Source organism: Acanthochromis polyacanthus, chromosome 11 (genome assembly GCF_021347895.1).
Source record: "Acanthochromis polyacanthus isolate Apoly-LR-REF ecotype Palm Island chromosome 11, KAUST_Apoly_ChrSc, whole genome shotgun sequence".
In the NCBI taxonomy this organism is placed as follows: Eukaryota; Metazoa; Chordata; class Actinopteri; family Pomacentridae; genus Acanthochromis; species Acanthochromis polyacanthus.
Genome location: NC_067123.1, coordinates 21,563,551 through 21,635,639, shown reverse-complemented (window position 1 = coordinate 21,635,639; position 72,089 = coordinate 21,563,551). Strand labels below are relative to the sequence as shown.

Below are 72,089 nucleotides of genomic sequence, written 5' to 3'. Positions count from 1 at the left end.
TCCATTCATGAGTGGAGATAAATGTGCAGTGTGGAGCTTTATAGTTGCTCCAAAGTGAGATCACTGCTGGCAAGCGGCCCAGAAGTCCTCAGTGTTGGAAGCGTCACATGAAAAAGACCTCATCAGACAGAATGAACCGTCACTTTGAGGTGGGCTGCTCTTCCATGCCCGCCTGTGTCATGAGCTCAGCCACGTTCTTCTCAAGGTCATCGATGCGAGTTCCCATCTGATCGAGTGTGAAAGTTAAGAAATCGGCACATCACGAGGTAATAAAGGAAGAAAATGTCATTTTGCATCTACATTGTGTTCATGTTCAGAGCCATACGTATTTATAACACATCCAAATCAGCCTTTAAAGGGAAAAACAAGGATCAGTGGGCTAACGGTAGCTAAACTAAATAGTCGTAGGAGAAATAGGACTGACAAGGCAAAAAACATTGGCCTTATTTATGGAAAAACACACAGAACTGTTATTGTAGGAAAAAAAACAAGTGTAATAGAATAATAAAATGAATTATGACAGATCTTGTGCTTTCACTAATACTACCCCATTCACACCTGGTATTTAATGGACATCAATATCAGAATAAACTATTTGGATAAGCGAAAACACATTGATGCAAAAGGAAAAACTGAAGAAAAAAAAGTAGGAAGGGTCACCTACATCCATCTCCTCATGATAATTTAAGCGGGAAGAGGTTAGGTCAGCAAAAAAACACAAAAAAACCCAAACAAAACAGAGAGGCCATATAGCAGTGTGGCTCTCTTGAACCCGAGATACATCATATTTGTTGACATGTCAGCCATTCCTGCCTAACTGACTTGTACCTGGAGAGTAGATCAAACTATGGGTATGATAAAGATAAAAAGGGCATATTTATTCCAGGTGAAAATACAAAGACGCATAGATCAGATAGACAGTGTAACCTGATACAGATCAGAGCCTGTGAGGAATGATCTCCATGTCTATCCATGTATAAATAAACAGTACAGTACAAGACTGTTAGAAACATGTTGATGTTTAGAGTTTTGTTCACAACGCTATGCTACCAGGAACGTGTCTGACAGAATCATTCTGCAGCAAGACAAAGAGTCCGAACGCAAAGCAAGCATCGGGAGGAACTACCTTTAGGAGAACATAAATGCAGCAATAGATCCACAGCATGGGACAAACCAACAGACGACCCTGAAACAAGCTAAATCAATCTTAGAACTGTGGCAAGTTCTCCAAGAAACTGAGCAACCTGCTGAGTACCTTTTTTTTTTTTTTAAAAAAAGCGCAAACATACACTGTCGTCAAAAGATTGGGGTCACTTAGAAACATGCTTATTTTTGAAAGAAAAGCATTTTTTTTCACTGAAGAGAACACTAAATTAATCAGAAATACAGTCTAGAGTCTAGAATGCGATAGAAATAAGCAGAACCACGTGAAATGGAAAATAAGCTGTACTTTCTTTGAAAAATGACAACAATTTAGAGGATATGAACAAATTTGGACAAAAAAATGTAAAGATCATAGAAATAGCTCAAATGCGTCATTAACACACACAACACAATGTCATATAGTCTTTTGTTACTTGTGTACGTCATTTTCAGCCGGAAGAAACCTAATGCTCGAATAAAAAAAATAATCACCAGAAATGAAAATTTGGCAACGAGACTTTAAGTTAGTATGAGTTTGACCGTCCCCTAGCGGCCATATTTGATTTAACAGAGACATTAGTGTAGTTAATGAGTGCTGCCAGGTGTGTTTAGCTAACTGCACTACCAGACTGCAGGTAAACGCTTTACTGCGTCATTTCTGCGCCGCCCCTCAAACGTTTCACCGTAAAGAAAATATCACACAATAAAGGATATTTTTCGATTCCAGCTGTTCAGACATTGCCTGGAATCTTCCCTGAAGTCGCTGCATCGTCGTCTCCATCTAAAAGGGACATAAAATCCTCAGAAAAAGTCTCCATGCAGATGTTTCTCCGCCCAGCTGTTCCTCTACAGGACGTACAGAAACGTCCAACAAACTTACCGCCTCGGTCATGTCGTTAGCTGCTCGACACTCCGTCTTTGACATCGTTATTCTCAACAACACACACACTCTTCAGCTGAATTTAACTAAACGACACACAACCTGATTGTGAGGATTTGTTTAGTCGAATTGGGAACGATAAACTGCCCCGGCTGAGTCCTTTCAGTAGTGTTAGCTGTGACTTCTGTAACTTTGCGGCACCGACACCTCACAGTGAAAACACCGACAGCCGCCCGGAGCGACTGTAATTTCAAAATAAAAGCCCCTTTGCAGAAAACCGCTTCATTTTACTTTCAGTGACAGAACAGGTATATTTGGAAGACTGTCCGTGTCAGTTAACTAACAAACTATTTTTGAATAATGTACTGATGCTTATTTAATTTGCATTTATTCATATATAGTCCATCACTGACATGTATTTTATGTAACCAGGTCAGTTGTGCAACAGTGGTTAAGGGTTAAGTATATGTATTATGGTATTAGTATTATTTATTCTACCATATATATTTTTTTATTTTGTTGTTCTTTTATTGTTATAATTACACAAAGTTTGGTTTACTTCTCAGTTGCTGTGTGGAACTTTTGCTGGGGGGCCCCTGTACCTCTATGTACATGAGTTTTTCTCACCTTACATCTCCCCTTTTAGTTACGTGTTCTGAGAAAGAGGAGTACAAGTCTGTGTGACGGAAGATTCTGAGTGTCTTTTTTCTCAACTGTAAAGGCTGTAATAAACCAAGATCGTCTCCAAAAAGATCTATGTGTTGCCACTGTGACCTCACAGGTAGAAGATCCTGGTTTCGGATCTTGGCCTGGGATCTTTCTGTGTGGAATTTGCATGTTCAACCTGAGTTAGCTGGGATAGACTCCAGCCTCCCCGCAACCCTACAGAGGATAAATCAGTGAACAGAAAATGGATGGCTGGATGGATGGATGGATGGTATAAAGCTTTAACATTTCAGTCTAATTCTGTCATGTGTGTTTCAGCCATAGGTGTAGATTTTGGAGGACTGCAGCAGAACCCCCCCCCCCCCCCCCCCCCCTCATTATTTAAAACACAAACATTTGATCCCACCTTAATAAAAGCACAATCAGAAGAACCAGCCTGTTCCACCAGAGGTCAGCACACTTAGGTGTCCAACTTGAATGCCTTTCCCAATGTGCATAGTGTTTTTATTAGGTGAAGTCCCATGTAGCCTCTTTGGCCTGTGTCTGGCTAATCTCCATAGGCCAAGGCTCGACCACCAGACCAGTGCAGAAGGACCAAGTCTCCCTTTTCCAGGCAATGTTGCACTGCTCCGATTCACTGAGGTCTTTAAATCAGTCTTTGTCTCCCTATCAGGAGCTGTTGCCTCCTACAACATCGTTCCCAGGATCTTAGGTACACACTGATTTCTTCATTATAAAACGTTCATAAGGTGACTGGGCACAGCCTTACAGATAAAATGAGGAGCTTAGACATCCAGAGTGAGCTCACAGTGGAGTCACTGCTTCTTTGTGTCAAAAGGACCTAATGGAGTTGGTTTTGGGCTGATTGGGATGCCTCCTGGGTGCTTTAGTTTAAGGGTTTTCTGGGCATCTGGAAGGAGACCTCAGAGCACACCCATACATACCTCATCAGGCCCAGGAACTCCTCTGAATCCTCCAGGAGGACGTAGAAAACGTTGCTGGAGAACAGAACTTCGGTAGTGGCCTGCTTAGCCTGCTGCCGCCACAACCCGACTCTGGATAAACAAAAGAAAATGGATGTGTGTTGACTCAGTGGTGAATATCAATCTACAGGACAATAAATACTTGAAAGCAGTTCAGGGTTCCTGAGAGTCTTACTGCATAATATTTCATTGTGATAGAAAGTGTCGCCTGGTGCCAGAAGTTTGTGTTTCCCTTCAAATATAGACATATCCACAAATATTTGATGCATAAAATAAACAGAAATTGGTGCATCTTCATTAACTCAAATACATCAAAACAGGTGAGTTAACATTTTCAGGGGGCAGACCTCCAAACCTCTGTTTTAATGAAGGCACTATGCATATAAGAAGTTTATCTACTGCAACACACAAAAAAACGAAAAAAAAAACGATATCCCCACGTGATGTTTTACGCTTTTAATATGAAGACGTGTTGGTTGCATTTCCGGTTTGTAGCTTGACTTGAACATAGTGATTTGTGCTTGTGTGCATGGTCTCACATGGGAAGATCTTTTTTATTCACTCTTTGCAGACAGGTTGATCCTGTCAGAGAGGCCACTGTGTGTTTTGTGAGCTGAGCAGTAGAAGTTCCTCTCACTGAGGCTTTGGTTTTATATAAGACTTGATCCTGGCTCTCTGTCACACATGAGAGATGAGGAGCTGTCTGCCCTGAGCGTTACATAACTGTCATTAAGCCTTTATAAATCTTTATAATCTGCGCTTTTTGTCAGTGACAATCTGCATCCACTCCTGCTGGATTTGATAAACGTGTACTGAGAAGTATAATTACAGAAGCCTGTTAATATGGATTGCAGCGCTCAGTCTGCCTCAGTGGGTGCTGGGTGTTGCATGCTGAGCAATAAGTCAGCTAAAATAAACCAGGTTGCGTGAAATATTGAAGATGTTGCTCCACAGTCAGGCTTAAAAACGGGCAGAGAAAGATGTGTCACATTCTATTAGATTCCCTCTGTAATGGAAGTTACTCGTAAATACAATATTTATCATCTGCTGTATGGTGGAATCCAGAATTGGCTCCTCATCCAAACAGAGAAAGGCCTTTTATTACAGCAGTAAAAGCTAACATTCACAATAGACTGTTCTATCTATTACTACAATTACTGTATATATGTGTTGCCAAACGTCTCTGGCAACGAATTTCGGGGAGTTTGTCCAAGTAGACTTACCGTCGCACCTGCCGCCGCGCATGCGCAAATAAGTAGTTGATTCAGTAGTAGTAGAACCCATAGATATCTATGGTAGAAGAACCCGTATCTGTGGTAGAACCAACCAACTCGAAATGGAAGACCGTAAACAGCACGTTGGCCCTCTCGGTGGGAAATTTGAATATAAAAAAACCAAGACGGAACAATCAACCGACAAACAGTAATATGTACGCTCTGCTGGAAGGAATTTTCTTATCACCGAACCACGACAAGCTTAAAGTACCACATTAACGCGAAACATTCGTTCGTCTTGGATTCTGCTAGCACCTCGGCTAACGCGTCGCCTAGCTTGCGACAAATGACCCTCACAGAACGTCGGACCCTCGGTAAGTCTGTCATACAAATTGCTACAATTGCCAAGGGGATTGCAACAAACTGCAGACCCATTAATATCGTCGAGGGCACGGGCTTTACAAAGGTTTTGCAAGTTGGCTCTCAGGACGCCAGCATCTGTAAAGCTCTTTGTTTACATTCCATACTTGTACAAAAGGTACAAAATCAAGCTTTTGCTGTGCTGGGAGGCAGATTTGTCTCAGAATTTGGACAGCGCAATGCTATCTGTTTCCCCTTGTAGTTTGGATTTCCAGAGGCCAATATTGGCCATAAAGGACATGTGATACTGCTAAATGCTACAAGTTATTCCAACACTATCACAAGTAGTCAGGTATCTGTACTTTACTGGATTTATTTTTCAGACAGCCTTTTGCATTTTAAGTTAAAATGTTAACATTTTTGACACAGATACCAGTCTCAGTAGCTGGCTGAAAAAAGGAGTAACAGGGACACATTAATGTGGGTAAATGTTTGTTTGGGAAAAGAAACACGTTTTCTGTTAACAGGAAGCTTTAAATGTGTCCAAAAAACACATTAAGTGCACATGTATTTTTCTTTCTTGAGTCTGTTTGCTCATGGAAAATGAAACGCGATTAATATAGAATAAAAATGTGTGATATTTAATCCTGATTTATCAAAATTAATCCACAGCAACCCTGTGACTAATCTGATTAAAAATTGTAATCGTTTGACAGCACTGCTTTTTTTTTTATGTCCGACTTCTGTCATTTTGATCATAAAATAGAACACTATCGTTCATTTCCAGAAAACTTTGACTTTGTGCCTTTTTAGATAAGCTGTGGTCTGTAAATTGTAATGCACCAGTGGTAAACTGAGGCATGCTGTTGTTGAAATTGAATTTATTTTTGTTAAGAAATTTCAGGATGTTCATAATGCTTTGTAGAAGTATAGTTCCTTAAATGTGAACATGTTCAGAGCATCCACAGCATATAATAAAATCAGAGCATATCTGATCTCTTGCTCTGATTTTACTGCTCAGGCCGTCTTGAGGCTGAGTGTGGACCTTGAACTAAAATGAATTTGACACCCCTGGTCAAGACTGTATTTCTTTTTAATGTAATGTTTTCTTCATTTAAAAAAAAACAACTTTTCTTTCAAAAATAAGGACATCTCTTAGTGAACCCAAACTTTTGAATGGTCGTGTATATTCATATTATATTGCATTTTGTACCTGTTCATGTATTTCATATTGTAATACTCGCATCACTCCTGCCTTTCTGCTCAGGAAAAAGAAGTCCCTCAACGAGTGTGGGACCAGAGCTGAAGACAAGGAAGATTGAAGATATGGTTTTAATGAGACTTGAAAACTTGGATAAAGAGAATGCCTCCCACAAGGACATGGAAAGTACAAGATTTGGTTATTTTGTTGCTGACATGATGGAAAAGATCCCAGATCATAAAAGGACGCAGTCAAATTGAAAATTTACCAATTGCTTTATGAGGCTGTTCAGCCAGAAAAGCTCCTTTCCAAGCCACTGGAGAATGGCAGGGAGAACTCTTTGGAGGATCAGGCCTCTGCAGCAGGGCCCTCCACGTCTTCAGAGCCCATAGATAATGTGCTGCCCCCGTCAGAGGAGGAACTGATGGGATTCCTACCAGAATACACAGGCTCCTCAGATGAGGTGGAAATAAAGCAAGAGCCGGACACTTGGAGCTCTGACAGCGAGCACACACAGGACTCCAGGTAACAGGAACTAAACAAGAGACATGGTGTAAGGTTGAGTGTGCATGTGTGTCCTTTAATCACTGCTAAAGGTAATAACAATTTGATAAACCAGACCTTTGTATTCTGTTGTTTCAGCAAAGCCAAAATTGTGTTTGTGACATTTTTGATGTTTTTGATGCATTACAATTGGAATGCATGTTCTGTTAATTAAAAGAGCTGAAAACAAGAAATTTCTATAATATATTGTCACATGGAAGGATCACTCCAGTACATTCAGTGAAATGGGGTTTTCACTTTTTTTTTTCTCAATGGATGTTCCTTTTAAAATTGAATATTTATCTTTACTAATGGAATATTTTACAATATTTCAGATGTAACCACTCCAAATTATGTATTCCACTACAGTCAGAAGATGGCATGGGTGTCATTTTGCCAAGCTGGCTAATTACCCTTTTTGCCATTTTAGCATCAATTTTTTTTTTTGTTTTCCATTTACAACATATGAGTTAAAAAAAAATGGTAGATTTGAATTGGGCGAAACAACAAGAATATAAAATATATTTAACCTTAACTAATTCTAACCATATCTGTCTTTAGCTTGTTAGCTACAACTGGATTTGACTGTCTTACTACAGCTGTGTTGTTTGGTGTTTAGCTTCATTTTGATAGCAAGTACTAAGCAAAATTTCCTCTCAAAATTATTATTATTATTATTTATTTTTTTTAAACCTAAAAAATGTACTTGATTTTGAAACAAATTTCCCAATTCACTTTTAGTCGAAGTGGGGTGGTACAAAATCATTCCCAATTTCACAACAGTATAACTTCAAGAGGTTGAGTTACTTTAGAAATGCTTTTATTGTTTATTGCTTCTGCCTTTGGGAGAGAACTTACACAGTTAAGTATTGCTGAGGACTGTAGTGCTAAAATATGATCTGTTGTGCTGTTTTATAGCTCTTCCTATTTGTTCTCCAGCGCCCATCACATTTCAGCCCGGAAGAAACATGCCAACGAGCACCTGTCCATGAAGAAAAAGAAACTCCAAGTTATGCGGGCCATGCTGCACCAACAAAAACGGTCGAGCCGGGCCATAGAGGAGACGGGCAGGGACGTCCGTCGAGCCATGCAGCAGCAGAACCTCCTCCAGGAACGCATAGTGAACCTGCTGGAGAAGATGATTCAGAATCCGTCCAACACATCTGCGTCATCTGGTCAGAGTGGGGTAAACGAGGGGAATCTCGAAACATAGAAGTAGTTGTAGTTTTGTAGCTTGGAAAATCCAAACTGAATCTCCATGTAATCTCCTATCTCCATGTTAGGAGATACAGGAGAGTCAGTTTGGCATTGTGCGAATTGAATCGCGTTTCCCTCCCGGTACAGTTTGGTACGACCAATCATAGCACGGGAGGCGGGAGTTAATGCTGCGTCATCTTCAGCGCCTGGATTACCCATAAAGATGATGCCGGAGGGGGGGCACCGCCGTAAAACAAGAAGGGGGGAGGAGAGAGAGAGGGGGAGAGAGAGAGAGAGGGAGAGGGGGAGACCAAAGCGAATCTTTTTGTGGTCTCTTGGCGTTTTGGATGGCGTTAGTCGTTGCCTCTTTTCACTTGACGTTTCCGACGATGAGGAGGCAGTGGATGCATAGGAGATGGCTCGTTACTTTCGGCTTCTTGCCATTGTTTGTACAGAGGAAAATCCCGTTCCAAACGTGAGTAAATTTAAGCAACTTTTACACATACGCACCGACTTGGTTTGGCTCCGATTTAAAGTTATTCCTAACACCACTAATCGTTCGGAAGGAGTCTTTTGTTGCGTAGCCTTTTCAAAAATAAGTGTTGTACTTGAGAGTACCCCATGTATTCGCTGATTTTTGTGACAAGAACGGCAGTAATCATTCACTGCGACGCTTTCTCGGCTGCATGCCATTGTTGTTTGGACTACATGGACTTCAAGGTCGATTTGTTTGTGCGTCACATCCGTGTTACGCTGATTGGTTCTTTCTCGTTCAAGCTGCATTCGTTAGCCCCTCCTTTTTGAAATCGTCTCATATCATCGCAATGCCAGACTGCCTTTATTTGTATTGATATTAATACATAAATAAAGTCAGTCTGGATTTTCCTGGCAAGTAGTTTTGGAGAGATCATGAAAGAATCATTTATTTTCCATATGATTCAAGCATTAAACATTTTTAACGTTCATCATGCTGTAGGTATTGCCATTATCAGTGCAGAGATAGTATGGACAGACACAAATATATGCTTTTACCATTCCTTGGGTGTCTGATGATCATTAGAAGATGACCATTTTAAGTGTAATGACATCTGTTGGTAGAATAAATCAGCCTCCAATGTGATAATGTCATTTAAGGCAGTGGTTCTCAACCCTGTTCCTCAGGACCCACTGTCCTGCATGTTTTAGATGCTTCCCTGCTCCAACACACCTGACTCAAATGATCAGCTCGTTATCAGGCTTCTGCAGAGGCTTGATGACGAGCTGATCATTTGAATCAGGTGTGTTGGAGCAGGGAAGCATCTAAAACATGCAGGACATGGGGTCCTGAGGAACAGGGTTGAGAACCACTGATTTAAGGATCGCTGTATCAGATTTTTCTTGATCATTTGCCAAGTACCCGAATAAAACTACTTGTGACTCACCCTGTGCTTCAATCTTTTTTTAACAGGGTTAGAGACCCAACAGGGGGGATTTCTGATGTAATTATGATGATGCCACCAGGGAAATGTTGAGGAAGCTACTATGGGACTACACAGAGACAGACAATCACACTCACATTCACACCTGCAGAAAATTTAGAACCATCAGTTAACCTCAGCATGTTTTTGGACTGTGGGAGGAAGCCGGAGTACCAGGAGAAAAACCCACGCTGCATAGGGGGAACACACCAGCTCCACACAGAAAGATCCCAGGCCTGGATGCAAACCGTGGACCTTCTAGCTGCAAGGCGGCAGGGCTAACCACTGATCACTGTGCAGCCCAGAAATCAAGAAGATGAAGCCTATAAATATACATTAACAGTCAAAAGTTTAGACACACCTTCTCATTTGATGTTTTTTTTTCTTTATTTTCATGACTATTTACATTGTAGATTCTCACTGAAGGCATCAAAACTATGAATGAACACATGGAGTAAATGTAATGTAGTAAACCAAAAGTTTGAAAGAAGTAAAAACATGCTTTGTATTTCAGATTCTACAAACAGGCCACCGTTTGCTTTTATTACTGCTTTGCATGCTCTTGCATTCTCTCGTTTAGCTTCATGAGGTAGTTGATGCCTCCGGTGAGAATCTACAGTGTAAAGAGTCATGAAAATAAAGAAAAAAACAATAAATGAGAAGGTTTGTCCAACTTTCGACTGGTAGTGTATTTACTGAGGAGTGTGTGTTCTGAAGAAGTCCAGGGCATCATAGAAGAGGTGGACTCTGAGGCAAGGCTATCTGTCAAATATGTCATTAACAGAGTCAAAGCTGCCGTGGAAGTTGAGGAGCAAATGACTGAGACCATAATCAAACTGTGTGTCTCCCTCAGACACTACAGTTGATCCTATGGTTCACCATATGACCACAGTGATGACAGAATTAATTATGACAATGAGAGTGAAGTCCTCAGAGACAGCTACAGAGCCATGTTTATACATATATATATATATATATATATATATATATATATATATACACACATATATAGGAAGTGATGCTAGATGAATTTCTGTCCTATCTTTGTATGATTCTCTATCTAAGGTCAGGAAGTTACAAGCTGCGTTTCTCCAAGTGGATGAATTTGAATATTTTCAGAGTTTTGGCACATCTGTGTAAAAACTTTCTACCATGCGCCTTGGACACTGAATAATCTGCAGAAACATTTAAAACTAGACACACTTGTATCTATTGATGAATTTAAGGGCATCTCAAAGACTGTGATAAGGAAGAAGGTACGTGGTTATTTTTCTTGAGATGCCGCTGTGTTTGAATAGTTATTCATTTTGTTGTACAGTTTTGTATATAATGTTGTATATATTGAATTTTAACATGATGTGAGTATGTACAGCTGCTATCATGGCCATGTTTGTGGAACGTCTTGGTATAGCAAAGGCCTAAAATCCTGTTAAATTAAACTACACTGCTCAAAAAAATTAAAGGAACACTTTTTAATCTAAGTATTGCATCAAATCAGTGAAACATGTGGGATACTGATCTGGTCAAGTAAGTAACTGAGGGGCTTTTTAGTCAGTTTCAGCTGCTTTGGTGTTCATAAAATTAACAACAGATGCACTAGAGGGGTAACAATGAGACAACCCCCAAAACAGGAATGAGTTTACAGGTGAAGGCCACTGACATTTTTTTCCTTCCTAATCTTTTCTGACTGTTTTTCACTAGTTTTGCATTTGGCTAGGGTAAGTGTCACTTTTGGTAGCATGAGGCGATACCTGGACCCTACAGAGGTTCTACAGACAGTCCAACTCCTCCAGGATGGCACATCAATGCATGCCATTGCCAGAAGGTTTGCTGTGTCTCCCAGCACATTCTCAAGCACATGGAGGAGATTCCAGGAGACAGGCAGTTAGTCTGGGAGAGCTTGACAGGGCTGTCGAAGGTCCTCAACCGATCAGCAGGACAGCTATCTGCTCCTTTGAGCAAGGAGGAACAGGATGAGCACTGCAATAGCTCTACAAAATGACCTCCAGCAGACCGCTGGTGTGAATGTCTCTGATCAAACAATCAGAAAGAGATGTAATGAGAGTGGTCTGAGGGCCCAGCGTCCTCTAGTGCCCGCTGTGCTCAGCTGGCATTTGCCATAGAACACAGGAATTTGCAAGTCCACCACTGGTGCCCTGTGCTTTTCACAGATGAGAGCAGGTTCACCCTGAGCGCATGTGACAGACATGAAAGGGTCTGGAGAAGCCGTGGAGAACGTTATGCTGCCTGTAACATTGTTCAGCATGACCGGTTTGGTGGTGGGTCAGTGATGGTGTGGGGAGGCATATCCATGGAGGGACGCACAGACCTCTACAGGCTGGACAATGACATTCTGACTGCCATTAGGTATCAGGATGAAATCCTTTGACCCATTGTCAGACCCTACATTGGTGCAGTGGTCCTGGATTCCTTCTGGTGCACGACAGTACCCAGTCTTATGTGGTAAGAGAACTCATGCAGTTCCTGGAGGATGAAGGAACTGATACCATTAGCTGCCCCCCACGCTCACCTGACCTGAATCCAATAGAACACCTTTGGAACATTATGTTTTGTTCCATCCGACACCATCAGGTTGCTCCTCAGACTGTCCAGGAGCTCAGCTGGTCCAGTTCTGGGAGGAGATACCCCAGGACACCATCTGTCGTCTCATTCAGAGCTTGTCCCGGCATCGTCAGTCATGCATACAAGCACATGGAGGCCATACAAACTACTGAATCAGCGAGATGGACTAGCCTGCCACATCAGTGTTTCACTTTGATTTTGGGGTGTCTTGAATTTAGCCCTCCTGGGGGGTTGATAATTTTCATTCCCATCAAACAATGTGGCACTTTTCATTCCTAACACATTAACCAGTCCATATCAATGCTAATATCCAGTTTGTTTTTTCCCCGTATTGAAATATGATGTATTTTCAAAGTGTTCCTTTAATTTTTTTGAGCAGTGTATATAACATGTTTAGTTTGAAATTTCATTTGAATTGCTTTGTGTAGGACATTGTTGAGTGAAAGATGTGATTTTAAGACCAAATACAACAAAACTTTTAAGATAACATTAAGCAAAATTGGCACTGAAATGTATTTTTGTGTTTGAAGTACTACGATAATAAAGGGATGGTTTCTGTTTTGCGCATTAGCGTCCAATTGATCAAACGTGGACAGACAGCTGATTGAACCAATCAAAATGAGTGTTTGGTTAAAGAAGGCAGCCCAAAGTAAAATGCTGTGGTTTCTGATTGTTAACAGCAACCAGTCAAAATAAAAGTAAGCTTCAGGAGACGCTTGGTCTACCGCAATACCCCCAGCAGCGAAACCTCTGAATTCTTTGTATTTTATATGGATATATGCCGCAGTGTATAAACATATGTAAATAAACTGACATAACATGACATCCCGAGTTTGTGCTTAATAGTGTACGAGCAGACTTGACAAAGCTTTTATTTTGAAGATAATTTTTTTGACTTACTTGACGTCGCCATTTTGTGTCAGTTTCTTCCTGAACTTTTCAAGCTTTTGCGACTTTCTTTGAAAGTGTGAATTTAACAGACATGGGTGCGTGTTTGGCTCTGGGTTCCCTTGCAAGTTGTGTGAGTACACGTTTCTTGGTCTTATTGTGTGTGTATGAAAAGCAGAGACGCTGTTTATAAAATAAAATAAAAACATCTTGACTATTGCCGGAAATGTTTGTGCGTTGTTTGGCTAGCCAAGACAACAGTACCTCGGGATATCGTCACAGATTCACATGAAACTATGTATAAATATGATATTCTGCTGTTGCCTTTAGATGAACTTCTGCTAAGGTGTCATTGTACTTACTCAGAATAGCTGAATACTAATTAACGTCGGCATACATCCTGGACAACGAGTAATTTTAGACATTTCATTAAGTTGTGGCGTACATTTTTTTTAAAAAACCGGGAAGTTGTTAAAACACGCGGCGGCGACAAGTGACACGCCTTTACTGCCTTAGGGTTAACACTAGGCTAGAGTTAACACTGTTTCTAAGTCAAGGTAGCCCAACTCATTAAAGTCTTGATCAAAATTATGTTCTATCAGGATGTCCGATTTGCGAGGGGGCAGTGATTTGCTAAACGTTTGAAGAGTTTAGTGTGAGAGCAGCAACGCCTTAGGCTGTCCTCTGGCTTTGTTTACAGTTACTCTATAAGTTAATTCGACTTTATTGTTACCCTACTGGCAAGTTTCTGTAACTTACTGAAAAGGCGCAATTTCCGGGTTTTACTTTGGGCATTACGTCATCCCCTATGGAGAGTGGCATCACCGTTTCCATTTCTTTCATATAATGTAAAAATTAAAATGTATTTGAGACTTTTGCGCCGATGAAAGATGTTTCAAAACACGTATTAATAGATTGATGGAAATTGCAGAAAAATTAAAGGCAGAAAAGTAAAGAAGTATTCACCTCTGTTAACCATTATGCATGACTTATTAAAAACAAAAGATTATAAAACACTCAAACGACTTAAAACATGCCCAAACCATTTCCATCTATACACAACTGTCAACAGTTTAAAATGCACTTTTAGTCAAAACACTACAGGTAAATAGGGTAAGAAGTGTTAATTCAGAAACTTCCCTTGTTGATTACTTGGTTGATGACAATATTTATTTTGTTATTAGATGTCTACTGAATATATTTTACCATGGAACCTCTCCAGTTTTACATTTACATTTTTCTATTATCCAGTGTTTCAGTAATTCACAATTTTGTTCTCATAAGTTATCAGGTCAGTATTAACGGTATTAATCTATAACTATAGATGCATGAAGTCCACTACAGTGACCAGTTACATTTTCACTTGTAGAAAAAAAAACATTAGTGACACAAGCCATATGGGTTAAATTGTGATCAAAATATTCCCTACACTGCAGTCAATCAGAGAATATTTTTATGCCTGTATATTTCTTGTAGAATTGAAGATTTTAGCCCGTTTTACCACCGTGTTTTTTTTTTTTATTATTTATAATGCAGGTTTTCAGGGTAACAAATATTAAGGCCATGGTCACATAGCGGTACAGATAAAGCTTGGGGGATCCTTCACTACTGGTTTGGAGTAATTCTTGTAAATAATGAGGTTTCAGCTGAAATATGAATAACTGTTTGCTGTAGTTAACGCCATACTTGAAGGAGTTAAATATTATCTACCAAAGCCATCACTGGTGAAAACAGTTATTTTATAGTTGTATAAATATTTTAGCAAAACTTGCCTGTGTAAACAAATTCTAAAAAATTATTTTAGTTCTAATACCATTTTCACATCTGTAGAGTCTCAGTCAGCTTACACTCAAAAGCTACAGAAATATTAAAGGAAAATTCCAAACAGCTTCCAGCACAGGTTGATGGTCTTTTTTGCTTTGCATTGCTGCCTGTTGCAGCTCCACTGGTGCCATTTGCGCAGTAAGCATGATTCAAAACACCAAATCCAGGATGGATGCAATATTCAAAACACTGCATCAACCAGTAACATCACCTGTTAAAGTGTGGCACAGCTGTAAGTCTGCCTCATGCAGGCCAAGCAGATCTAATCAAAATTGATTTTCTCGAGGTTTGTTTTCATTTGGACTTTTTCTGTTCCCAGGTAGGCTGTAATTCAGCGTAATAGTGTGGCATCCTTAATAGTTTGTGATATTTGTCTTTAGTTTTAGTGCTGAAATATTAAATGTTTGTCTAAAACAAATCCAAAGTCTAAATCAGCTCTCATTCTTTGACAACTTTCAATATCCATATTTTGATACCAAAAAAGTGTAGAAGTTTGACACCAAGCCCTTTTCATCTTGTAAGATAAGTCATATAAAATTGACTTTATGTGTGATCTGCATTTTTTAAATTAGGGGCTACCTCTATAGATTCCTTGCAAACATCTTTTAGAAAACCTAAAGTCTGGATTTGATATTTGTGTAGTTTTTGCCTCGACTGTTTAAGGATTGCAGTTAATAAGTACTGTTTGTTGCCAAGGCAGTATTGCATAGGGCCAGCTGAGCCATGGAAACTGGAATCTTCTTGTCACAGCTGCTGTGTTTACACCCGAGGCTTGGGTACTCTCGTGCATGGTCATATTCCGAGAAGGCTGCCTGATCTCAGCTACAGTCTCCGCCTCAGTGCTTCCCACACCTCTCAGCAGTCTGCATCTGAATCATGCAAGAATCTGCTGTGATGCTGTTCGCAGTGCTGAGTAAGAAACAGGGAGAGGAAGAGATTTGTTATGATGGCAGCTGTAATCACAGGCTTGATTACTGACATTGGAAATGATCATTTGTCTCTGCTATCCAGAAGTCTTGTATAATATGGAGAAAGATGGTTTCCCTGACAGCAGACAGTGTTTGTTTTGTTTTTCCTTCCAGTCAGTCTTTGCACCCCATGCATGCCTGATAACCCCACACCCCAGAGCCCTGTTCCTGACTTTCATAAAATATGAATCTGTGTTAATATCCTGGTAATTATTTTCCGTGTGTTTCTTAAAGGCATCTTGTTTGTGCGGCTCGGCCTCCTGCCTCCTGTCATCATGCTGCCCCTCGACGTACAATTCCACAGTTAGCCGGCTGGCCTTCTCCTTCCTGCTGCTTCTGGGGACTCTGGTGTCCATCATTATGATTCTCCCAGGCATGGAGGAACATCTTAAAAAGGTACGTCCGATGAGACGGGATAGGAACAGACTGAATGATCCACACGGGCTGTTTTATTGACGAGGGTTGATGTTTTCTTAAGACCCAAGTGTAATGATGTTTTCTCAACCCACATGCCATCTCCAAGACAAGGAAAAAAATGGATAAGTATTCATTTTCATGAAGCTGTATCCCAGCAACAGGGATATATTGCAACAGGATGCTTGAGTTCTGAAGTCCCAGAGGAGTTTTTGAAAAAAATGCTAAAAAGCAATCCAGCTGACTTGGTTGTAATCTTGTCTTTCTTCCACTCATTATTTCTTGTCAGATTCCAGGTTTTTGTGTGGGTGGGTCAACCATACCTGGCTTAGAGAACAAAGTGAATTGTGACATCATCGTGGGCTACAAGTCTGTGTACCGCATGTGCTTCGCCATGGCCTGCTTCTTCTTCCTCTTCACCATCATCATGATCCGGGTGCGCAGCAGCAAGGACCCCAGAGCTGCCATCCAAAATGGGTTTGTACTGCAGCTTCAGTACCACAGCTCTGTAGGGTGACAGCACAGTGCACTCTGGTGGACAAACATAGACACTGCAACTCTGAGTATGTTTACACTGTGGAAAGAATGTTTGCTGTACACATAATAACTTTGACTTTGTTTGGTCAGTTTCTGGTTCTTCAAGTTTCTGGTGCTGGTTGGCATAACTGTGGGAGCATTCTTCATTCCAGATGGCGCCTTTAACGCAGGTTTGAAACCTTTTCACACATATTGGTGTGTTTGCATACTTGATCTTATTAATTAACTATAGATGTAAACTGATAAGAAATTTTTCAACCGGTTTTGCTTTTCATCAATCCCTAATCTCGGGTATCATCAGTCAAATATTTTCAATTGATTTCCGACCTGTATCTCAATTAGTCTTTGATCGACAAGGCGGTCACTGTGTTATTTTGTGCGTCTTTCTGTTCAGAAAGGTCTATGCTTTAGCCACAGTGAGCACATAACGTGGTCGGTAGCGAATGTGTCACATCCATTATATAGTTGTGGTGAAACAAGACTTTGAACTTTGATATTCAGGTTTTGTGTTATTGAACTCATCACAGTGCTCTGAAATGTACAGTTTTGTGTCAGATTTGTGTAATATGGGTAGGTTACATCTACAGACTCTAGCAGACCCTGTAAGGACTAAAGGTACTCATTGATCGTCGGGGGATACTGGCAAAGTAATTGTAGACGGAGTGATGAAAACCCAGTTTTGTACATATTTAGTCATTTCTTGTATTTCTGTAGTTTAAATATGCACAGTTTGTGATCCATTTTTGTCTAAAGGACAATGTTGCAGCAGCGCTCTGCTAACAGTCCACATATGTTACATGTTTAGAACAGCCATGGCGTTATAGTCACCTTTTGTTGATGTTAAACAACCACTTGTAGCCATCAAATACTCTATGTCAGGGGTCACCAACTATATTTGCCAGAGGGCCAGAATTTTACCGGACAGTCACTTTGGGGGCCGGACCCTCAAACAAAAATTAAATAAAAATCGAATTTTGGCATAACATTATTATTTGATGTTTATTTTTTATATTTTTTCCATTTCATTACAAAACTGAAGGCATTTTTAGCCTTTATGAGTCAGTGCTCCTATCACCTGTACCACAGTCAACCACTAGGAGTGATAGAGATATTTTGCCTCATCTCAAGTCAACTTTATTCACAGAGCACTTGAAAAAGAAACACCACAGAAGTGACAGGAAAAGGCCTCTTAACACGGGTAAAATGGCACTCTCTAAGACCACGAAACGAAAAGTTGATGTGGAAAACAGATCCTTTAATAATGACTGGACTGACTGCTTTAATAGTGTGGACCACATGATATTTTCTCTTTGATCCTCACAATTTTGGAATCCAGTCGCGGGCCGGATTGGACGGTTCGGCGGGCCGAATCCGGCCCGCCTGCGGGCCGCCAGTTGATGATCACTGCTCTATGTAGTTAACAGGAATGTTAAAGAATCGTCATTTCTGATGGTCATTGTTCATAAATGAGCTTAATATATGTTTATATAACAACTAGTTCTGATCAGATTTGAACTGTGACAGCATGTTCTATAGAGACAGTCCACTGATTTCTGGTTTTGTATTATAATCTGACAGGTCAGGCAGTACACAGTACTAACACTCTTAAACTGAACCCTCCTCTCTCTGGTCTCAGTGTGGTATTACTTTGGCGTGGTGGGCTCTTTCGTCTTCATCATCATCCAGCTCATCCTGCTGGTGGACTTTGCCCACTCATGGAACCAGGCCTGGCTGGAGAAGGCAGAGAATGGAAGTCCCAAGTGCTGGTTTGCAGGTAGAACAGCAACACACTTTCTTAATAGAACTTTAAATGACAGTTCAAAATTTAGGGTTCACGCAAATAGTGTTCAAAGAGAAATGGTTTCTTTGTCATAGGAGAATCTTTAATCATAAAATGAAGATTTTTCTTTATAGGTGTGCTCATATGTTTGGAAAATTGCCTAAAAAAATGAATTCAGAGGTGCTATGGACTAAAGCAGTATCGATTCATTACAGTAAACATGTAATTAACCTAACGAGTCAAATGCATGAAAGCAAATAAGATACATTTAAGGTTTCGTGTAAAAGCCTGGGAATTTGATACTCACACATCATCAAACAAGTATTACTTTTTTTACAGTGTTGTAATTGGTTTCACAGGATTGTCTAGTGATTATTCTTTTTTTTTCCAGCTCTGTTGTCCTTTACCTTCATCCACTACGCTTTGGCTTTTGCTGCTGTCGTGCTCTTCTATGTGTTTTACACTCAACCTGACGACTGCACAGCGCACAAGGTGTTCATCAGCCTCAACTTTATATTCTGCATCATTGTGTCCATCGTGGCCATTCTGCCCAAAGTTCAGGTAAAGTAAAGACTTTAGAAGACAGATGTCACACTACCAATATTCATAGTTTGTGCCCTTACCCTTTTTTTTGTATTTATTTTGGAACACTGTACCAATAATGTGTGTATATATTATCAATATATGATGGTGCCTTCTATTTATTGCTCAATCTGAATACCTAGTTATGGAATTGATATTTGTTTCAGCTGTGACCTCTCCTTCCAATAGCCGGTTCCATTTTGGATCTGCTTCCCAGTCGACAAATAACCCACTTTTGTTAAGCTCCAACATCAACACATTGCACCCCTTAAACCTTCCATCTCTCTTCGTTATCCAGCGGTGACAGCATGGTGGTACCATTAGAAGGCTTTATATTTCTGAACGGTATGGGCAGATGATTCAAAACCCTCCACAAGTTGGAGTTCATCTGAAGAAAGGCAGCATTTTGGTGCATTTTTAATTCAATGATGACATCATTTTGTACCACAAAGGTGAAATATTTCATACTCCATCAGTGACGATGAAGCAGAGCAGCAAACCCCAGTATTAACAGTTGAGACCAGCTGACCATCATACACTGCAGCCCTTCAGTCACCTATCGTGGGGCAAAGAAAATAACTTACTCTATGTAATGTTTTCATTTCAAAAGCCCTGCTCAGGTACAGTGTTTTAGAAAACGATGTGTCTCCCTGTTATGAATGTTGCAGCAGAGACTGCTACACAGTACAGAACTCTTCTTTTTGTCCCCATGTTACTGATGTTGGTCGACCAATAACAGTCATTTCATGTTATTTATGCAGAAAGAAATTTTCATGCCGAGCATTTATCATTGCCTTGTCCGGTGACAATCATTATCTACACTGACAGTATATTATACGTTGTATGAGCTGTAGCTAATCAGTGTAGATGCTGTAATAGATTTCTCAAAACGTGTGTCTGCCTTGGGACTGTGCTCTTGCAAAAATTGTTTGAGAGAAAAGACATGTCTCTCTCTAACATCACTTTGCAACAACTACTAAACTGTATCTCTCTACTATGGGATAGTGGAGACTTTACCCTACAGAATTCTCAGTTAGTTTATGAAAGGTCACAATGTTGCAGCTCGTGTGACACTGTAAGCGGTTCAGATTTGAGGACAAAATGACTTTAGCAATGAAGAGAGTTCAGCTTTCCTGGTGTTTTGATTTCTTTTATGACTCATGACTTCCTCCATGTCTCCACAGGAGGCCCAGCCCAGCTCAGGCCTGCTCCAGGCCTCTCTCATCTCCCTTTACACCATGTATCTCACCTGGTCAGCTATGAGCAACAACCCCAGTAAGTCCAATGAGGCCGAGCTTGAGGCGGGATATGTAACTTAGGAAAGAAGCATAAAGAGACAGCACTAAGAAGAATATCTTAAGACATTTGTTTGAACTTAATTACCGTAAATCTGAAAGCTCTTATGGACCTAAAAGCAACTTTTTACTGTTTACAGTTAAATTTTGGCTGTTTATGCAGTTTTTTGTGCTTTCTACCTCAGACCGCCAGTGTAACCCAAGTCTGTTGAGTTTGGTCCAGCCCAGTGCCACTCCAGCACCAGGACCTGCTCCTCCTGCCTCAGGAAATGTCCAGTGGTGGGATGCACAGAGCATCGTGGGACTGATCATTTTCTTGTTCTGTACTCTTTATGCCAGGTATTTATGCCGGGTATTTTACTGTTGTTGCAGGTGATTTTCCTTCACCCAAAGAAGTGCGAGATCTGTTAACATCACCGCTTTTATCACATGTAGTCTGAAATTGTTAAAATATAATCAGATTGCCATTGCTAAAAATTGAGATATCAATTTATGATGAGGATGGCGTAAGAACCTGTCGAGTTATCTTTATCTTCTTGAATGAGTGTGTGACCCAGACTTTTTGTTGTCTCTAACTTTTATTCTGAGTGGCCATTTGACATGGAAATGTCGGTGAATTAAATTGTTGCTGCTGTTTTTGCCTCACATGCAGAATGAGTTTGTCAAACGTTGTTGCAGTATAAAATCTGTATGTTAGTGGTACAGTGTAGCATCCTCGGATATGTCCCTGAAGTGATTGCAGGAAAGATACAAACAGAACACCAGCTGAGTTTACATCCACCCAGTCTTTGCAGATGAGTTCCAAATCTGTCTTGAAGTGTCCATCATCTCTGAATGCTGATCATCTTAACAATTTCCACAGTGTTCTGAACTGTGGGCGTGCTGCTAATGCTAATGGTAACATTAACCACATTAGCTGCACAATGTGCCAACACTAAGGATTTTCAATTGTTGTGTTGACATTGCCACTGGGTCCTCAGTTCCTCAGGTGCTGGGAGTGCATGTAGACTCGTGTGTTCATTCTTGCAGCCAGCAGTAGAACATTTGGTGTGCTTTGTTTGTGGCTGAGACATTTTAGAGTTAGCAAAGACAGCTGTAGAAAGTAAACACACCTGGTGAACTGCAAAGCAGCTGGTAATTCTGAATTGATTACCTTGCTTGCTTGCTAGCAACAGGCAGTGAAGTGACAGGATCATACAGAGTTTGATGACTATTGGATGGTGGTTGTATGGAACAATTAGGACAAATTCTTACTTGCTTGTAAAACTGGGAGGCTATTTAATTGTGACGAGTCTTGAGGAGTGGTGAAAGTAAACGTCTTCAGATCTTAACAGTTTCTCGTTTACACCTCCAAGTTTAAAACAATCACAAAACACAGACCAGTCTATTTTCATTTTAAGAGAAGCGTAGGAATGACACCACTGGAGTTTATAGACTATTTTATAAAGCAGCCAGACTGCCCTCAGTAGTGGAACCACTGGTACTCAGGTTCTGTAGAGCAGCATTTGTGGAAATAATCTTTGCCCAGAGTGACAGACAGCTACTTGATTCTTCTTCATGTGTACACTCGGGTAGTTACACCTCTATACTTCACACTAGCTTTAGAGAATCAAAATGGAAAATATCACTGCTTATTGTGCATTTAAAAAATATTTGTTTCTTCTCTAACATACAATATGTAAGTTTTTGTTCCTCTGGGATTTGCTTTTGGAGAATGCGTAGTTGAATGATGGCCCAAAACCAGTTTACATAAATATACACCACAAATGCAGTCAATGAGACTGGAGAAAATATGAACTCTTTGTTGAGAAGGAATTGTCTGCATGCAAAATGAAAGGACAGAGACTTTGCAGTGTCATATAGTGCTGTATATTAATATGAGTTCTTGGGGTTTCGCCCACCACAGTATCCGCTCGTCTAACAACGCTCAAGTAAACAGGCTGATGCAGACCGAGGATGGCCAGGGTCTGACTGCTGCTGAACATGAGGCCACCACAGGGGAGGATGGAGTCCGACGGGCCGTGGACAATGAAGAGGAGGGGGTCACCTACAGCTACTCCTTCTTCCACTTCAGCCTCTTCCTGGCCTCTCTCTACATCATGATGACTCTCACTAACTGGTACAAGTAAGTATCTGTTGTTTGCTGTTCTTGGCTAACTCCTTCTGACTTTTCTCTAACTGTAACTCCCTCTCTAACTCACCAGACCCGACACAAACTACGAGGCCATGCAGACCACCATGCCGGCTGTCTGGGTGAAGATCTGCTCCAGCTGGCTCGGCTTGGCCCTGTACCTCTGGACCCTGGTGGCCCCGCTGGTGCTCCCCGACAGAGACTTCAACTAGATATGGTGAAGCCTGTCAGCATGCGGCTGCTGGCCTGTTGGCATTTGCACCTTGAGTAAAGATCGCTTTAGTTTGTAAATCTTCTGCTTGAATCTTTAAGATTCGTACAACTCATGCAGTTAAAATGGGAAATTGTAATCTGCTTTATTTACCTCAGGTTGCTGCATACACCGAAAGTTACTATCATGTGTTTTTGTGACTTGAGGTTAAAAAAAATCTTTTGCAGACAAAGAAGATTGTTTAAGTTTTCATCACATTCCAGTCTTTCACCTCAGGTCAATTTTACTTTTGTACTCTACAAATATTTTGATTGAAAGCACTACAAGCCCTTTATAAGATCAAACCAAATGACTTATCTTTGTCTGTAGGGACCTGATGGGTTTGTTTCACTAAATTTACACTGTGCTTGTACCTTGTTTTTTTTTTAATCACTCCCTTCACATCAGTTGCATTTCATGGGGCAATGTTGGTTAAGTTTCTACAATCTATTTTTTCTAGTTATGCATTTTTATTGCATTGTTTTATAAAAGAAGAGTGCCTTATATTTTACACACAAGTAAATCTTTATAAGTTTTTACAACAATCATTTTTCTGTTGGTTGCTTTCTCACTAAATGTTCACTTTTCATTATAAACAATAAAGCTGACGTTCAATCAAACCGGAGTGTGGACAATAGTTGTGTCCTGTAGGTGGAGCTGTTGCCCCTCAAATGATACACTTTCTCTGTCAGAGACTTGCTGGCTCTCATGAGGTAGAAGTTATTTTGACATATGTGGTGTAAAATCTCTAAACCTGTACGGTAATCTGTTCTTTTTACATATACTACACTGAGAATTACTGCATGTTTTCTTTTGAAGCTGTGAACGCAATGTCATCAACTCTGGTCTGCAGGGATTTCCAAATGCCTTGCTGCCTTCCCTCCATTAATCACATGAGCCTGCTGAAATGTGATTTATTGTGTTCCCTCTATGCAGGGTTCCCTGGTGCAAAACACACACGTTTGGCAAATAATGTAGAGGGAATGTGCTTTCCCCTCATCACAAGATCGCCGTGAGCTGGGCGGGTGAACACAGCACTTCATTATACTTCACTATATTCATTTAAGACTTGAGTTGGGCAAGAGCAAGAAATGACTGCTCTGTGAAGTCGTATCTTGTTTCCCCTCTCTGCAATAACATATTTTTTCCACGGGGAAGTCCCCTGCTTGTTTTTCCATTCTTATTTGTGCTTTTCATGTTGAAAAATCTTCATTCAGAAGCTTAGATAAACCAACAAAGACTGAAATATCCCAACTTTTAATCAATAATATAGAACAATCCAAAATCCTACATTTCCCATAATCCATTTTCATTAAAACCTGATAAGTGCAAGACTTTTACCCTCCACAGTTTTGGTTTGTTATGTACATAACATGTGCTTCTTATCATTAGGCAAAAATAATCAAGTTGAAAAATGAGATTCTAATATTTATTACAATCAGTCCTTTTGTCAAAACCTGGCGATTCTCCCCAAATTGCAACTGTCTTAAATAAGTGGGAGTGGTGTGCTAGTAGCTGATTAACTCACTTGTTTTTCTCATTTCAGACAGCTTCATCACACATGTAGTACCTCTCCTTCAATCCGGTATGTAGACTTTTATGTGTAAAAACATTGGAATTCCACTTTAATTCAACCTCCAGTGCCCTGATTAGCTCATTGGTTTTTCCAACTGCAGAAACAGCCATCTGCACCAGACCTAGTTGATTTAATGAACAGGTTAAGAGATGTGGGCAGCGATTCAGATGTCTGGAATGAGACAACTTTTAGAGTTCCAGTTGATGTAAAATTATATATTAAAGACTTGAAGGCCATGAGAAATTACTTTCTGAACGGCTTACAAAAAAAATAACCTACATGAAAATATTGTTTTCTGTAATAGTTTAAACAGCTTTGGGTATTTCACATAAGACTTTTTTTTTTTTATTGCTGTTGCTTTTTTTTCTAGTTTTAAGTAGGTGGAGCTCATCTGGGGGGGGAAAAAAAGTGATGTCACCTACTTCTGTTTCCTTATTCAGTCTGAAAGTTAGACGTTACCATTATTCATGCAATAAAGACAGCATTATATACAGACACAAAGACCATCGCTTTGTGAGAAATAATTGAGCAGGTTGTTGAATAACATGACCTTATGTTAGTCATGATATCCCCTTTAAAAAAAAATGTGTGTACAGCAGAGTAAACCTCTGTTCCTTCTAGGCTGATTCTGATTGTTGACTGACAGAACATCAAGTTGGCTAATTCAGCGCACTGATTATGTCAGTAATCTGTCGTTGGTCCAGTTTATCTGTGGAAATTCCGCCTGCTTATGCATGTAGGATTTGGTAGCAAATGACATTAGATGCAGTGACAGTGAAACCCCTGCTGCACCTGGACACATGCTAACCACCACCACTACACGCACACACATGTACAGATGTGTACATGTTCCTACCTAAAGTTGTGATTTGACCCATATTGTTGTGGATGACAACAACAGTGGTAGTCCCCAGCCCAGCTGTGAGCAGTAGGCCAAACTAATGCTCTTATATAATGCTGAATGAGGCTCTGATCAGTTGCATAAGCCAGTTATAGGATCATGGTTTCATTGGGGACTCTCCGCTCTGCTCTGACTGTTTTCATTTGGTATTCTCAGTGCTCCCCTTCGTCTTCGTCAACACCGACCACACCCCTGATCCTTAAAGGGTTCCAAGCACCTGGCAACCCATGTGGAAAAACACTAAAGTGAGCCCTGTAACACATGAAGACTTTTAATAGGCCGACCCCAGTAGTCTTAATTAGTCGGCCGTTCATTTCTTGTACAGGCCTAATTGTGGGGATGAAATACTGTTGGGATACATCCCACATTCATGCAATATGATGAGATGTTAACGGGGAAAGATTCACCTTTTAAACTTCAACATTCAAATCAATAAAATTAAATATTTATTAAGTAAACGATGAGCGCAGGTCTTGGTAATGAGAGGGTATTTAGAATGAGATCATTCAGCTGATAAAGTAGTGATTCATCTCCTACATAGTCTGTGTTAGTCTCATATGAGTGAGAGAGACTTTTCCACTCTCAAGAAGTCCATTTCTGTGTCAAAACAAACAACCTAAATAATCTGTAATGTTACAACAAGTGTAATAATGACGATGCATGCACGAAAAAGCGTTTTAATGCATTTTATAGCTTTAAATTAAGGTAAAATTTTGAAGCTTATTTTCCAGCGTTACTGTAGAGGGCGGGTCTTGCGGTAGTGCGCGTGGGTTTGAGGTAGTGCGTTTGTCTCGCGCTCTAGCAGCTACTAATAAAAACTAACCTAAATAACGCGTAGAAACTCGGGATTTAACCGATTAAACCACCAGCATAACTGCATAGAAGACGACCGCTGTTATTAATATAGCCGTTTGCTCACCAGTATGACTGCTCATAAGAGATTTGTGATAATAATTTGATAAGTCAAATGCGTAATTTGCGTAATTTAAGCGATTTTCGTGTATCTTACGCGGGCCTATGCACACTTGTATTTTAGAAATGTCATTTACGTTTCACCTTTTTTTTTTTTTGTAGTTACGACTGAATGCTAATTAAGCTACCCCCACTGGCCTTTGTTGACAAAGTTGTGGTCGGAAATGTTTTCTCCTCGGTGATGCTGGGTGGCAAACTGCAGCATCAACTTTCAGGAGGATTCACTCCGTCCCGCTGCCAAACAGCATCTGGACCGGGCAATTCACGCTAGCGGCCGGTAGCAACCAAGCTAGCTGTCCGTAACAGTGTGCTGTGAAGTACGAAGCTACAGCATTTCTACAGGTCAGGGCAGCAACACATCAACAGCTGGATGCGTTACAATAAATTAGCATAATTAATGTTATCTTATGTGCTGTATGAAGAGGTGGGACTGAGCGGTGTCAAGGTAGCTAGAATGAAGCATACCGTTTCCGTTATGGAAAAATAACATTTGCCTGTTGAGTGACATTTTGACCTAAAACTGGGAAATTTGGTTGTATTTAAAACACACTTAAAAGCCACGTCATATTTCAGGTATAGTATGAGCGGGAAATTGGTTAATACTGTCTAAAAATTGAGTCTCATTACTGTCTTTCGAACGCAGCAAGGCTAAAAGTGTGCACTTTTCGCTTTTATTTTGAAGACCATATGTGGGCATTTCCTGTGTCGTCCTGGTGAATGTCTGCTGACTTGACGCAGCTGGTGAAGCCGTGGCCGCACCGCAGAGAAGTGAAGTTGAGCATCCTGCAGGTAATGTAAGCTCATACATGGTGTCACTGAGGCGTCGTTGCAGATATTAACACGTATTGTGTTGCTTAGTTTATTTGTGAGATCATACATGGTGCTGCAGGGCGGGTGTTATTATTTAACGTGTTTTTTTTTTTTCTTGTCGCTCTTTCTTCTCAATGGTAAGACAAAATTAACTGACGTGAGGTGAATGGAGCTGAGAGTGAGAGCTGTCGTGTTTTTGGAATGCTTTTGACTAACATGTTAGAGGGGTGTTTAGCTCCCCTGAACTGGTCTTGGGCTTGTCCATTCCCCCAAACTGGCTTCATTCATTGTCTGGGAGAGGGAGGAGGAGGTGGTGAGCTGCGGCAAGTCATCCACAGTTGGACATAAAGACACAGGAAGCAGACAGATTTCAGGTTCAAAATAAACCTCTCCAGTTTTTATCATGTATTCAAATAGGATAATGGAGAAGAGTGGTGGTGTTCACATGCTGGACTGTATGGAAGCAGGGAAGTGACATCATTTACTTCTATTTACACGCAATTCAGGTGCTTTTACCACCTCACTAAAACCCAATAAAGCTCTGTGTTCTGATTACAACATCATTTTCTTTTGGCGTAGCTCTAGTTTTCATAGTGCTCCTGTTAGATTTTATTGAATGCTGGTTTTTCCCTTATCGAAAACATGTTCATTGTGCCGTTTGTTTTTTCACTGTGTTTTTTTTTTTGCTGTTTTTCCACAGGTTAAATTGTACTTGTAGAGCAGCAGGGAAAAAAGTTTTAATGAACATGAATTTTAAACACCCATCCCTTACCCGCACACTCCAAACCCAGACAATGACTATTTCGGCACTAAGAGAAAGAACAATGTTTCAAATCCAAAGTAAGATGATCACATTGCTATTGACCAAATATAAACTGTACAATTCGCAGCCGTCCTATGACAAATGAGGACAGTTACCAGTTTATTGCAGAAGTGCCCACCCAGTATAGATGTATTTACGCAACAGTGATCCACGCAAGTTATTTTAAGAATTTGTCAATGATTCTGTGCATTCTGTACCAGGTAAATAAATATGTAACTCTCTGAATCCAGTACAACTGTACAACTCACAACCTCAAAAATAGCAAGCACCTTTCATAGATGACTACTTGGTTGCAAAACAGATGGAGGTGCTTTGTTAACCCATGAACAAACAATATAAAAACTGGCATAACTAACAGGTCTTTGGTTGTTCAAAAAGTGGCATCTTCATACATCTCACTAGAATGACATACACTACCGTTGCAAAGTTTGGGTCACTTAGAAATTGTCCTTATTTTTGAAAGAAAGGCATTTTTTTCAATGAAGACAACATTAAATTAATCGGGAATGCAGTCTAGACATTGTTAATGTGATAAATGACTATTCTAGCTGGAAATAGACAATTTTTAATGGAATATCTAACCCTATCACTCCTGTGTTCTAATGGTACATTGTGCTAACTAATGGTGTTGAAAGACTAATTGATGATTAGAAAACCCTTGTCCAATTATGCTGGCACATGAATAAAAAAAGCCTGGACCCCAAACTTCTGAAAGGTCTGGATTTTGATGGCATAAATATTATCATTGTAATTAGAGCACCGTGAAAGGTGCTGCCTGTTTGGAAAAAGCAGGGTTTTGATTTATTTGAAGCTTGTGCAAACAGATGTGAATCATGGCACTTCCAGCTTTCCATATTTGCCCAGTACCGGGAAACAGAAATAGTTGGCTGTATGGTGCAGTTTTATTTTGAAGAAACCTTATGTGCAGGCTTTGCTGTTGCTGTGAGCTTGACGCTGGTCGTAGTAGCTCATCTGGGTTCGCTGTGTGGCATCATGTAGGAAAACTGGAGTGGTCTGCCTCTACATGTCCCGAGTGTTGCGTTCATCTACATAGCTCAGTGCGGACGGAGGCAGGGGAAACACGGGCTTTGTGGGTATTTTGTGGCTCAGATAATAGCAGCTAACGTCGTTTATCCAGTTACTCTTTTTTTTTTTTAACATCCCCTAATGAGGCTGTTTTACACAGGTGTGCATGGCTGGCCATTTCTTGTCGGCAGCGTGTGATGTTGCTCCTCAGCTCTCTGCGCCTCGCTTGTACCAACCAGCCTCCATTCAAAAAATCTGGCACTTTAATATTTATTATATCAAGCGCGCATGCCCGTCCAGACTTAAGACGTTCAATCAGTTATTGGCGTTTTCTGGGAAATATGTCATCCTCTTAGATCCTCTTGTTCCTTTATTTATTTATTTACAAAAAAATCAGCCCTGTCCCCGCTGCTTATCTCAGTTTTAATGGAAGATAATTATAGAAAATCAAGACTACAGGTCCGCATTTTACTGACTGCATGAATGCCGAATAGACAAGCAGACTCAAAGCATTTAGAAAATGTCATCACTTCCCTTTATGAATACATGCATCTCGTTGAAAAACACATTTAGACTAATATTTGCTTAACGGAACGCGACGCTGGTGTTGCTTCATGCAACAGAGAAACTCCCCTTTGCCAGCATAATGCCTCCCGCTGCTCGCTCTTTTCTGCATAACCTGCTTGCAAGGAATCCAACATGACATCATGCGTGAGAAACAGTCTCTTTCAGGGCGGATTTCATACATTTATTTATTTATTTAGCGGCGGGATCAAATCGCCCATAACATTACATAATCACAGCTGAGCTTAAATTGGTGGGTTGATTTTTGGATGTCGGTGTAGCGTGTAGTCACTTTCAGCATCCCTGTGTTCGGTGTCTGGATTTTTTAGTAGCACTGTAGGATTTTACTGTTTTGGAATAAAATTAAAATAGAAAAAAAATGTTTTTTCTGTGAGGATGTGCCTACACAGAAGAAGAAAATGACCTACTGTGCAGATCAGCTCAGCAAAGCCAGAACACTCCTCTTCTTTGCAATGATGTCTGCTGGATTAGAGGGCATCTGAGGATAGCCGTGGCTCGCAACATTGCTCTGCTGCAAAAACACTTGCTACAACAGAGCCTTTTTTCTTTCATTTCCTTCATGTGAATGTGATTGTCTTTAGATTTAGAATGAGCTCATTCTCAGAAAACACGGAGCATTTCAGGGCACGACTTGGAGCTGCTTGTATCAGAGTGTTTCATCATGATGATAAATCATCAATTATCAAGCCACCCGTCTGGTAGGGAGGAGCAGTTGTCCTGAATAGCTCTGCAAATAATGGCAATTTTTACTGCCAGTTAATCTGTTGATAAAATATGATGAAAGAAAAAAAATTCCCTTCAATTTCTTTTTTTCCCCCGCTGATATTCTACCATTTTTCCTGGAAAGCAGCTGGAGCCAGCAAGTGTTTCACATTATTTCTCAATAGATCATGAAAATTAATTTTTCTGACAACTGACTGAGAAATTGATAGTCAGTATGAGCTCTGTATGATTTTTTTTTTTGCGTATTTGGTGCAGCATATGCAGCTGATATCTGTGAACACTGGACCACATGTAACAGCCGCATGTTTTTAACTTGTACATACATGGAATGGAACACGTACCAAGAAACCATTGCAGATATACAAACTGATACACATGAGTCAGGCCAGAATGAAGTGTTTTCTTCCCCTGTCTGTACACTGTCATCCTTTAACTAGAACCTGAGACTCGCTCTCTGTGTGCCACGCTGTACTGCTGTCTCACCTCCTCGTGAAGGGGTCAGATTGTTGGCATTCTTTTGTCACACTGTGTCCTCAACAGGGAATTTCTTTCCTCAAAAGGCTCTGTGGAAAAGCCAGTGGCGGTGACTGTGGTTGTTTATTATCATTTTCTCTTCCTCCAGAGTTGTCCTTCACCTCAGGAAGGATGCACAGGGGGACATAACAATCCACTGCTGTGTGCTCCAGCAGTCAGATGTGATGCCGTGTACCTGCATCAATCACTCACCCTGCAGATGAACAGGAGCAGCTCCTGTCACTTGTTGTTGTCTGATTGCTACTTGGGGTAACATTGACCTTATGCACCTATTTAAAAGCACACCGTCACATTTTTTGGAAACAAAACGCATCCTTTATGTCATAAATCTGTCTGTAGTAGTGTGAATATAGACTGAAGCCCCTCTCAGACGTGCACCAACCTTTAATCTGTCAATTATTTAACATGTCTGTCGCATGTCTGAATAAATGTGGTCGCACTGACAGATGGACACACACAACTCATCAGCCATAGCATTACTTGTCCAGGTCCTCCTCGTGTTGTCAAAACAGCTCTGACCAGTCAGTGTTTGGACACAAAACCTCTCGGGGTGTCTCACTCTGGGACATTGGTCGCAGATGCTTTCGGGTCTGTGAGTTGCAGAATGGGGTCTCCATGGATTAAGTCTGTTCCAGCTCATCTCGTAGATACTCGGTTTTGATTGAGATCTGGGGTGTTTGGAGACGAGGCCATGGGCTCTTTGTTATGTCTTTTGAGCTTTTCCTTAACTGTTGTTGTGTGTGGCAGAGCGTGCTGTCCTGCTACTGGAGACTGTTGCCGTGATGGAGGCGTGCTTGGTCTGGAACAATGTTTAGGTGGGATGTACGTGTCAAAGTAACATCCACATGGATGCTAGGGCCCAGGGTTTCAACATGATCAGTGTTTGTCACTTAAGAATGGTTTTAATGTGACAGATTTATGTGTGACCTGTTGATATAGGATGACTTTACAAATAGTGTGCCCACCAAACAGCAGTCTGTACAGGAAGTGATTCAGCTGCAGCATGATTCCAGACATCATTGTGGCTGCATTGACTACATAGAGAGTTTCTGATTTTTTTAATCATAACAACACAAAAAAAATAAATAATTCGCAACAGTGGTTATAAATGAGTGTGATGCATAGACCAGACACTTGCTCTCACTTTGCTCTGAAAACAAGATAACCAGGCAGCTTTATAGGATTGTAAGGGCCTCATACATTATATAGTACATAACTTTGCTTCCTGTTTGGTTCATTACATGGCAAATACTGTATTATGTGTGCTGCAACTCTTTCTTTAATACTTTTTGGTGTCTGTATAAGAAGCAATAAAGTTACCCAATCCACAAATTTGCAAAGCTGCAACAGCTCAACAAAGCACCTCCATCACCACAAAAAGAAAAAAAAACTATCATAAAGGAACAGCACGATCCGTCATTATGTGGACTTGTCATTCTGTGAAAACAGTTGCATAATCCTGGACTGTATATAAATATAGACGTAGCCTCCAGGTCAAAAAAGTAAAGCCAATGCAAATGTGATTTAAATCTGCCCTGTTTCGGCTGTAGCCATCAGCGGGTAACTGATCTGCACAAATCTATAAGAAAATGACCCTATTTCTAACTTGATTTTTTGACCCAGTATGTATTTTTTTTACTGAGTTTATAGTCCAATCTCTCCTCCTTCAATACAGCATAATGCTCATTATGCAAGTCATTGTCCAATTTAGAGTAAGCTAGATGATAAAGTAGGTTCTGTTTTAAGACTGGGCTACCTTGTGATTGAAAAGTCACTACTGTATTGGTTGCGTATTGTCCTTGACTTTGAAAACAACACCCCAGTGTTAGCTCGGTAGGGCTTTGAGAGTGCAAATTTCTAGTAGAGGAGTTTTAGAACATTTCCTCCAATGCAGTGTCAGTTTTAACTATCATGTCCCTCATTTTTATGGACTGGACTACTAAACGGTGGAAAAGCTCCCAGGAACTGCGTGTAGGAAGGTGATGACAAGTAGTGAAGTGGAAAAGTGCATTTTAGTAGCATTTAATCCAGAGTAAAGCTCCTGATGTGTCTGCCGGTGTATCACCATTAACAAATCCACCATTCTTGTTACCTTTAAGCTGTAATTCTTGTGAGTTAATTGTGGATCTTTGTAGGCCAGAGTTCCTCCTATCAAGCATTATATTCTAGTGGGAGCAGAATGGCCTTATTGTGGCACTGATAGTCCCGAAGCCCACATGGCTTTCTTGGTGTTTTCCACTGGAGCCAGGATGATGTGCTTGAGTTTCTTGACACTGGACAAGAGCAGAGCAGCTCAAAAGGCAACCAGTCTCAGCAGTGCTCCTGCCAATTCATAACACATACAGTGGTGGTACGGTAAACATTTATGCCGCGTGCAAAGTCTCAGAGTGTGTCCTGAAGTCCCACGGCGTGCTGTTGCATTATGAAATGGCACACACTCTTGGTTTTTGCTACGGCCCTGTCAAAGGTCCCTCTGTTCAACCAAGGGCAGCAGAGCCTGAGAGGACAACATTGATATTCATGCAGCTCGTTCTTATGGAGTCACCAGCGGGCGCCTCATCCCTCAAGTGTCAGTCATTACAGTGTCCTTGGTAGCAGGTGAAATGTGAGGGCACTTGTATCTCTGGAGCCTCACTGATGTTGTCCACATTTCTCTTCCAGGCACTTAGTAAAGGCAAAAAAAAAAAAAATGCTAAGCAAACATACAATCAGAACTTTATTGAAGCATAAAGAAAACAGTCTTCTAGGCGAGGGAGTGGTACTGTATTTACCTATAAGAAAATGTGTAATCATCCTACACAGCTTTGTCAGTTTAAACCCTATGATTGGGTTTCACTTCTTTTTGGCATTAATGGTGTGAACAACAGGGCTGGGTATTGTCCAAAAAGTACAACCAAACTATTTTTTTTATTCATAACACAACTACTTCTGTCACTTTCACGTGTAAAAACATGGCCAACTGCATGAATGCCTTCAAGGCAAAAGAAATTATTTAGATTTACCTTATTTGATAAAGAATATTTGAACGAATCTGATCAGGTACCAGCTACAAGAAGGACGCCTAACTTCTTTGGAAAGCTTTGCTAAGATAAGCCACCTTTAAAGCTGTACATGTTTGACATTTCATAGTTCAACCACAACTAAACAGAAGTCCTGCAACCAATGTTCTGTTTTGTTACTAGTTAATCTGCTTAATTTTTCAGTTAATTGTTTTTGTAGAGGTGTTAGAAAATAGTAAAAAATGTCCATCACAATGGTGAGGCACCGAAACTGAAAGTCGTACTCAATTCAGAACTGAAATATATCTACTTTATGACTAACACTGAAAATATTTAAATAGAAAATTCCTTATATGAGATGTATTTGGTAATGTGGATAAATGAATTAAACGATTAAGTGATTTTAATTAAAGTTTAGCTAAGCTAATAATTCCAGCTGTTCCCTATTGGATGGTAGCATGTCAGTGACCTAAAATCAGTCTGTATGTGTCCTGATGGTCAGAAAAAACAAACTCGGAACATCACAACCAATCATTTCTGACTGTCCACTCCAGTTTAAGTAGGAAAAACCATATTTCAACCATATTCACCATTCCCTTCAATAGTTCCACTATAATGCTGAACTTGCATTGCTCTTATTGGAACAAATCTCTTCCCAATGCAATACATCATCACACTCTGTGTCCTTGCCTGAAACCTGAAGAATTCCATTTTTTTAACTCTTAGCAGCTACAGCAGTAATAAATCATGGATTCCTTGTGCAAAACCACGTGTTTATGATTTAAGATGTGTCAGGTAACCAGCATTCACATGTGTGTAAGGATGTATCAAGTGCACAAACGCACATCCACGCGTGGAAAAAGGTGACAACAGTCCTGCTAGTCGTACAGTAGGGGACCCTTGGGTGGCTCAGGTCATCAATCAGGAGGACTTCCCCCAGCCGCAGAGACACAAGCTTAAATGTCAAAACTGCCATAAGCGAACAGATTTCCTCCCCGCCAGCAGCCGGCCTAAGACAACGGGAGCGGAAATTGACTCTCATCCTTGTTAATGAAAGGATACACTCGCTCGTGTGTGTGTGTGTTTACATCCTTGCCTACGATTTTGCTTGCCCATGTGCTTGTGTACAGGAAAACGTGTTGGCAGAAAAGCTTGCACGTGTGCTTGGTGAATGCCGTATGCTCGGGTGTTAAGTGTCGTGCCTACATGCCGTGCATGTGTGTGTGTGTGTGTGTGTGTGTGTGTGTAGAGGTGCATGGGAATCAGAGCATGTGTGCTCTCGCTGCGACTTGTTAGGCCCGTAGCCGAGCTGCAGCCCTCTGCTGGAGGGGGTTGGATGCCGTCAGTGACCCTGGAGGCGAGCGTATGGACGCAGCTTGGGTTGCTCTGCGAGGTGGAAGGGCCTCTGGTTTCTGTGACCCCTGTGGAGAGAGCAGCCTGTCAGGCAGAAGGCCTGTCAGCTGCAGTTCTCATTCACAAATCACCTAGTGGATGCGCATGCGCGCGCGCGCGCACACACACACACACACACACACACACACACACACACACACACGAATAAGCCACAAAATGTACCCAACGTAAGTTCTGCTTTTTGGAAACATGTAACTCAGACACTGTTAAAACAGCATTTGGTTGTCATATGTGAACATCTGCTATAATCTACTCAGACACAAGGGAAACGTGCTTTGTTTTTACTCCTAGATGTCTAATTGTTTGAAATATATTTCTCTTTAGGTAAACACATTAATAACATAAACTGTTCTCAGGCTTTGGTATTGACTCACTGGGACACTTAACCTAAACATAACTTTTTTATTTTAATGCTTTTTGTTACACCGCTATGATAAAATCTTTGGGAATCTGGTTTTAAAACATATCCAGACAAGGCAAATAATGATGTCATATGTGATTATTGTAGAAAATATAAACACTATTGCACGTCCTCAGTTTCTTAGAGAACCACTGATGTCATCAGATGGCTTGTTTTGCTCATTGAAAATGGTTGGATGTTAGTTTTTCTGTTGAACAAATAACTGAATTATCAACTAATTGTTCTGATGATATCAAGACACACAAACTACGCGAATGTAAAATTTCTCTTCGAAAAATAAATGGTTTTTAAATAAAAGCACTGAACCCTCGGTCAGTTCCGCTCAGTGACATTTCCAATAAAGTTTATTCAGGCAAGATGGTTGCAGCATCAGTGTTGACAGACAGGGAGAAAAGTGGTGTTTACTTTGTGCAGAAGAAAAGAAATGTGTGCTTCTGTTCAGTGTGATATCTTTACGGTTTCTGGATGAGCAGAGAAGTCACAGGTTCTGGCTGCAGGAAGACCGATTAATGCATGTAGTGTGGGTTCACATGTTGCACTAAATACATAATAAAAGTCACACAGTGTCTGCCAGCTTTCAAGGCTAACTGAGCTAGCATGCTATAGCTGATGGACAATGACTGCGGCACTGTCAAAACATTCCAGGTGGATCATGAGCTCAAGAACTTTTCCTCCAGAAGTAAAGATATGTAGATAGTAATAGAGGGAATCATGGCTGGAAGATGAGCCTGGTTTCAAAATGTGGGTAGAAATGATGCCTTTCGTTTGGTTTAGCTGTTCAAACTATGATATATCCCGTGATATTGTGGCTGGTTACAGGAAAAATCATGCTAAAAATTACATTTTGGCTTGAGGTTGTGATACCAGGAGTGAATGTAAAATTGATTTGGTTTCAGTTTTCTAAAAAAGCTCGAATTTGTCTTTCAGCTCTGAAAATACCGTGTTTGGCTTGTGTATTTATAAAGTTATGACTCAAAAATGCTTAAAAACCCAACACAAGTTTAAAAATGCAAAATTTTGACCCGCCCTTATGTACTTCAAGGGCTGGTAACTTGGAAAATTCTAATAATATGAAGGCAAAAAATTTCCATGGCTTAATTAAATATTCTAATGTGATTTTAGAGGGAAAAAATGCTCAAAAAAGTCAGTCGGGAGGCTCTGATTATTTTTTCATGGAATGACCCAAATGTTTTTTTACTGCGGGATGAGAGGGAACCATGACAGTGAAGTAGCAAAACACAACACCAAAACAAGGCGCTGAAAAACACTTAAATGGTGCATGGATCTGAGGGGGATGGCAGAGTCAAGTGATAATTCACTAAGAGTGACAGTCATTTGAGCCATTGTTTATACAAAAATATTGATTGTGGCAGAGTTGAAGCCGTGTTAACACAGATCATTGCATGTGTAGTATACGCTGTGGAAAATCTGGATTGCATCACGCTGTGTCCCCCTCTCTCCTCTGCTCACTCCTGTTGACATTGTCCATAAAGGTCGTGTTTTTCTGAGCAGAGAAAGGACTATGATAGTAGACTGCAGGCTTTTGTATTATGTAACAGCAGTTGTGTCAGTTTGTCTGGATTTATCCCCCAGTTGGTCTTTTGTCCGTGATCCTTGTGCGATAGAGACTGCAGCACTGGTGATAGCCTGGTTTCTTACTTAGCCGCTGCTGACTCAGCTGGTACCTACAGGTAGACCTCATTGGCAGCCATGTCCCAATTATTGCCTTGCATCAGAAGTGCATGTCAAAATACTACTGCTGCCTACAGTAACACCAGCTACTCCCCGTCTCGGTGTGTGGACGATATAGATTCCTGAACAGGCAGGCTCTTTGGCAGCCTGCCTCATCCCTGTCTGTTGATTCACTGTTGGTGAAATAAGAGACCATATGGCTGCTCTCTCCCTGCATTACATCACCTTAAGATCCAAGCAGACCGGTTTGCATTTACAGCCCAGCTCAAGAAAAAAAAATCGTTGTATTTGGATGGGTTTGATCTGTGCTCTTCCACAAAAATTGGCCTTGGAAATGAACTGTGCTTTAATGAGGTGGATGCACAAAAGGTCAGCAACTGTTTTTTTTCTTCTTTTGTTTTTGCCTGAAATAAAAACAGGCTAGGATGTACCTTTTGTAGTCCGTATCCTGCTTAACCCAGGCACACAGCCCAAGCCAGATGCATCAGGCTCAACTGTGTTAGTATTGATCCATCTGAGTTATATCACATCATGCAGAGTTACTGCTCGCTGCACACATTCAGGCTCCTGAGAAGTATTTGCATGTGGTTGTTATCAGCTATTCACTGGTTTCCATTAGCTTCCTGATTTGGCTTTTCTGCCTGGATCCTTTAATCCAGTGATTCACTGTGCACTCTCACTGTTCACATAATGGTAGTGATTTGGTTTGAAACATCTTTATGGTATCTATGACTATTCTAGCTGGAAACTAGCTAGAATTTTTAATGGAATCTCTACATAGGGGTACAGAGGAATATTTCCAGCAACCAGCAATAACTAGATACTGTGTTCTAATGCTACATTGTGGTAGCTAATGGTGTTGCAAGGCTAACTGATGATTATAAAACCCTTGTGCTGTTATGTTACTACTTGAATAAAAGTGTGAATTTTCATGGAAAACATGAGATTGCCTCGATGACCCCAAACTTTTAAACAGTAGTATACATATACATATATATCACTTTTTACTACACTTAGTTTTTGTTTGAGTTTCAGTTTAGGGCTGCATGCCTGTTGGGATTTATGAAATGTTAGGAAAAAAAAGGAACAAACGTTTTTGTTTTTTTAAAATTTGCCACTGCCTACGGAGGTGTGTTCAAACAGCTTGTTTGATTCAAAGGGCTACCCTTGACTGATAATTTTCCAATGTCATTAAGCCAGTAGTTGACCAAATGTTGCACATTTATATTATGATGTAAATGAAAGTTAAAGCTGTGCTACGATACAGAGAAATATAAAACCGCAGCTAATTATAAGCACTTTTGAGATATAAATATTAAAATCACATGCACAAAAAAATCTCACAGAAATCATATAACCTGACCATAATGCTGCCATTAGTCTTTTACTGGTCTGTTGTGGCCCCAAGTCGAAAAATACCTAATCTAATCCTAGTTTGCTATGACATACGATGGAAAAGCTCACAAATGTTCACTTGTAAAAAAGTTGGAACTGCCAGATGTTTGGGTTTATTGCTTGAAAAAAAGACAAAAGCTAATAGCTGCTTCTGACACCGATTCAATTTCTGATGACTGATTCGTCATCAGAGCTGTGTTTTAGTTTTGTTGTCCCCATCTTTCCATAAAATAGCATCTGTCTTTTTAAAGTGGATTAGCACCTAACCAGAGATGCAGAGCTCCGCTGATGTCATGTTGTCTAAAATGTGGAGCAGCTGAGTGTCGGTGGGGATTTCCTGCCGCAGAAATGATATCACTGCTGGTGAATGAATCATAGCAGGGAACAAACACCTGAAAAAATTAGTAATCTTGCTCAGAAAGCTTGTTTTAAGTCTGTGTTATTCCTCAGGCCACTGTAATAGTGCTTATTCACTTTCCGTCCAAAAACATTGATTCCCACAGCCTCTGACTGCAGGTGTAGCCTTTAGCAGTGCGCCTTTGTCTTTGTGTTGGTGATGAGTTTGTGCAAACAGTGTCACAGTTTCAAACTGAAACCCACACTCACACCCTGAAGCCACACACTCACAGACACAGCCAAACTTAGATGTGGGGACAAATATAGCAAGCGGCTGGTCATTTTGCCTATAATTAGCATTTCCTCTCAACATTTTTTCAACGTGTTTTCTTTTTGCTTGCACACTGCCTCCCATTCTTTGTGCCTCTTTCCTTGTTCCTGATTTGGTTTGCTGCTGCTCTGAATATATAAATTCTGTGCTTTTCTGTCAATGAACCTATTGTCACTGACTTTCCGTAAATATTAACGCTATTGTTATTGATAGAGTAACTTCTAGCTATCTGAAAGTCACAACTACAGTGTATGGCTATTTATCTGGATTCTGTCCTCTGCTGTGTTGATAATTTAAGGCCACAAAGTATTGACTTGTATCAGCCTGTGCTGCTGACCAAAGAACTGCAGCAACACCAACCAGTTTCTGGCACAGCTGCCAGCAGGCTCTAAGAAGGGTTTTTCCTGGATCAAAATAGGGCTTTGGTGGTGGACCACCCGTGCAGATCAGTGTGTAGAACATGATTGAGTGAAACTGTTAGGGGAATGGTTCACACTTTGGTGGTCCATGCTGCACACGAGGTTCCTGTATGCTTTGATAAGGATTATGGTTTGTTAGTAAAATTAAATCCATACAATAGACACAAATATTCCTATGAGCATCAATAAAATAAACTGAATGACAGTGTTGTTAGAGTCACACCTGACTGACAAGTTACTCGTAGATACTCCAGAGCAATTCTTAATGTTTTGGTGGCCTAATATTTTGCTTGATAGTTTAAAAATGACATATTTTAAAAATGGTTTTCTGTTGCAGACAGTTGCTTTTTTTTTAATCCATCATTATACTTTCACAGACGGAAAAGCTTTGAATGTTCCTAATCTAAACCAAAATAGTTGAAGTACAAGTGTTGGATTCTGGCTGTTTGCAGTATTTGCCTGCTATTACGGATTCTGGTGTTTTTGAAACAGCGAAGATACCACAATCCACTGGTTTGACATTGTGGGGACATTTAGTCTATTAGTAGCTGACAGTTACATAACTGCAGTGTCCCCAGTTCAATTGCAGCCAATAGCCTTTGTCACCCAACATGCCCTTCTCTTGTTCCCCTTGTTTCCCCTCTGCCTCTATATTTCCTGCTCCAATTAAGCCAAAAATACCAATAGATGCCAAATAATGTTTGAAAATTAAATAAACATGAAGCTAGAATGAGGAAACAGTCAGCCTAACATGACTTCCACTTTTTCAGTTCAAACGAATTCAAACCAGCATGCAATATGAATATAATTCATATGCTGCATTACTGTGGCATTACTCTGATAACTATGGCAGTCATGTTGATAAAGTCTTGTTTTATTCATTTCAGTAATTAGTTGGCCAATGATCACTTAAGGAAGCTGTTTAATATCTGCATACCTAATATAAATCATGCTCTCTCTCTCTTACTCGTGTGTGACCTTCTGGTCAGAGATCTTACTATAAATGTTGGAACATGTTGGCACTAGTGAGGTTGTAGTTGATGTTGCTTCATTGGTTTTTGGTGCCTCCGCTGCCTCATTTTATTGCTACTGTCAGGAAACCTTATCTGTAGTTGTTTTCATTTTAAAGGTCCACGGGAATCTTCTTGGAAGACTCTGTTCCATACAAGTGCAGTATGTCGTCTATACATATTGCATGCTGTACTTAAACACAAATGTTAGGTTGCCCGCGAACATGTATAAAAGGGTAAATATAGAGTCTTGCGGACTTGGTGGGGGGAAATTGACGGAAATTGCGTCACATGGACACTAGTGGACCTTCGCAGATGTGGAAAGCATGACACTGGCCTTACTGTTGTGAAGAAAGGCTGTGTTCTTTACAAAGTCAACCAACAACCTTATCTTTTGACATCTTCAGTGAAGAACTCCAAGTTTAAGAATGCCCTCTGCTGGGCTGTAATGCAACGACTTAAATGCAATGGTTCTTACAATTGATTCTGTCATTTTTTCCAATTTATCTAATTTTCAAATTTTGCATCCAAGTTATCTTCCTTACAACCTGTTTTAGCATAAAGCTTGGTAATAGGGAAACAGGTAGCAAAGCTGTGAAAAAATGTCTACAATACACCTGTTAAGCCAGACATTTCTTGGCCAGGAGTGCTGCTTTCAGATCCAGGCTTTTTCCCTCCAGGCTTTAGTCAGTGACATTATGTCACACTCTGGATCAAACCTTGTATGTTTTCAAAAGTACGTTCTTGCTGACCTTATATCTGATGCGTTTGGTTGAATTTCAGTTTAGTAAGGACCACAATTAAGACTAAACTGGCAAATTAAAGCAAGAATTTCAACAAAACAGGCAATATATTACACTTGGAATATAAAAGTAATTGACATATCAAAATGTATTTTGCTGCACTGTGTGACAAATTTGGAGAATATGTGTATTGTGGTGCTGTGGTCCACAGTAAAAACTGTAACTATTGCACCCTGAGTACACAGACAGGCCTCTTTGGTCCATAAAGGTACATTTGTACACACGTGGAATTAGTATGTTATTGGAACATTTGTTAGTAGAGTCTACACCAGCACCACCCACCACAGCTCAGCTCTGCACAACATCTGTCAACATGGTCTGCTGTTGGGAAGTCAGGTCATCCAGCAAGCAGAGCTCTTTCTGGAGCTCATGTGGCTATTTATCTCTGTGGACTCTTTAAATTGTGGCAGCGTGGCCTACTCTGTATCGGTCACACTGCTGTTTTCTGTGGCCGTCGGGGCAGGTTGAGGTTGAGAGGGGCATCTGTTCCGTTCTGGTTGGCGGTTAAATGTTTGAGGGGGGAGTCTCTGGTCAGTCTGTGGCTGGCCGTCTGGAGGGAGGAAAGGGGACCTTGTGGTTCTGGTTATATGTTGGGATTTACTGGCTGGGTTTCCACCCGTATGCACACACAAATTCTTGCAAAAAGGTACAGCTTTCTAGATCCAAACACACCGTTATATTTTCTGCCAGGTACACTGTACTGAAAAGAGAACGTCTTCATCTGTGCTTTATATATTCTTACGTTACAGTTTACAATCCCAAAGATGTGTTTTACGACAAAAATGCAGCCTCACATTTTAAACCATCAGTGACAATGCATTTCAGAGGCCATTAAGTACTACAGGCTGACTTGGTAAAGACCACCCTGTACTGTAGCAGGCAGTGGCGGTGACAGATTTTGCTGCCTCAGTAGTGTTTAAAGGCCATATGTGAAAGCCTGGACCGCTGGGATGCTGAGGAGGGACACTGCCTGTGTTGTCTCTCCTCTGACAGGTGGCACAGTGCCCAGAAACTTCCTTTGTGGCCCCGCAGGATGGAGACAGTACTGTCCTAAGCTTGGATGCAGCTGCTGACACTCCACCCACAACAACCACGGTCAGACCAATATATGTGTATGCCAATATTGGCCTTTTAGGTACAATCACATTTCGACCCGTCACTGTCATTTTCTAATTTGTCGCAGGTTTGTCCCCTACTCAGTAAATCATCCAAGTTGTTTCAGTAAGGTGGAGCTCAGATTCTAAAAATGTGCAGTGAAACTTCTTTTCCTGCTTTTAAAGATGTGCTAACTTGCCCTAAAGCTGCAATCTTTATGTTGGTAATGTACCAAATGACTGCATGTACTATGAGAGTTGTTGCTTGGACTGAAAAGCTTACAGAGAATTTCTGTTTTCAGCAGCCTGATAAGCCTTTAGCTGATTATCAGTTGATGGAACTACAAAACCTAACGTAACAAACCTGGAATGAGAGTGACTATGCTGGTTAAATTTGCCCACATGTTCACCATATATACCTAATGAATAGTAATGATTTGTCATTGTTGCGTTTACAACTTGTTCTGTTGCCCCAAAGTGGCAAAAAAGCATGCATTCAATTTTATTTCATTTATTCTGTTATTTTATAATCACACTATAACATTCGGCTTGTTTCCCTTAAAGGAGCAAATAGACAAAGCAGTATAGACTACTTACATATGGCTGTAGTAAACAGAGTAGAAGATGCTGGAAAAGGAACTGTTGTTTGACAACTTCTGAACAACCAAAGAAGAAACAAATCAAATTTTGGCCATCTGCCACCGAAAAATGGGGAGAAGCCTCTTGGAATTGTTTTCAGTTTAGCACATTGCAATTATTTTTTAAGGTCAGCTGATACTGGACATGTTTCACACTGCCCATAGGAGTGTGTTCAAATATCCGTAGTACCATACTATATATTATATGCCAGGAAACGATTTTATGCGTCCCGACTCCCGGTACATGACATGTGAAAAGTAGTATACCACAAATACCAGTATGTCCAGCGACATTCAACTAGATTTTGCAATATGCAGGCCTAGCAGGCCTTTCTGACCCATAATCCTCCTTGCAGTTACGTCTCATACGTCCCATTGTCTTGCACAAGTGTAAATATGTTTTAGCAGCTAGGAGTGCACAGAGAGCGAATTTCACACTACAGACTGAGAGTTTAAGATGCAATATTATAACAAAATAATAGGTCCTAAAGGTATGCAAACTACATGAAACGGTGCATACTTTATAGGAGCAGTGATTGTATGTATTTAAAGAACAAAGATTTGGAATGGAGCTGAAGACAGCAAAAGAAGCAGAAACAACTAATCCATCATGTGAGTGAAATGTTTTGTCAGAGCCTTTTTTTAAAAATTGTTTCCTTCATCCAGTGAGCGCATTAACCCTCCTGTCATGCTGCGGGTCAAATTGACCCGTTTTAAAGTTTTAAAAATGTGGAAAAAATATATATATATTTTCACTGTGAAATCATCCACATTTTCAACATTTTTTTAGGAAATTTTTGAACATTTTTTGGTGGAAAAAATGTTTAAGAACATTCAGAAAAAAAAATCAACCAAAATCCAGTGAATTTCGCTGTCAAATTTGGGGATTTTTTATTTAAAAAAAAAAACTTTTGAGGGAAACTTTTCAGAAATTTTCTTCCTGAAGATTTAGCAATTTTTTATAAATTTGGGGAAATTTTTTCTGAATTTTTGGACTTTTTTCAGACAAGGCAACAACATTTTTTGGTAAGGACAACACGAGGGTTAACTGTTTATCACCAAAATGCAATACATAACACGCACATAGAAATAAATTATGGAAACAGCTATCATGATGATACCATCAGGGCAGTGAACTACCATTTTTACTACTGCAGTACGAATAGAAATAGGTTGAATAAATGGTTAAACTTAACAACCCTGGATCTTACATTACTCAGTAGCTTCTTCCACCGTCACCATGTTGCAAATGTGATAAATTTGTGGTCTCTGACACAAAATACTTGAGTAATTTTCTTAGACGCACACCATTGACAGGCACATTACAAGTGCACACCCCCATGTGATAGCCTTGATGCCTCGCTTGAGTAGCAGTACACGAGCATGTATTTAGTGTTTTTTCATCCAGCCAGAGGCTTTAACATCCTGATTTGCCCCCAGGCTTTTCCTTGAATTCTGCACTCTGTTAAGCTGAAGGTTATCTTTCCCAGCCTTGTCCTGCTAAACTTTAATGTACATCACTGTTAGAGATGAGATGGAAGGTGAAAATGAAAACATAAGGCTTTACTGTAGAGCAGCATTATGAGTGGGGAAGTTCTTGACCTGTTTTATGTGTGACCTTCCATAAATTGTGAATGTCACGATGAAAAAAATGCTATTTTTGAGGTAGTTTCACACAAAGGCCAGCAATGTCAGGGTTAAATAAAAAGAAAATTTGAGCAGAATTTTCCTGTGGGTAATAATTATTGTATGAGTCTGAAAACAACAATACAAACAAAATCCTTTGTGCTTTCTCTTTTAAAAGATTCTTTATTCCCCACCACAGGTTTATTCCAGTTTAAGAAGCGGCATTATGGCGCTCTGCAAAGAAAATGGTGGCTAAACTGAAATTAGGCAGATTTGCCAACAGCATCTTCAGAAATAGCCCTTTTTTCCTATTCAGCCACTGCTAAATGTTAATGTATTGTATAGCCTGAGGTACAAAATGAATCCACAGCATTCAGTTTAGGGAAAAGAGGACAGTATTGTGAAACCTTATCTTTTTGTTTCCATCCCTTTCTTGTCCTACATTCCTAACAAAACGGGGAAAAAAGCCCTGTTGAGAAAATGTGTTTGGTAGCATGATGTTCACACTGTGACAAGGCCATTCAGACAAGCCCCAGCTGCACAGACAGAGCCAACACTGGCAGCTCTGTCACCTCCAAAAAGGCAGACATGCGGAGTGAGAGCCAATATTAGTCTTCTTGTCTTACTCAAATAATTTGACAACAAACCAAAATACGTCGAAAGCACTAATCACCTGTATTTTCAGACGATTCGGGACATAGCAAACATTTGTTGTCAGTGGCTAGTTTTTTAGGTGCTTTTAAAAGACCAAAATATGCTCAGTCTTGCTGTGTGAACGTTTAATGTACAGAATTATTCACAGCCTCCCATTTTCTGGGAACATCCAAAGGTTTCACTCAGCAGCTTGCACTCTATTATTCTCTTGTCTCCATACAAAATTTGCTTTGGCTCACTTCTACCATGCTGAAAAAATGCACGACTCATATGTAGAAAGTCCCAAATTCAACAATGAATGTGGATTTGTTGGGATTTAGTAAGCAGCGTCGAAGAAATATCACTTTTTTTCTAATCCCTTCCAGTTCAGACCCAGTAGCATTTATCATAGCACCTGTAAAAATGTGATGGTCCATAAAAATGTAATTAATAATATAAAATACATTATTTTTCAAACATACACTACCATTCAAAAGTTTGGGGTCACGTTGGGGGTTTGGGGTCAAAGAAAAGCAGTTTTTTTTTCAATGAAGATGACGTTAAATTTATCAGAAATACAGTCTAGACATTGTTAATGTGGTAAATGACTATTCTAGCTGGAAATGACACTGATCGGGGTACAGATTTTTCCATTTCCAGCAACCATCACTCGTGTGTTCTAATGCTACACACGTGGACAAAATTGTTGGTACCCCTCAGTTAAAGAAGGAAAAACCCACAATTCTCACTGAAATCACTTGAAACTCACAAAAGTAACAATAAATAAAAATGTATTGAAAATTAAATAATCAAAAACAGCCATTACTTTTGAATTGTTGATTAACATAATTATTTAAAAAAACAAACTAATGAAACAGGCCTGGACAAAAATGATGGTACCTCTATAAAAGATTGAAAACTATTTGACCAGAGTGACATGATTAACTCAGGTGTGTCATTTAATTGACATCACAGGTGTTTCCAAACTCATAATCAGTCAGTCTGCCTATTTAAAGGGAGACAAGTAGTCACCCTGCTGTTTGGTGAAAAGGTGTGTACCACACTGAACATGGACAACAGAAAGCGAAGGAGAGAATTGTCCCAGGACATCCGAAAAAAAATTATAGACAAACATCTTAAAGGTAAAGGCTATAAGACCATCTCTAAACAGCTTGAAGTTCCTGTGACAACAGTGGCTCATATTATTCAGAAGTTCAAGACCCACGGGACAGTAGCCAACCTCCCTGGACGTGGCCGCAAGAGGAAAATTGATGACAAATTGAAGAGACGGATCGTTGGAATTGTATCCAAAGAGCCCAGAGCAACCTCCAAAGAAATTAAAGGTGAACTCCAAGGCCAAGGTACATCAGTGTCAGATCGCACCATTCGTTGTTGTTTGAGCCAAAGTGGACTTCATGGGAGACGACCAAGGAGGACACCACTGCTGAAAAAAACTCATAAAAAAGCCAGACTGGAATTTGCAAAAATGCATGTTGACAAGCCACAAAGCTTCTGGGAGAATGTCCTTTGGACAGATGAGACCAAACTGGAGCTTTTTGGTAAGGCACATCAACTCTATGTTCATAGACTCAAAAACCAAGCATACGAAGAAAAGAACACTGTCCCTACGGTGAAACATGGAGGAGGCTCAGTAATGTTTTGGGGCTGCTTTGCTGCATCTGGCACAGGGTGTCTTGAAAGTGTGCAAGGTACGATGAAATCTGAAGACTATCAAGGCATTCTGGAGAGAAATGTACTGCCTCGTGTCAGAAAGCTTGGTCTCAGTCGCAGGTCATGGGTCTTCCAACAGGACAACGATCCAAAACACACAGCCAAAAACACCCAAGAATGGCTGAGAGAAAAGCGTTGGACTATTCTAAAGTGGCCTTCTATGAGCCCAGATCTGAATCCCATTGAACATATGTGGAAGGAGCTGAAACATGCCATTTGGAGAAGACACCCATCAAACCTGAGACAACTGGAGCTGTTTGCTAATGAGGAGTGGGCCAAAATACCTGTTGACAGCTGCAGAACGCTCATTGACAAATACAGAAATCGTTTAATTGCAGTGATTGCCTCAAAAGGTTGTGCAACAAAATATTAAGTTATGGGTACCATCATTTTTGTCCAGCCCTATTTCATTAGTTTGTTTTTTTAAATAATTATGTTAATCAACAATTCAAAAGTGATGGCTGATTTTGATTATTTAATTTTCAAATTTTTTTTATTTATTGTTACTTTTGTGAGTTTCAAGTGATTTCAGTGAGAATTGTGGGTTTTTCCTTCTTTAACTGAGGGGTACCAACAATTTTGTCCACATGTGTTCATTGTGTTAGCTCGTGGTGTTGAAAGGCTAATAGATGATTAGAAACCTGGTGAACTTCAGGCGTAGACACACAACAAGAGAGGTTAAGGGGAAGTAATTGATCAGTAAAAAAACATGACAGAGCATAGCTTAGAAATGGCATACAGTGGAGCAGGTTTTCAGCTAGTTGTTGGAAGATGCATTCAGCACGGTGAAACATCTTTGTAGAGTTGAGTCATATAGCCTGTCTACAGCACGTGGAGCTCCTATTAATTTACCGTATTGGTGACACCTGTGGGCTCTTAGTTGTACATGTTGATTACAGTTTTTTTTTTAAATTTTGTTTTGTAAAACAAAGTCTTTTTGTATGATTTATGCGATTTATTGAAACTATGGTATACTGCACAAGTTCTCTCTGCTCCTACCCTTGGTTGTGCTGTTTCCATAGACGTGCAGGACATTATGTTGCAGTGATGAGAAGATGAGCCCACAGTGACAGAAAAAAAAAAGGCAAAATAACTACTTAGGGTTTGGACTGTTAAGCAGGGTTTATTTATTTATTTATTTATTTTTGAACAGGCAAACAATCCAAATCTGAACTTTCGCGATCAGGAAAATGTGCAGTCTTTCTGTTCTCTCTGCTATTTCCTACTGGTGTCAGTGCAGCGTTAGCATTACATGGTTGCTCCTGCTTTTGCTGACTATAGTAGGAATTCTTACAAACAATAACAATTTTTAATTTGGCCAGTAGCCACATTTACTACATTTATTTAAAGAAAACAAATGGGATAAAATTTACAATAATATTTTTTCTACGCCTAAATTGCAAGTGAGCCTTAAACAGGTGTTTGAAATAATGCTTTTAGTATTGGAGATTGATATTAGAATCGCATGGTTTTCCTGGGGTTTCTGCAGGGCTTAGGTGCAGCATGTGGAGCTGGTACATCAGCATTTTCAGATTAGGCAGCTTTCCACTGCAGGAACTCGGGGCAAATGCCAGCGTTTACAGGAACGACCCCGTAATCTGCCCTTTCTTTCTGTTTCCATTGCCACGTGGAATCCGACAGCTTTGACCGCAAGCTCTCCATTCAGAAACAACACCTGAACACGTAATTGTCTAGCCTTATGATTTATTATGACCTCCACTTTTATTTGGGCCAACATGATATCCTTTCACTCTAGAGTGGTGGCGAACTCTCAGAATAGTATTTCTGTGCATTTTGGCTCAGGCGGTGCATGAAACTGTGGTGCTCTGATGAAGTGTTATAACGGCTGGGAAAGCCCTGGTCCAGATTCTTAAAGGAGCCGCTGCAGTGTTGTCTTTTAGGTTCAGTTAATGCTGTTTAAGATGTTTTATTGACAAGAATAAAATTGTATATTGGCAGCTTCAATCCAGATGTGTGAGATGGGAGGCCCTTACATATCATTTTACAATCTGGAGCCCTGGAGTCACAGGGATTCTGTGTTGTCTGGTGCAGGATGGACACCCTGGGCTCTCTTTCATTCCCCTCTCAGCTTCCCCTTTTCACGCCTGGCCAGATGAGCAGCTCACCGTCTGCCTTCATCCCACCGGCTGGTATTCCCTCAATGCTCCACATGTCTGTGAGCTTTCAGCCTGCTGAAAAAAGTCAGTTAGAGGAGGAGGTGGAGGAGGAGGAGGAAACAACCTCATGGCATAAAAGAGAGGCAAGTGATGTCAGAGTTGCCTGGACTCGTTTCAGCCGGACCCCTGGCAGGAGCATGGACGCTGTAGACATTCTCCAGAGCTGCTCTTAAAAACCGGATCCCTGTGCCTGTCTTTTTTTCACCTGGGTCCTTCTATGTTTTCAATTTTTCCAGGGTTTTTCTCAGGATACGGCAGGAGAATTTCTCCACCTATGCTGGAAAAACGAGCCCTGAATGGGGAAACTGTGCTTTAAAAATGTAAAGTAACCTCCTCTCGCAGTCAAATTAAAACAGCGAACGCTCACCCTGCCCCTCTGCCTCTCACCGCTTTGCCAGCTGTGCAGCCCGAGACCGCTGCCAAAAGAAACACAAGCTTACGTCAACTTCCAAATAAGGAGCTGCTGCTTCACTTTGACCTGAAAGAGAGACACCGAGAGGTGGGAGAGAAGGGGTGGGGTGGGGGGTGGGGGTGTGTGTGAAAGAGGTGGAGATGGATGGAGAGAGAGTGTCCCCTCCTCCTCATTCATACGTATAATATACTCCGCTACCTGTTTGTCAGCCCAGTGCACGTAGAGCCGAGACTCGATTACCTCTCTCTCTCTCTCTCTCTTCACCGTCACTCTCATTCATCCTTTTGCTCTCCCTCTCTCTCCTTCTCCTCACCTCTCCGTGCTCTCCCCGTTTCCAGTCATTCACAATCGGAGGACATCACCACCTGCAACCAGGTAAAAAAAAAAAAAAATCCAAAAAAGAAAGGAGAAGCCATTGATATCCTTGTGTCATCTGCGGTGATTTTGATGTGTGAGGTGTGTGACGTGATGTGGGGACGGTGGGGATTTTCTCCATTCAAGTCTTTGTTATTGCAAAAAGGCTGCTACATCAGTGAGCCAGCGAGTGGTGGAAAAACACAAGAGTCAGTTGTGCAATTGTACTGTGAGACATATGAAGGAAGCAGAGTATGTTTTTGTGTGCCGTTTTAAACAAATGCAGGCAGCGCAGCTTCTGCGGCGAGTGTGTGTGTGTGTGTGTGTGTGTGTGTGTGTGTGTGTGTGTGTGTGTGTGTGTGTGTGTGTGTGTGTGTGTGTGTGTGTGTCTGTGTGTGTGTCTGTGTGTCTGTGTGTGAATGAAGGAGAGGATGCATATAGTGAGTGGTTCGTGGGCTGTGTATGTATTAAAGCTCACAGCTCTGACTGGGAGTGAATGAGCTCCCTGTGTTGTGCATCCTTACCTCCTATGCTTGGCATGTCCTCCTGTGGACCTATGGGAGCGTACCCGAAGTGCACGCGCACACACACACACACACACACATACAGACACACGGAGGGAAGGCTGTGTATGCCATGACTCCCAGAGGGCTCTCCTCTGTCCCTGGAGAGCGCTGTTATCAGGCTGCTGATGAAGCTGCGCTCTCTGACTCGACGGCTTTGCTAATGCTCAGATGACATCGCGGTGGAAACACAACAGATGAGAGCATTCAGGGTGTTGCTCAGGTCTGAGTCTGCGAGATAATGAAGTCCAAATGAGAGTGTTTCCATTGTGTTTCATCCTAAAATCGCCAATGAAATTCCTACTTTTTGTTTCAACGATCGAAAGCTTTGAATGTCGTTGTTATAGTTGTAACTTCATCATTTTTAAGCACATTTTTGCAGTCATATCTATTGTAGTATTGTACCATTTTTGTCAAATGTAGCTTTTTTAGGTCATGCTAAAGAAAAAATAGTAAAAGGTGGGCTTGAAATTCTTTTTGTGCTCGAATTGTTGACTCGTCCTGGGTTCTTTGTCATCCTTGTGTATGCATTTTCTTTGTGATTTTCCCTGAAAGAATGGAGGTGTATCAGTGTAGTACGGATATAAGACTCCCTAAGTATTGATTTTTATTTTTTTTAGATGTGTTCTCTCTCCAAAAAGCAGTAGCTTCTGGGAGGGAGGCACCTTCGCCTGCCTCTCTCTCTCTCTGTAGTCAGTGAGGATGCTGGAAGATAAATTTAGCCCTCCAGCTCTCCTTCCATCTGCTACCACATGGTTTAGGGCCGTTACCATAGGAACCACCGCTGGGTGCCCATTAGTGTGAGAAGAGGAAATTGACAAGATTTTTAAAAAGCCATTTATACAATATTCTCCTTCCGTGTGTGTGCGGGAATGGACGTTTCATTTCAAAATTTATTTAAGAGAGTTTTTTTTTTAAACTTAACTCGACATGTTGAGTTTCAGTACCTGAAGATTTTGCACATTCGAACTGTAGCTGTGTGCCCACTCAGCACTGTGACCATTCACCATTTTTCATATTGTCTCACTGCATACTGTCATAGCTTTTTCTGGGGTGCGCTAATGAAAGTATATTTTTATGTTGCATACGTTGCGTATATCGCTGCATTTTAGAATCTGTCAGCTTTTTTGTCTCTATCGGCTGTGCGGGCTGATGGCAGCGGCATGTGCAATCTGTAATTTGTAACATTAATAATGACATACTTGAAGTGTTTCTGTTCTGTGACTCACTGGGATACATAAATTGAACAGAGCTGATGAAAGAAATATTTTTTAGAAGGAGGTCAAACAGAAGACTATCTCACCTATTGAGCACTGCACTCTTATAATACTCTTAAACTCATGGACTCACTATGCATCTTAACTACAGACAGTTGGGTGAGAGATTTAGGTGTATATTCCTAGATGCATCTAATGTAGCCTCGAGTTACAGTGGTCTGGTAAACCTCATTCTTTTTTAACTCCACACCATCAGATGTTAGTCTTCAATCCAAACCAAAAGGGACACAATTGACATGACTTGAAGCAATTTTGCAGTTTTAGCATAGCTACCTCTGCAGTTGCAACTCTTTTTCACACACAGAAGTACATATACAGTCTCTGATGTGTAAAATCTGTGGAGTTCCCCGTTAAGTGGAGATTTATTCATTCTTTTGGTGTATTGTTTCGATGGAAGGACTCTGATATTCAATTCTATTTAAATATGCCGGTATTTGTTCCAACAAACAGCCGTCTGATGTTAACAGTGGGAACATTACACCTAGACGAGTGTTTTCTAGCACAGCCTCGAGCAGGCACAGAGAATCACAGAGACTGAGCGCCAAGGACAGGGGGAACACTGGATCCGTGTGGAGAGGGTTGAAGGAAAAAAAGGGTAGCTGTGAGGTTCGCTTGCACTGTGAGCTGTAAATGAAGATTTTAGTTAACACCGAAACAAGACTGAATGAGCAGATGCGCGGCGCGATTTAAAATATGTTGCTTATATTAGATGCCAGCTCTGTATGGCAAGTGATCCATTTGAAATGTAATTCAGAGTGAAGTGTGCTGGTGCTCTGAACAGCATGAGGAGTTATTTTCAGTAAGACAACTGAGTCTGACTCCACCCTAGAAGGTCTACCTGCTTCACACTACTTACGCATTTCTCATCCAATTCTAGTTCAGCTACACTACCTGACTGACCCACATTTACCACTTAATAATCTCACAATGAGACAGCCGACCTTGTGATCTTGATAGTGTTCAGCATTCTCCACTGATTCTGTACCTATATTGTAGTATGCTTGTTTTGTTATGAAGGAGAGCGTTGGTTTCGTATTTATCCAGCGCTGGCATGTATACTGTTCCCACAAGTTAAACCAAAGATGGTTATCAACCTGTTATCAGTAATTTGGATAATATCCAGCAGCTTAGCCGTCTTCCACCAGAATGTGGGTGTAGAAACCAGCTGGTCAGTGCGTGGGATGCCTTGTTTACTGTTTCAGTATGCTGGCACAAAATAACATTGGGAATTTTCTTCAGTATCTCCACTGAGTCACCTTGTGTATGCACTCACAGCTAACAGCCATCTCTCGCCTTCATTTGGCATGACCCTTTAAAGGAGCTGAAATCTCCATTAATCCAGTGAAATTCAGAAGTAATGCAGCAGGTAGAGCTACACATTAATGGCATGGCCCTAATTGCTGTGTTCACACTGCAATTAGGGCCATGTTCACATGCCACAGTTCATAAGTTAGCCCAAATGTAATCGACCATGCAAAGAAAACTTAATGTGTGTTGAAACAAAGAAGAAAACTGTGACAATAAAAAAAAAACCCTGACAGCAGTATGATAAAGAACCACAAGAGATTGTTAATTAAAATATTACTGATGTAATTTTTACTTTATTGCTTAACCTCCTCAGCCAGACGGATCTTGCTCTTCCGTCTCAATTTGATGAAATCGTCATTGAGCGTCTTTTTTTTGTTTGTTTTTGCTGTGCCTTGCAGCAGGAAGAGCTGGCTGGTTTTCTAGGAGTGGGTAGGATATGTTACGTGGTGCTGTCTAACAGGAAGATATTGTGGTTTATGGTTTTGAAATAAGTAATGTATGGCTGATAAGACATCACTGAAGACCATGACAATTTCCCATTATGCTGTTACTGGAATGCTCCAGTCACAGTCAGTGCACATATTGCCTCTCTCGGGGAATGTTAGCAGAATCATCACTTTTACTTACTGCATGCTGATATATTTTTTTTTTTAGAAAAAATATTACATAAACCATTCTAATTTAAAATAGTCAGCAGCCGGGGGAAAGTGAAAGATGAATGTTATGACACATAGAGTGGTTATGTAACACATGAAACATAAATATCCATGTTTGGCAAGCAGAGGAATCGGGGTCATCTGTTTCTCAGAGTTGAATAGTATACACTATCCTATATAACGAGTTATTTGTTTTCACAGATCTTCATATTGAGAAGAAAGAAGAATCAGACATTCATCTGAGCCAGCTAAGCATCAGTGTGTGGCAGCAAGACTGGCTGAGTGCTTCATGATGGAATACTTTACATCAGCATGCCAGAGGACTTCCTCCACAGCACACGACCTATCACACTTGCATTCTTCAATGCCACCATTCTACATTTGATGGCATTCTTTTGTCAAGAAATAAAATTTGAATACAGCAAGTGAAAATTATGAAGCTTGACAGTCAAGCAAGGTGGATAAACTGGTAGAATTCACTTACATTAAACCCCTTACTCAGTTAATGACTTGGCTTTAATTCTGTAGCCTGGCTCAGGCAGACGCATCCCACGTGTCCACCTGAGGCTGTCCTTCCATTTTATGGAGGCCTTGCATAGTCGCCTGACGACTGGGGAGCAGACCGGAGGTCAAGAACATTGTCAGCCAGAGTCTCCTCAGCGAGGCCCACAGCCCAAGTCTCCCTCCCAGCCTCGTCAGCAACAGAAAACCGGCTCCCCAAAGCCCCATGGCACACAACAGCAGCCCAAACAGTCCAGAAGACAGAACCCTGAACGTAAACGTCTCAGGCACCAGCGGCAGAGCATTGACTCAGATACGTCGCTGGACACCAAAAATGAGGCAACGACAGCAACAAAAGCCACCGCAGTTTCTAGTTTGCCATCAGGAGTCCTACCTTCTACAGCAGGGGGCCAATCCCAGTCTAAACCAGAAACCCAGGAAGACACCCCAAAACAGAAACGTGAGCGTAAGCCTCAGAGGCCAGGCAAATATGTTTGCACATACTGCGGCCGTGCATGTGCAAAGCCTAGTGTCCTACAGAAGCATATTCGCTCCCACACAGGTGAGAGGCCCTATCCCTGTGCTCCATGTGGCTTCTCTTTTAAGACCAAGAGTAACCTGTACAAGCACCGCAAGTCACATACCCACAGGGTGAAGGCAGGTTTGGCACTTGGGGAGCCAAAATCTTTAGAGGAGCAAGTCACTGAGTCAGAGGATGAAACACGACAGCTGTCATCAGCTTCTTCTCTTACAGACAGACAAGGCAGTGTAGCTTCAATCAAAAATTGTGAAACAGACGTGGCCAAAGACTGCACTGGACTAAACAATGACTCCTACGCAGTTAAAAAGAGACTAGCCCTGCGTCTAAGTAGAGGAAAACACGCTCCTCAAGACTCCTCTGATGAAAAGACCTCATCTCTAGTATTAGGTAGTAGAGGCAGTACAGAATCCGGCTATTTCTCTCGCTCTGAAAGTACTGAACAATCACAGGACAGCCCACCTAACACAAGTGCCAAAAGCTATGCAGAGATCATCCTCGGTAAATATGGACGCCTGGGACACCTACAGAGGATGTCTCGTCAACATAACCAGCATCCCTCTGGTCAAGAGGACAAAAGCATCTCATTCACAGTGCCCAAGAAGCAGGTCATTGACCATATCACCAAACTCATCACCATCAATGAGGCAGTGGTGGACACCAGTAAAATCGACAGTGTAAAACCAAGGAGATTCTCACTCTCCAGAAAGAACAGTGGGGAGTCTCAGAAGAGTTCATGTATAAAAGAAGCACTTATTCATAGCCCGAAAGCTGGCGATTTGGGCTATAAAAACAGTGGGTCTATCACTATGGGAGTTCCGTGTGAAAAATTTCATCATCCATCCTTAAATGTGGAGCAGCCAGCTGGCCAAACGTCTACCGCCCCTCTGGTGAGAAGTCATTCAATGCCATCTGCAGCTAGTTCGTTTGACTCCTCCAGTGGCGGCCCCAGCAAATTCCGTCTAAGTCATTCCTTTGATGAACGGCAGCCATCTGAAACACAGCCTTCCCGTCGTTATGGGATGCTAAGACGGCAGCCTGCTATTGAAATCCCACTTGGTGCCGAACTTACTAAAGAGGAACATGAGGGTTCTCATTCATTTTACTCTGACGTAACCACTGTGCCTGACCATCAGCAAAGTCAACCGCAGCCATATGAGTGTGAGGCCTGTGGCACTGGGTGCAAAGATTGGGAAGGTTATAAGAAACACAAGCAAAGTCTGTGCCTAGCACACCATCCCAGAAATGAAGTGGTAGTTAGTCAAATGGAGTGCTCACAGCTAATTAACCATGCAGTTAGAGCAGGATCATCAACAATGCGCAAAAGAAGGAAAGAGGAGAGTTTTGAATTTGATGACCCCTCCTCTCCTTCATTACCCTCTCCTGCCCTCTTGTCAGGACCGTGTAAAGATGAAAGCAGTGTAGCTTATGAGGGCCCTAGAAGGCCTGCACTGCAAACCTGTTCAGTAATTCAACATACCAGTTCATTTGAAAAACAGGAATCTTTGTGCAATGAAAATCAAAGTGCGGAGGTGACAAAGAACTCGCCACCACATGATGATTATCAGCTGGTGCCACAGAAACAACCCCAACAGCAGTTGACAAAACTAACAACCCGAAAACTGGTCCGCCAGCACAGTGTACAGGTTCCAGAAATACTTGTGACAGAAGATTCCAACACGAGTGCAGACACCTCAGTAGAGCCAACCTCCACTACAAAACATTCAGAGAAACCGGATGAATTTCAGTGGCCACAGAGAAGCCCGTCTCTAGCACAGCTCCCTATTGAAAAGCTTCCTCCAAAAAAGAAGCGTTTACGTCTAGCTGAGGCTGCTCAGTCCTCTGGGGAATCCAGTTTTGACTCTATATCGTTGCCCCGCAGCCCTAGTCAGGACAGTAGTGCATCATATGCATCCAGTCGTTCCACATCCTTTGAAGAGCCCAATAGGCCAGATATGGAGAGAGCAACATCAACACCACTGAGGAGATCAAGAGCTCCTCACATGTTGACGGTGCCTGGGGTGCATCAGCACAGAGAGATGAGGCGATCAGCATCAGAGCAGGCCCCTCATGACCCACAACCAAGCGTCCTAATGGCTGAGACCCGCAGTAAATCTTTTGATTACAGTTGCCTGTCCCCTGAGCGCTCGGCAGTTGGCTGGAGGGAAAGAAGAAAATGTCTTCTTTTTAGACACTCTGCTATCAGAGATCCAGACGAAGAGGAGGAGGAGCAGTGCAACATCCCTAGCCGTAGTCCTGAACGTGTCAGCCCCAACAGGTCCTCTCAAACAAGCCCAACTTCTGTGTACTGCAGTAGGTCCTCTTCTTCTCCTTTGTCAGGTGACGCATTCTTGCGTAATCCAGTAGGATCACAAAGCAAAGAGATCTTCTCTCAGTGGAAGCTTCATCAAAACATTCAGCTAATGGGCAGCACAGAACTTCCACCTGCTCATGACCCATCTGTCGGGGTAAAGGAGGAGGCCTCACACATCCATACAGAGCAGCCCCTTCCTCAAGCACCACAGCCATATCCTACACATGGACCGTCCGGAGCAGCCAGAGCCCACTACCTTCCCATGTCCACTGGGCTGAAGCTAGAGATCCCCTTACAGCATGATGACTGTTCAGAAGTGCGAGTTAGTCACGCCCACAAACAGCACTCTGTCCCTCACATCACTTCCAGTCTTGAAATGCTGAGGCCAGTCACATCTCCAGCAATAGCGGTGCGTCTCCAAACAGACACCCTGACCCCAGCATGTGCCATTTACACCACGCTGTCCCAATCCACCTCTCCCAGGCCGCAGGAGGCAGTTGATGCTGTCTCACATAATATCTCAACAGCTGAATACAGAAACCACAGGAACATGAGTCCAGATCTTCAGCTATGGTCCGATGATGGCCTGAGATTATCAGGCTCAGGGGGCAATAAGCGTATGCTTTCTCCTTCAAACAGTATAGAGCTCCCCCCTGAGTCACAACAGCAGCAGAAAAGGGTAAAAGAAGAGGAGGAGAGGGAGGTGGGATGTGCTGACAAGGCAACAGTTGACACGTGCAATCAGGAGCTCAAGCAGGAGAGTCAGTCATGTTTACCAGGTGTTTCCTCTCCCGTCTCACATGTTGGACCTTCATTCCCCAGCCTGCTGTCCAGCACCTGTAATAGCTGGTGCTATTTGAACTACATTAAACCAAACCCCTCTGCTCTGGATGAACAGAAGCCCTCAGTGTATTCATCGTGGTCTACTAGCGGCTATGACCCCAACCCACCTGGCCTCTCCAGCAAAACAGCTCTGTCTCTGCTGCACTGTAAGCAGAGGCTCAGTCCCTCCATCTACACTATATCCCCCATGTCAGTCCAGACAACTGAGTCAGTGGAGCAAGAGGACAACAAAAGACCCTGCCTCACTGAGGTAATTACAACACTGACCACTGATTACACCTCACAATACAGCTGTAAGGCTGACTGTGTAATTATAAAAAGTGTGTGAGTCAATTAGGTACTGAAGTACAAAATCTCAGAAAAGGAAAATTGTTTGCTAACTTTGACCAAAGAAAATGTGTACTGATGACTTCAATATGCAAACGTTTACAAAGACCACAACATGCAAAGGAAAAGAAGTATGTGTTTTAAAACATGCTATCAAACGTATCGTTCAATGAGAATTCCCAATTTTTGTCTCCCTGGGCATGCTGGAGCAGAGTTGGTGAATTTGCCCATGTCTCTTTCGAGTGTAGGTTTACAACAGCCAGACACACCGCAGAGACCATGAGGGAACGGGGAAGGGACAGACGTCAGCAGATCACAACAGGTCAGACAGAAAGGAGGAGAAGGAGGAGGAGAAGACACAGCAGCAGCAGGAGGAGGAGGAGGAGGAGAAAGTCCACTTTTGCTCTAGAAATAAACAACCTCCTGAAGTCTGGATATCTGAGAGCGGGTGAGTGTAACCTTCTGACAGCTCAGCCCTGCGGAAGCAGAAATTAGCTAATTATATCTGGTTTACTAGTGACATATTGCCTTTGTCACGATGTAACTCATTAATTACAGTGCTTAAAAGTGTGCGTCACATACTGTGGTATGTTCTGGAAACTGTTGTCTGTCCACCATGTTGGAGGGGCCAAGGGTTGGCTGTCTGCACCAACAGAGCCCGTCTGTTGAGGGGCTGAAGCCAGGAAACTACCTAGCTTCCTCCGCTCCAGCAGAGATTCATTTACACCAGCCATTCACATGGACCAGCAGTACATTTTGTGTGTTAGTGTCACACTGACACCAAAGGAATAATTATAAAATATAGATGTGTGTTCATACATGGCATGAATAAAACCTGCATGGCAAATAAGAATATGCTAAAAGGACATGGAACAAAAGATTTGAAAATGTGTTAATTTGTTGTTAGCTTGGCAGGCATGTCCTTTCACTAAGGATTGAGTATCTGCCCAGGAGGTTTAGTCCAGTAGGTGTAATGCCTTTTTAACCCTCTAAGCCTTTTTTTTCCCTTCACTGTGTCCTAAACTCTCTTTAAACATTAAAATTGTGTGTGAACTCAGTACTGTAAGGCATAAGCAAGTAATTGACTGCATTTTTAAAAGTTAGAAAACCAAAAAGTCAAAAGACAAGGTAACAATACATTTCAATGTTTCATTCAACTTCCAAAACAAACGACTATGTGCAAAGCCTGTCTTCACATTTGTAGCCCATTTGTACCCCCTAACCCAGGTCTCAGGTGAAAAACAGGTGAAAAAAAGACTATTACACTGACAATCATAGCAATGTTTGTATTTTTACAGCAGCTAATTGCTTCCACATTTAGAACCCCAGACATCAGGTGAAAAACTACATATAATTTAGGCAATCTAATCATAATGTCTTTATTACACTAATACAACAAAACAATTTCAATTTGTCATTAAAATAAGCTAAAATATTGTTTCTTGCTGTGTTTTCACTGGTGTCACTTTGCCAAGTGAGCAAAGAAACCAATCTTAACATCGTGCAGTACGCTAACTTGACACATTATTTCTTCTTTCATGCTTCAGTCCATCTCTAAATGCTTTGGACACAGAAAAGATCTCTCAAATCACATGTGTAAATTGGCAATGTGCCATTTTGCAGCCTTCACTGGTGCAGTGCTTTTCGCACAGTTCACCATCTAATAACACAGCTTGTGACTGGAGAGGAGAGTCAACATCACTGCCAACAATCTCATTCACCAAAACAGTAAAGAGAGGCTTGCATGGCTCTGCATTAGATAAGTAGGTACATATAAGATCAAATGATCACTTTTAATATTTTATAGCACTGTACAAAAATAGCATAATGGATTATTGAGCCTCTGGGTGAATATTAGGCTGAAGGCTCCGTGGAACAACTGAATGGTGTGTTTCAGGACTTTTTTTAAAGTAAGTTGCAACATATATCGGTTGCAGAGATATTATAGAAAATATGGCGTCACTGAAATCTTTACTTTAAAATTCCCTGAAATAACATAGACATAATAAACTAACAAACTCTTACATTTGAGAACCTGCAGCTATCAAATTGTTTGAAATGTCAAATGTAAAATTGCTTACAGATTTATATTGACTGACTCATTTGGGGGTTTCCAAACTTTTATTCCCTGAAAAGAAAAATGATGCCAAAGACTCTTTCATTGTAATATAACATTAGTTACTAGCAGAATACATCAGCCAAATTAATATAGTTGTATAAACTGTACTACTGAGCAAACATACAGAAGCAATGTTTCTACGTAACTGTCATCAAATATGAAGCAAACTTTTTTGGGGAAAAGGCATTAGGTTTGTTTCCACTGGCTTCTTTGGAGCTAATAAACTAGGCTGTGAAATGTCATCATGAGGTGGCAATTTAAGCTGTGTTACACATGGCTGTAATAGAGGAGAATTCCAGGAACGAAGCAAGTTGTTTGCCCACTGCTAAAAAACTTTGAAGAAGATGATGTGGACAAAACTTGTTCATCTGCGAGAAAAAAAGGAGAGAATTTTTAAGGAACTGTTTGCAATTCAACAAGGTGTAATTAGTTTTTTTTTATGTCAGCCGGAATTGGCCATGTTTTATCCAGAGATGATGACAATGAAAGATGTGGGAGCGCATTGGCCATATGGCTTCAGATCTGATGTTTACATTTCTTATTCGAAAACAGTAGTCTCATATTATGTGCATTAACATTTCATCAAAGTGAAAAAACATGAAGCTAATGTGTAAACTCTTTTGCAAAATTGGAGAAATTCCCACTTCCCTCAACTTATTACTTTGCCAAGGAATGGGGCGGAGTTATGTGACGATCGGTGCATGTTTGTCTGTTAATCTGTCCTTGCGTCTGTGCACAACATTACTCAAAAACAAAAGAACAGAATTGGATGAAATTTTCAGGCAAAGTCAAAAATGACACAAGGACCACCTAATTAGATTTTGGCAGTGATGTGGCTTATAGTCTGGATCCACACATTTATTAAGGATTTCTGTATTGCGAGATCGCGGCACGGCATCACTGTAACTATGACAAGTGAACGCTACATCAGCTGCCTGCTGACGATCACATGATCCTACTACAAATCCACTGCTGCAAACTTATCAGGACACATTTGTCAGAAATTTTACAACTACTGAACAGCCTTGGCGGAGAACTACGCTCTCTGAGTGCTTTTCTTGTTTTTCTAATGCAATACTTCAAAATGCATAAAACATATTGCAGAAGCAAGGCTGGTAAATAATAGCAGCAGTCTCATTTTTGTTTACCTTTAGTAAACATTATGCCTAAAATATGCAAACTGTAGTCATTTTTACATTTATTTATTTTCGAGGAATTATTTTTTGACTCCAACTTAATGTTTCTTGACCCTCTGTGGGGTCTCAACCCTTACTTTGGGTACCACTTGACTCAGCAAATGGTTGCAAGTCTTTACCATGGGTTAAAATCTGTGGCAGAATCAGGTCTGATATTGACTTTTTTTTTATCCTGTCGGGCCTAGCAAAGGTTAATTAGGCTATTAAGCTACTATAGGTGTTTTTTAGTAACAAACTGATGGCTGGATGTCAGATCTGCACCATCTGACTGAAATGTTTGAACAATAAATGGCAGAAAAAACTTCTGATTGGGTGTCAGATCAAATTTGTATAAAAGGACATCTCAAACAAGCATCTAACCTTCAGTTTAAACACTTTTCCAAATCAGTTTGCAATTCAGTGTATGAAATGGTAAATTAAAAATGTGAGTAACCATAGCAACAATACTTGTGCTTAATGCTGTCTTACCAGATATTAACTATCACAGAGCAGAAAAATGAGCTGAAAAAGAAGCCATGATTTGAACACAGCCCCTGCTTGTTGTCCTTTAGTAAGTGGCAATAGCATAAGCATCACAACACACCCAAAGACTCCTTGAATGAACAACAGTGGACTCAATGGAGAAAAACCTTTGTTCAGATTTGGCAGAAGTTACTGAATCCCAGATAACAAGGAGGAGCAATGACTGACTTCAGTGTTTGCTGAAACTCAAAGATACATGATGAAAACACGAGTAAGGAAATTATGACCCCAGTTCTCTTATTTTACTTTAATCAGAATGCACGCACACACACACACTCACACACACACACATCTTCTCAGATCAGTTTGCAGTGAGGTTAAACCACACACGCTCGGTAGTTTTGATACCTATCAGAAATAAACACTGCAGCGATGCGACACGGGGTAGTGCAGAGAGGCGCCATCTGTGTGTCTCTTTTTTTGGTTTGAGAGTGTGTCTGTGAACAAATCCCTGTTGTGACTCATGTTGACGCTCATCGCAGCCTTCCTCAAAGAGTGAGTCATCCTCACGCCCGCTCACTCTCTCCTTTCGCCGTCTGTTAAGTCTGTCTGAGGCACAAAAAGACAGAACGGGGGCAGCAAGGTAGTCGAATGTTGCCATTTTTTCAACTTGCCAGGGGACCGCCAAGGGCAGCAAGACTCCTATCTTGGGTGTGAATGGGCGTAGCATGAAACGCCTATGTATATCTCTACCTTACAGTGTAGGAGTTTAGTGCAGGCATGAAGGCAAAGTGTTTCTCTTTCATTAACTTGAAAGTTTTTGAGACTGCAAAAGCCACCATTTATGATACCTGCCGAGTTTACCCAGCCGTGCAGCTCGTAGTGAAAATAGAAGAAAAAACAGCAGATTATAACCAGAACCATTGTTTGTCGTCGGAATGTGTTTTCATTTTCGGTGTTTTTTCATGCTTATTTGGAGCAGCAGCTGGTCTGGGCCAGGGTTTCCCTCCCTCTCTGGCCTGTTTTTATTGGCTTCATGAAGAAAACCCCCGGACCTTGAGCTGCATCGTAGACTCCCTCTTGTTTGGACTCGGCGGTGGTGTGAGCTGTGAAGGGGTTTTAAGGCAGTGGGAGGGTGGGGGTCGAGGGGAGCAGGGGAGGGTCTGGTTTTGGCTCATGAAAGCTGCTCTGTTGAAACTGAAGTGGGTGCCTGGCTGAGGGACCCTCAGTGTACATGAAGGGGTGGACCCTGAGCCCAGCTGCCACAGTGTGAGCTCCCTGTGTAGTAAAGGCCAAACAGATAGCACACTTCCACTGGATAAATACAGGCACTAAAAAAGCTCCTTACAGGTGCTGAAGAGCCCATAGCTCGTCTGTCAGCTCCTGTTACACTCATATTGATCGCTACTATCATTCTGAGAGGAGCAGCATCAATAGACAACTGACAGGGAAATGCTCTGAGGACCAAACTGAAACCTCTTGCTCTCTTCACACCTACAGATCAGAAAAGAAGTATGGCGTAATGCACAGCGGAGGTGGAAGGAAGTGTCAAAGTGAGGATGCTGGATCCCACTGCAAGAGTACTGGTGTGCTTTCCACAGAATCACCACCATATAACTGTAATCGCTGTAACAGCACTTTCAAAGCTAAAGGTAAGAATAGTCCACGAAACATTCTTGTTTTTTCCTAATGTGTACGTTCACTGTGCATCCACTGTGAGCTGCTCTTTTGTGCTTCCAGGGAGCCTCACTGAACACCTGAGATCTAGATAATATACACTTCAGGCACATGAGCGTTTTTACAATTAATCCAGTGTATATGCAAGACAGCTGAATAACTCGCAAGAAGCAAAAACTTGTATTCTCTCCTTGAACAGTCTCTTCTCATACCAAACATCTGTTTTAAGCAGCACTTGTCTTCCTGGCACATAGGCCGTATTCATGCTTTCAATGCGGACAATCCTAGCAGTTACAAATTTTGGGCTGAATGGGACAATCCAAGTGAATACTCGTGGACCCTTGTGGACTTAAGTGGATGACGAAATTTGTTTTGCGCATACCCTGGCAGATGCGGATGTGGACAGAACATTCAAACAAAGACTAGGGCTTAGTAAAGCGCTTCAATTTGTGTGTCAAATGCAGTGATAGGCACTGGTTCTGGGCATTTTGATTCAAAATATTTATAAATGTTGTCCAACTAAAATGAAACTTTAAGTCTTAGTTTCACATACAGCTGCTTTGGCAATTTCATGTCCTGTGCTCTCATTTTGTTCCGATTTTGCAAACATTAGCTACATCTGATTGGACGAACACTTTACTTGTCCGCTGTCTGCTCCTGGATTTTAAACTGGACCAACATGGTGGCTCTTTGGAAACTTTCACTTGTATTGTGAAAGCAGTACAGCAATGTGTTTTATGACACACATAGATGAGAAATAAGTAACGCATTTTGTGAATCTGTGTTTGTTTTAGGTCAACATTTATTTTAAAAGTTTGTCCAGAATTTCCAGAGGCATCAATTTTAAGCTAGCCTCCCCTGATTTGCATAAAATAGCCCAGACCTTAACTTTATGCAGATGGGGAGTCAACAATGTGATGCCTCATCTTGTGACACGCATCGCAACATTACCAGAATGGATTGCTCAGCTGCTTTCACCGACAATAAATGGGAGGCTTTGAAACAATAGATTCAGTGGACTTGTACCATTCCAGTTCAGTCTGTCGTTGAGCTCAGACTTGTTGAGGATAGAAGAGATAGCTGTCTCTATTCAGCAGCTCTGATTTAACTCTGAATTCTACCCAGTATAACTTGTGTGTGTGCTATTTTACAACATTTTGCTGCAACCACTTGCTACAATCACATGTCCAAGCTAGCATGTGCGACTGCATGTGAAAGTAAGAGCCACCTTACCCTTTTAGCACATGAAATATCAGCTAAACAAAACTATTTTGTATTCTCTTGCACTGATATTTTGTTGTTGTGATATTTTGTCTATATGGGACTTATATCTCCTTATGTCTGAGCATTGACACAAGACGTGTTGTGTTTCACCTTGGAGCTTATAAATGAACTACCACACAAATGTACGCGTTTTAGCAACTTCATGTCTACACCAGAAATGTGGTTGCATCACACTGTGTAAATCGGCATCTGCTCCTTGCATCACCTTGCACCTCCACCTGGCCTGTTAAATATGAATATGAAGTAGTGACAGATCTGGAACAGCATGAGAGACTTTCTCCTGCAGCATTCTCATTGTTATGGTGACTACTCAGAATGTGTTTGTGTTGTGTTTATAACAGTGTGATCTCACCATGATACCCGTTTTTGGCCGTTCAGAACATGTGCTAATATATTTCACCATCCAAAACACAGAATCGCTACAAAGACTCGAAGAGTCAGTGACACTGTTGCACACAGTACGGATATTCAGTCACTTTCTATTATATATTAATATGATGTAGGAAAGCAAATTATTCCAAACTCTGTGGTGAGTACCAATTTTATTGTGTATTACCTATTTTGTTGAGAAGTTTAAATTCACATTGACAATTTAGTTTGCAGGTCAGCAAAGCAAAGTCACTGGTTTAGTGATCATTTGTAAGAAGTTAAAATATTAGTATTTACTGAATAACATGCAGTATCATGGTGATTGAGCATCAGAGCTCATATTGAGCTGCTGCAACACACAGTAATGCCACTGTAGTCTAATTAGAACCTAACTTTGCACGAACAATTGTATTTTTAACCTGATATGTGTAACCATATCTGCCCTACAAAGGCAGAGAGCACCAATTACAGAAACAGAAAAGTTGAGAAAAAAGGGTTTTAAGTTTGAAGCCTGCATGCACTACAGTTCAAAAGTTTGGGGTCACTTAGAAATGTCCTTATTTTTGAAGAAAAAAAAATTTTTTTCAATGAAGATAACATTAACTTATTCAATTTATTTGGGTACACTATTGTGCCAAAATATCGTGATCACTTTTGCCTCATACACTGTTGGACCTTTGATGTGCCACCACCACTGCTGACCTCATAATTCTTTTTGACCATGACCATTTGGCCCTTGTCAAAGTCAGTCAGATCATTAAACTGCCCATTTCTTCCACATTCAACCCATTCACTACAAGAATCCACAGTTTGCTTAGCACAGACCCTAACATGTGCTGTTACTATGAGCCAATCGACATTAGTTGCTGCATCTGTAAGTGATAAAGGTGGTGAAAGAAAATGCCTAGAAGGCTAAACAAGCCAAATGTGTTAACAAGAATTTTTTTTTCTGTCTTAGGAATCTGCGAACACCAATCCATTCACCCAGACCAACAAAAACATCATCAATGCTCTGTTCAGGGTGGAGATCATAACGATGTAAAGGACAAAGATGACAGACGTAAAGAAACCAGCAGGTCCACTGTGGTTGAGAGATCTGACAAGGAGAAAGCTCATCCAGGAGGCCAGCCAATGGAGCCTGAACACAGCCCATCCCTCCCAGCTACCCCCAAAGATTCTACCCACAGGGGCTCGGCCAGCGCCAGGAGGGCCCTGTTCGCCCGCAGACGCCTCGACGCTTCAGCATCAGTGTCCTCTGGAGGCTCCCGTTCTCCAAGTACTCATACCGTAACTCCACAAAGGGAGCTGTCTCCACCTTGTAGCCCATCACCCAGGCCTCGCCACTCCCCCACTCCTACTTCATCATCCCTCTCTCCATCCAGTTGTCATGTCTCCACCGCCCCACAGAGGCCAGTCTCCCCTGTTAGAGGCCTCTCCCCTGTTATACTCCAGTCCCAGGGAACGGACTCTTCTGGGCCTCCAGGGTCCCTGGCAGACAACTCTGCTCAGACTCTTCATCCAAGGGGCCAACCATCAACAGCAAGACTGGTGAGTCACCTCAGCTTTTGCTGCAAAAAACAACATGATGATATAACATTTGTTTGCATCACCTCAATTAGTCCTCTTTATCTAATCTAACCCAGCCATTGTTTGTTTCATTGACTTTCAGAATTTTGCTGTTTTTGTCGTGTGTATATTTACCGCTGGTTAAATCATGGCTTTTGTTCAAACCACAGTCGTCGCTCACCTGTGACTTGATCCAACTCTGTTAGTTCAGCCTACAGTTTTAAATAAATCAGCTTTTGGTGCACAAAGCCAATCTTGTGTGGCTCAGTTAAATCCCAGTATGTCAACATCTAGAACAAATATAGATAGGCTGGTACATACGAGGTTATTTTAAAGTCGCATATTTATTGGAAAAGGAAGGAAAGGCAACTCTCTTGTTTTATATCAGTCAAACCAAGCCTACAGCTCCCAACCTTAAAATAATGTAGGAGAGCTCCCAAATAGACACAACATGTTTTCCCTGGGCAGCCGCTGATAAAATGAGAAGCAGGCCGATCGTTAAATACCATAGATTGGAACCACATGTCAACGGCGAAAACAACATGGGTGAATATCTTCGCTCCCCCTAATAAAATTGAAAAAAAAAACATGTCTACTCCAGACTTGTGGCTGTGTTATGGTGTAACCTCACCACTTCCTCCTCACACTAATATAGGTCTCATAGGAGTTGATACTAATTCACATTCTCTATTAGGCTGTTTCTCACATGTGTGGTCACGTTAGCTGCATCTGTAAAGTGGGTGTATTTCGTATTTGATACGGACCTCTACAAGCTTCTGTAGAGTCTGTGAGAGCTGTCACTGCTGTATATTCCTGCTGTAATGACCTGTTTATGTCCAGCATTTCCAGGCTGTGAGCGCATCAGAGCGTTGGAAGTAGTTTCTGTTGTGAACCAGTAGATTTTTAAGAATCACTCTCAGTTTGACCTGCTGCTGCCCCACTGGCCAATCAGTAAACCAACCAACCAAACAAAAAAAAAAGAAGAACATTAGCAAACATCAATCTTAAAATCACAATACTGAAGCAGGAAATGTGGAAATATTTTGGGTTCTCTGTAGATGACAAAAGGCTGGTAAAAAGCAAACAAATAAAGGTATTGCTTTTGAATTAGTTTGAACAAACTGTGCTAGTTTCAATGAATTTGAATCTTATATTTTTTATTTTTACTCCGCCAAGGAGCATGGCTGAGTTATGTGACAATCGGCCTATGCGAATCTGTCTGTCTGTCTGTCTGTCTGTCTGTCTGTGCACAATATTACTCAAAAGCAGACAAACGGATTTGGATAAATTTTTAAGGGAAAGTCAGAAATGACACAAGTACCAAGTGATTAGATTCTGGCAGTGATGCGGCTTATAGTCTGGATCCCCGAATTTGTTAAAGATTTCTGTATTACTGCAAGATAGTGGCATGGTGTCACTGTAACTATGACAACAAGTGAATATAAGAGTGAAGATGTATGTTCAAAAAATACGTTATTTCTTTATTAGAAATTGTAGATACGTATACAATATTTTGCAAGTAATTCAAGTTTCTTATAAGTGTAGTTTGCAGCAAAGATCACACTAGTGATAAATGAATAAATCGTGCAGGCTGGTTCCAGCCCACATTAGCTTATTATTGATATATCCGCATCCTTGTAGATGTGTTCATATCAATCTTTTTCATAACAAAATGTTTGCGGACTGAACAGCACATTTGGCAGCACCATCTTAGTCTTTTGAAACTGGACATGAGAAACAATTGGTCCATCTGAGTGGTGACACTATGCACCATGATATAGTAACTACCTGTCTGTCACAAGGTAGCCCCACCCTAAAACATACCCTGCTTTGGTGTTCATATTGCATCATCAGTGGGGCCATAATTTACTAAATGAACATCATGCTGAATTTAGGAAGTCTTGAACCCAGCAACTGAGATTCTAAACTTGTTAGAAAAATGTTTGGTGAGGTAGTAAATCAAGATATAATTTGTTGTTTTGGCAAACTTCTTTACAATTCCTTTTTAACCCGAGGAGTCGTCCCCCTGCTGACCGTTAGAAAGAATGCAGGTTAAAGGCACTACAACTTGTCTTTCATATACAGTTACAGTTCAGCCATGTCTGTAATGATTTCTCTGTGCTCGAAAGGAGTAATTTAACGTTGTTAAAATGACAACATTTTCAGTTCCCTATAGAAAAGGAAAGGAAAAGAAATGAAACTAAACGAACCGAACCGAACCGAACAGCAGCTTCTGGTAACAAAGACACCAAACATTGCTTAGAGTTGGAGTGGACTGAAGCAGTGTTCACTAGCTGCTCACGTCTCACTTTCAAGACAGCTACTAGCTAATCAGACAGACACTGAAGGGAAACATCTAGTAAAGATTAACACATCAGTGTGTTAAATCTTCTTGATAATATTGCAGTAGTGTTGAAATGTCTTTACCACTGGTAACTAACTCAAAGCAGCTCATCAGAATTTAGCTTTTAAAAGGTTTCTCAGCATCAAAACCAAGTAATCGCTGAGTCATTGCTATTGATCTACCCCATCAACAGTTCTGGCCACTAAAATCTTACTGACTGTGTGACCTAAGTCTGGCCAGCAGAATCACTCATGTTTCATTTCATGTTGTTGTTGCAGTCTGTGGCTGAGGTCGGTCTGACCCACGTCACCCCACACCCCCAACGGCCTCGTGGAGCCCACAACCTCCTGAGCCACCTCCCTCTGCACTCACAGCAGCCGAGCAGGGCCCCGAACCTCCTGATCCCGATTGGGGGGATTCACATGATCCAGCCCAGGTCCCCACTCCCTATGTACAAGCTGGTGAGCAGCCCCGCAGCAGCCCCAGCTAACCCCACAGGGACGGGGGCGTCCAGGAGACCGAGCGACGCTCCGAAGGGAAGACTCGCTCTGCCGCAGCGGTGGGACACTCTCAAAGAGACGTTGCCCAGCAGCCAAGCCAGCCCGCCGCACCCCGGGGCATCGGGGCAAATGCCTGTGGGTGCTCGATTACACAGAAAGAGCCAAGGATGCTTCGGCGTCCAGCAACCATCGAGTCCCGGGACAGAGACGAGGCACGCAGAGGTGAGCAGAGATGCACCTGTTACCGAGAGGCGAGTTTACCCCGAGACCACCCAAGGCCAAAAAAAGGCTCCTTCCTCCCAGACGCAGCTCTGATCGGAGGCAGAGTCCGAAGGGACAGTGCAAAAAGACTGAGGACCAGTCTGTGGGTGAGACACTTACACCACACTCTGGTTCAGAGTCGGACGACAAAAAGGCAAGAGCACTTGAGCACCGCTTCTGAATGACGCTGTTATGTAATTATATGAATAATATATATAGACACTATGTTAGATATGCAGTATGTTTTGTAAATCTTTTTTACCCTCTTGTTTGATGTCATCGGTGTTTATTTATTTATGTGCTATTATGCAAATTCTGTACTATATGCAAAAGCAGCTGGAATGAAAATAGACAAAGTTTTAATCAATTTCCCTATTAACCCCGTCGACAGCTCTAATATACTATTGCTGTGTTAATGTACTGTATTACCAAAATGGATATAGAAAGGTACCACAAATATTTATTCACCCTGACCAGTATTTTGAAGTGCAATTTTATGTCAACATTGTGGTTTGAAATGTCATTCTTAAAGGCTGTGATTATTATTATTATTATTATTATTATTATTATTTGTCAGATTTTTGTTGTCGTCTTTGTGTTAAAAGAAGCAGGGTTACGATCAGCTCCTTTTTTCTAACATCTTTAGGAAATGAAGCATCGGATCGAGACATTTGGAGTGCACTGACAAACGATTTGATATCCAGTGGAAACCTGTTTCACATGACATGGTAGCTACGGTGCAGTTTTTTTTTCATAAACAGATACATGTATTTTTGTGTTGTTGCTTTTCTAAATGATACAATCACTGTCATTTTCATGTTTACCATTAAACTTCTCATTTTTACAGATTTATATTAAAACTGTAGTGCGCGTGTGGTTTTTGAGTTTATTCTGTGTCTCCAAAGGAACATTCTCTAATGCATAGAAATGAATGAAAATCAATGGCTTCCTGAAATCGATCTGGAATGCAGTTTATTTGTAATTAGTGGGCCAGGGTGCCTAAATTACAAGAAAAAAACCTTAAAATATGAATATGAATTCTGTAAAACCTCTAAGATTGGATTTACTATCATAGACAACTGAGAAGCAAAGAAATATTCACATTATAGAAGCTGGCATTAACGATTTTAGCAGCATTTTCTTGTCTAAAATCATAAGACTATTTCGCGAGCAATACATTGAAAGTCATTTATCATCTGTCAGTTAACAGCTCTACTTGCCTTCTCGTTTCAGCACCAGAAGTGGTGGCTGGTTTCTGGTTTAAATAATAAAAATGCCAGGCATAGCGGAGGTCAGTAGAGGCTCCCCAGGAGGTTAATCTGGCTCTGCCCATTCCTGCAGCCACTTGGAAATATTTTCACAGTAAGGAAACAGAAAAATCAGAGAGCTACTAATTAGAAACACAGAAAGTGGCAGACAGACAGTCTAAAGAGCATGTTTTTACCGTATAGAGGCTGTCATGTCATTTATAGAAATCAAGTGTTGTAATCCAAGTCATAAAGTGCACAAGTTTCTAAAAACAAAACCAAAAAACCCTGCATCTTATCCATTCTTAGGTGGATTATCAGTGTATGAAGTCACTCACTCAAAAGTCACATAATTCCAACCTGAGATCCTGTTATTGGGAACAATCCACAGAACACACTCAGATTGA

General features: G+C 41.1%; 2 protein-coding genes across 4 annotated transcripts; both read left to right on the top strand.

Annotated features, from left to right (window-relative positions):
* The first annotated feature begins 13,114 nt into the window (after positions 1-13,114).
* On the top strand, positions 13,115-23,516 carry serinc2 (serine incorporator 2). 2 transcript variants are annotated; one of them, XM_022215245.2, is made up of 10 exons: positions 13,115-13,248; positions 16,142-16,303; positions 16,611-16,798; positions 16,949-17,028; positions 18,495-18,632; positions 19,030-19,199; positions 20,405-20,495; positions 20,701-20,854; positions 22,422-22,640; positions 22,720-23,516. In XM_022215245.2, the coding sequence occupies exons 1-10, from the start codon at positions 13,210-13,212 to the stop codon at positions 22,856-22,858; spliced, it is 1,380 nt and encodes a 459-aa protein (XP_022070937.1). In that variant the 5' UTR covers positions 13,115-13,209; the 3' UTR covers positions 22,859-23,516. The 2 variants fall into 2 exon arrangements, with proteins under 2 accessions (XP_022070937.1, XP_051811180.1); XM_051955220.1 differs by lacking the exon at positions 13,115-13,248 and adding an exon at positions 15,838-15,852.
* A 3,519-nt stretch (positions 23,517-27,035) lies between these two features.
* On the top strand, positions 27,036-71,295 carry hivep3a (HIVEP zinc finger 3a). Of its 2 annotated transcripts, none has more exons than XM_022215244.2 (6): positions 27,036-27,134; positions 54,336-58,580; positions 58,906-59,105; positions 63,935-64,086; positions 66,723-67,312; positions 69,953-71,295. In XM_022215244.2, exons 2-6 carry the CDS (start codon positions 54,717-54,719, stop codon positions 70,487-70,489), a joined length of 5,343 nt encoding a protein of 1,780 aa, XP_022070936.1. In that variant the 5' UTR covers positions 27,036-27,134; positions 54,336-54,716; the 3' UTR covers positions 70,490-71,295. The 2 variants fall into 2 exon arrangements, with proteins under 2 accessions (XP_022070936.1, XP_022070935.1); XM_022215243.2 differs by lacking the exon at positions 27,036-27,134 and adding an exon at positions 50,147-50,351.
* Positions 71,296-72,089: the final 794 nt, after the last annotated feature.

Excerpts from the sequence above, each read along its gene's own strand:
- serinc2 (XM_022215245.2), top strand. The coding sequence starts at position 13,210 with ATGGGTGCGTGTTTGGCTCTGGGTTCCCTTGCAAGTTGT. Across the intron at positions 16,799-16,948 it reads AGAGCTGCCATCCAAAATGG|TTTCTGGTTCTTCAAGTTTC; the intron begins GTTTGTACTGCA and ends TTGTTTGGTCAG. Across the intron at positions 20,855-22,421 it reads TTCTGTACTCTTTATGCCAG|TATCCGCTCGTCTAACAACG; the intron begins GTATTTATGCCG and ends CGCCCACCACAG.
- hivep3a (XM_022215244.2), top strand. The coding sequence starts at position 54,717 with ATGGAGGCCTTGCATAGTCGCCTGACGACTGGGGAGCAGACCGGAGGT. Across the intron at positions 59,106-63,934 it reads GTCTGGATATCTGAGAGCGG|ATCAGAAAAGAAGTATGGCG; the intron begins GTGAGTGTAACC and ends TCACACCTACAG. Across the intron at positions 64,087-66,722 it reads CAGCACTTTCAAAGCTAAAG|GAATCTGCGAACACCAATCC; the intron begins GTAAGAATAGTC and ends TTTCTGTCTTAG.